Source organism: Anabrus simplex, chromosome 12 (assembly GCF_040414725.1).
Source record: "Anabrus simplex isolate iqAnaSimp1 chromosome 12, ASM4041472v1, whole genome shotgun sequence".
Lineage (NCBI taxonomy): Eukaryota > Metazoa > Arthropoda > Insecta > Orthoptera > Tettigoniidae > Anabrus > Anabrus simplex.
This window is the reverse complement of record NC_090276.1, coordinates 84,056,637-84,128,725: the sequence shown is the minus strand read 5'-3', so window position 1 is coordinate 84,128,725 and position 72,089 is coordinate 84,056,637. Positions and strand designations below refer to the sequence as shown.

The 72,089-nt window shown below is 38.6% G+C and overlaps 1 long non-coding RNA gene and 1 pseudogene across 1 annotated transcript; one reads left to right on the top strand and one right to left on the bottom strand.

Annotated features, from left to right (window-relative positions):
• Window positions 1-26,788: 26,788 nt before the first annotated feature.
• Window positions 26,789-48,117, bottom strand: LOC137502836 (uncharacterized). Its single transcript, XR_011018877.1, has 3 exons — window positions 47,990-48,117; window positions 37,053-37,170; window positions 26,789-26,874 (listed from the first exon to the last, which is right to left on the bottom strand). It is a non-coding gene; the product is annotated as an uncharacterized lncRNA (long non-coding RNA).
• Window positions 48,118-64,901: 16,784 nt separating this feature from the next.
• LOC137502826 (uncharacterized) lies at window positions 64,902-69,118 on the top strand (annotated as a pseudogene).
• The last annotated feature ends 2,971 nt before the right edge of the window (window positions 69,119-72,089 follow it).

The following is a 72,089-nucleotide window of genomic DNA, read 5'->3' as shown; positions in this document are numbered from 1 at the left end:
GATGCTTCCTCTTCCAGCCACATATTTTCTTTACCTGATGATTCTTCTGACAGCGGAGAAGAATATATTCCAGAATCTGAAGCTGAAAGCGATTCCGATGAAGAGAGAAGGCCTGCCGACCTTCCATTGGATGATACTGTTTCCGTAACACCAAAGTGATGCAGGGTTTATCCACCCGAACAGGAGTTCGGTGTTTCCAAGGAGTTCTGCGTAAGGGATCCTGGCATTAGGATCTGTCCGCCCCGAAACAGTACACCTATAATGTATTTCTACTTTTCTTTATGGATTTGATTTGGAAGCACTTGCTGAAAGAAAGTAATGACTACGCGGCGAAAAAAATTAAACCTAAAAGAAATTCTGGAGAAATTAAGGCCCTTTCTTGTATGCGATTCTGGTTCGAGATAACTGTCTCCGAAATGAAAAGTTAAATTGTCATTCTAATAAATAAGGGGTGCACCACGAATGTTTTCATAAATTGCAGCATTTCTGGAGGCCTATGAGGCATGGCGGGAAAAGAAAACTCTCCAAGAAGGACTCCCAGTAGTGCTCGGCGGCTGACGGGACTGTGTGCAGCTCGGAATTTTTATTCTTTTGTGATTTTATTTCTGCGTTTACTTTTGAGAACGTAATATTTTTTTAAACTAGAAGAAATTTCGCGTGCTTTGATTATGGTGATTTTTTAAAATGAATGTTTTTTATTAATGGTGAACTAGAAAATATGAAAATCATTTTTCTTTTTAGTTTTCCGAACATCTGATCACCTGATATGCATCAGATAAGCAAGTAAATTATCAAATACTTATATAAGCACCGTAAATAAAGCTTCCTGAGTAATATGGTGTGCTGCATGCTTAACTTTTCTGCATGTAAACATGCTTAAATTTGTTAAAAATATAAAAGTGTAATGCGTGCAAAAGTGGCCTGGCATAGAGGGAAAAACACTCGGCACTTCTAGGGTTAAGACACTGAACTGCACTATCATAATTTTTAGCTGTTGGAGGGAAACTTGTTTTCACCTCCCTAGCTCTACTTCCCTCAACAGTACATTGGATCAAATATTGAAATTTATCTTCCTTTTCTATGTCTGAGTCGTCTCGAATTCGATGGAACTGGCTCCAAAAACCTAACCAGTCCCTAACCTTGCTGGAAAATTTTCGAAGTTCAATTTTTGGCAGTTGAGTTTTATCTGTGAGAAACATATGAAACCATCACTCAATATTTCCAGGGATAGACGCTGGAACAATGGCATAACATGATATAGTGGAATGAATCACAATTTCAACAACACCATGCCGATGGGTGGCACCGTGTATGGGGCAGACCACATGAAGCAATGGATCCCGCCTGCCTCGAAGGTGTGGTCCAGGGCACTGGTGTTTCTGTTATTGTCTGGGGTGCATTTTCCTGGTATGGAATGGCCCCCTAGTTGTTCTGGAAGAGCCTCTGAATGGTATGCGGTATGTTGAGCTGCTCGGAGAACATCTTCACCCATTTTTGGCCTTCCAGCGCCCAGACGGTTCTGTGGTGTTTCAAGATGATTATTATTATTATTATTATTAGCGTATGGGAACGTACACAAAACAATACAAAGATTAAATATAGAGCACAAAATATTACATACATAATTACAAGATAAACACATAGCATTGAAAACAATTGTGCAAGCAAAAGGGTTCAAAGAGTTAGATCTAAGTTCTCTAGCCATTGTATGGCCTCAGAAGAAGCCACCACAAAGTCCTGGCTGGATCCAGCGAATGACCTTCCAATGCATTCGGTGACAATATGGTTGATGGTCTGCTTAACTGAACCACAGTCACAGGCTGGAGATGACCTCATACCCCATTTAAACAACATTGATCCACATCTCCCATGGTTAGTACGTACTCTGTTGAGGGCTACCCATGTCTTGCGAGGCAAATCAAAGCCAGCTGGAAGATTCATATAATTGAACAGTGTCTGCCATTGAATCGGAGCTACGCTGTTCCACTCTTGTTGCCAATCAGTTTTTGGATTGAAATCCCTCCTAACAAGTTCCTGTGCTGTTTGAATAGGAGGAGATCTTGATATGTGGCGACTGAATCTGACGTTAACATCTTTATGGATAGGGAGATCAGGACTGGTTAATATCTTATTGTATTCTCTATACAAGTTCTTCAATCTTCTAATTCTAGGAGGTTCTATGTGGCTGAGCACTGGCAACCAAAAGAGAGGAGTAGATTTTTCTGTGTCACTTATGACACGCATAGTTTCATTCAAGACCGAGTCCACCTTTTTAGTATGAGAGCTGTTGATCCAAACTGAAGAACAGTACTCAGCTGTGGAAAGCACCAACGCCATAGCTGAAGTACGCAAAGTAGATGCAGAAGCTCCCCATGTGGAGCCAGCAAGCTTGTGGATGATGATGTTGCGTGACCTTAATTTGGCTGCTAGGTTGGTTAGATGTTTCCTGTATGATAGCGTTCGGTCGAGAGCAACTCCAAGATATTTGGGGTTGGCATTGTGAGGGAGAAGACTTCCATTAAGTGACTCTTTCAAGGTGATAACGTGCCACCACATCGCTCCCACGTCGCCCGGGAATGGTTCCAGGAACATTCAGCGGAGGTCCAACGACTGCCATGGCCACCCAGGAGCCCCGATATGAACCCTATCGAACACATCTGGGATGCCCTGGAACGCAGACTCCGTGACATGGATCCTGCACCCATGAACAGACCAGCATTGGCAGCTGCTCTGCAAATGATTTGGTGTCAGCTGCATCCAGAGGACTACCAGGGACTTGTTGACTCACTTCCACGGCGTCCCACGGCAGTTCCCAGGGCCAGCGGAGGCCTCACACGCTATTAGGTGACTATCTCTTGACATTTGCTAAGTCAGTGTATTTAATATTTTATAATTATATTTATTATTGTTATATATATATATAAGACAACATAAAGCACCAATCATATTGCCCTGTGAAACACTATCTTCATCATTACATGATCAGTTAACATTTCCCCTACTCCAATTCTCTCAGTTCTATTTTCTACGAACTTAGCCATCAGTTGAAGGAAATGGTGAATCAGTATATTTGCGTAGGTTGTTGTGTAGATTTATTTTTAGGATTTCCTCTGAGGCGATTACGTAGGTTTAAAGCTAACAATGCACTACCATTTAATGGACAGATATCCAACCTGAGTATTAATTCCTAATGCTTAAAATCAATAAGTGCCAGGAATAACAGCAGGGTGTCCACCAAATCCAGATTTTAAAATTCCCTGACATTTCCCTGTTTTCCAGACATAAAAACCAGTTTTTTCCCTGACACATGATGACAAAAAACATAATTATAAGGGAAGTGTCAGTAATATTAAAATACATTTTTAAAACTTAACATCCAAAAAAATAAATGAGCAATTAATGTGCATATTAAAATTTGGAAGTTTAATTTAGTCTGATTAAATTCACTTTAAGATTTTTTTACATGTATTACCATCACTGCTTCAGCGAAGAAACTTCTTTGTAGCCACCAACGACTCGAGCTTCTGCCATCACCCTCCACTTATTTTCTTCTAATTCCTTCAGCAACAAAACGGCCTTTCTCTTATTTTTTTGCAAAGAAGCTTCTACTTAAAATATTTCAAGTTTCTCCTTTAGATTTTGAATGTACAAAGCATGAGCACTCCTTGCAGCATGGAGCATGTTCTTATTAATGGAGACCTTTTCAATTCCACCAGGGTTTGGGATAGCATCATATATTATTCTTTGTGCTACAAAGGATACTTGTAGCAAGTTCTCCACTATAATTTCTTTATTAACAGGAAAACCACATTCAAGTGAAGCATTTCCATGAAACAACATTAGTATCATTTTGAGAAATGAAGCCAACTTTTCTGTTTTCAAATTTACTATTGGAAGAACAGTGCGAAGCCAAAAGTGATCTAACCTCTCGTCTTTAGAATACAAAGAATTCACTTCTTTCAAAGTATCATTCTCACAAACAGAAGTGAACTCCCTTTGTACATGAACGGCTTCATTACCCGAGATCCATTTTTTTTCAACAAAGGCATTTAAAGCTATCCTTAGCAGTCTGCTGCTTAGAGGCTACTTGGCTACACTTGGATCGAAACAAGAAATTAATTTAGTCAGTTTATATGCTAGCGGTGAGCAGATGCGGCCAACAGCTGGAAACTGCAGATGATGACGATATGCCAGCGGTGACCTTTCCAGTAACTATTTGCACAAAGCTACCATTCCTCTTAGACAAATTGTGCAAAACACTAATATATCTCTATCATTTAATCGAGGATTGCCACGAAGTGCTGCTTTAGCAGCATAACCTATGTCAATTTTAGATGCAGGCAGAAGATTTTCTTTACTGTCTAAATACGTTTTAGGAGATCTTCTGAAGACTGCAGTGACTCAGACTTAATAAACCTTGTCATGATATTTATCATCAATGAAAGATTCATAAAGGAGTGACGCAAATGGGAGACCTGTCTGAAACTTTTAGGAATGGTTCCAAATCTCTTACAAGTGATAGTAAAAATGACAACTTGGCCTTAAGAACCTTATCTTTAAGTGAAGTTGATACTATTTTGAAGCTGTTACAGCTTGGGATTTTCTTGTCTCTGTTTGTTCCTTCCACATATTTTTTGACATTAGGTAGGATATCTATAGCATGTTCAATGACTTGAAAATTTTCAAGCCATCTTATAGCACAATATTTTGAAGGAAATACGTTTGAACCTGAATAATATATATAATCAGCACGACTTGCAGGAGCGTAGCAAAACAAGAAGTGAAAAGCACAAATAAATTCTGCAATATTCCACTGGGTTTCTTTAACTGCCATTTTATATGAATTGTGCACAGTATGCAAGCCACAAGATCCAATGTTCAACAAAATAGGAGCATCTAGATCATCTAATAAATTACCAAAATCCTGAAAGAACATTTTATTAACATTTGGACCATCCACTGAAATTTATAATATTTTTAGATACGGTCCTTGCTGTGCTTGCATGAAACCATTAACAAATCTGAGGAGGTAGAGTGACCAAGAAACATGGAATCAAAATAAGAAGCGCATACTTCATTAGTATCAGGATTGAAACAATGAACTACAAGTTCCATTTGGCCTACCTGAGAAACTTTATTCAGTGACTCGTCAAACCCAATGGTGAAATGTGTGCACTTACTACCCATCTCAAGAACTTGTTCATGGAAATAGAGAGCCAAACCATGAGTGATTATATATGCAACTTTTGTTCTGTGCAGTTGAACTTTCAAAGCTGTTTCAGAGTCTGGAAACATTACTGGAGGAAACTGAGAATGCAATATAGGTCTAATTCATCGAGCTCACCATTCCCCACCAACACAGAATATTCAATAGTAAGCAGATCAAAACACTGAAAATTTGCTGTTGTTTATAAGTTTCATTTCCGTATTGATAGATATTACTTTACAAAAAACAATATAAATATAAGTCACCACCTTATCAATACAAAGTTTATTCACATTCAGCTAGTAAATAGGGTCAAGACCGGTTTCGACCCCTAGGGGGTTATCTTCAGTTGACATGCATAAAAGATATATTTTACAAAAACATCACATATAATGATTAAAACTTAAATTAAATCGAACTGATCATAAATGTTGGTATGTATGTCTTGGTACATTTGAGCTATTGTATGTGTCAATCCTAAGTTTCCCAGCATACAGTGTCAAGGTAAGTAGTTAGCTAATATACATCATCCATGAAATTACATGCTATTTTTCATGTTATCACTATCTAATTTGGTTGTACAATGTGGAATGAGATATACATACATTTGTGTAAATTAATAGTAGTAAGTTCAGTAATATACATTAAAAATTGGTTCTTAAATTACATAAATTGATTATTGATCAGTCATATGAAAATGTAGAATTATTGGTTTCGACACTTGTGATTAAAATATTAGTATGCAATACCTTGTTGGCATATATCTTAAATACTAAAGTATCAGTTTATAAAGCCTATTATTCTTATTTTATGTCTTGGAATAGGGTTAAACTTTTAAAAAACTATTTGTTTTGTTGAGCACAGGTATTGGATAATCTTGTTAAATTGGACACATAACATATACCTTGTTAAAAATACATTGCATTAACGTTATTAATATGTGGTGCTATATATACATTGTTTGGGGTAAAATGGGGTTAACGAGGTTTTCACAACAGTATTTGATTAGTTATAATGTTCCGATATAATGGGTCCGTAAAAATATATAACCATATACAAAATTGCGGTTAGATAAGTATTTGTATAATCTGCTTGCAATTCAGGTAATATTTGGTTGTAATGTCCGGCGATATTTTAGGCAGCTACTGTTGTTAGAGCTATTAAGAGTCTTGAATATATTGATGGAGCATGTTCTTCTTTTCGTGTGCCGTAATATGTTGAGTTGGCGACATTTGTAAGAACGCGTTGAATGTTATGCGTCCTGGTAGGGTGCACGTTGATTTTATCGTAGAAGCATATATGTTGTGAAAACGAAGTATCTGGAAGTAGAAATAATTAGTGTGAAAATGGTGTGGTATGAAAGTGTAATAGTAAATCGTATGTCATTTCACTTACGTTAGGTGTTGGAACCGTGCACTCTGTGTAGCTGCCTGTAGAGATCTGATGCGTGTTGCTCTGAGATTGTAGTTGGCGACGGTAGAGGGGAGGTTTGGGGGGATGGGTGGAGTGTTAGTAACGGGAGTGGGGTTGGAGGGGAGGAAGTCTTGGGGCGGTTGATTTGAACGTATGGATTTTTGTTTATTAATTCTTTTAAGGTAGAAATCTTTTAGTAAGGGAATTACTGCATGAAAAAGAATATTGTTTCTGTCTATGCTTTCATTTAAGTTGGAGTTCGGATTGACGTATTTGTCTAAATTTATGTAAAATTCTTCTATTATACTGAGCAAGGGACTTTTTGGATTCATATTGAGGATTTGCATGTCACTATTAATGTCCGTGAAATTGTGTTTTTGATCATCAATGTGCTGACCCATAGCTGAGAAGTGTCTGTGTTTGACAGCATTTACATGTTCATTATATCGTATTAAAAAACTCCTACCAGTAAGCCCTACATAGCTGGCTCGGCAGTCGTTGCATTTGAGGCGATAGACAATAGACATACTAATGAAAACATAATCTTAGAACAACTAAATAAAATAGATCCCCATATTAAATTTACCATGGACACTGAATATAACAACACCATAAACTACTTGGATATATCCATAACCACACATAACAACCACCTAACATACAACATATATAGAAAACCTACCCATACATCAAATACAATAAAGATAGACTCCACCCACCCACATACTCACAAGAGAGCTGCATACTATAGTATGATTCACAGAGCATATAACATTCCACTTTCAAAGGAAAATCTAAATAAAGAATTAAACACAATCCACAAAATAGCAAAACAAAACGGATATAAAAGAGAAATGATAAACCGGATCATCAACAAAGTCAAAAACCAACCGAAAACCAAGCTAACCAGAATCACCAAAGATAAAAAAGAATATGCACTGTTTACTTACAACGATAACCATATACATCCCATAACAAATATCTTCAAAAAACAAGGTCTAAAAATAGCATACAAAACTACACGCAATAACACCAACATACTATACAATTCCAAATCAGTTAATAACATAAATAAATACAATCACTCAGGAGTCTATCGCCTCAAATGCAACGACTGCCGAGCCAGCTATGTAGGGCTTACTGGTAGGAGTTTTTTAATACGATATAATGAACATGTAAATGCCGTCAAACACAGACACTTCTCAGCTATGGGTCAGCACATTGACGATCAAAAACACAATTTCACGGACATTAATAGTGACATGCAAATCCTCAATATGAATCCAAAAGTCCCTTGCTCAGTATAATAGAAGAATTTTACATAAATTTAGACAAATACAATCCGAACTCCAACTTAAATGGAAGCATAGACAGAAACAATATTCTTTTTCATGCAGTAATTCCCTTACTAAAAGATTTCTACCTTAAAAGAATTAATAAACAAAAATCCATACGTTCAAATCAACCGCCCCAAGACCTCCTCCCCTCCAACCCCACTCCCGTTACTAACACTCCACCCATCCCCCCAAACCTCCCGTCTACCGTCGCCAACTACAATCTCAGAGCAACGCGCATCAGATCTCAACAGGCAGCTACACAGAGTGCACGGTTCCAACACCTAACGTAAGTGAAACGACATACGATTTACTATTACACTTTCATACCATACCATTTTCACACTCATTATTTCTACTTCCAGATACTTTGTTTTCACAACATATATGCTTCTACGATAAAATCAACGTGCACCCTACCAGGACGCATAACATTCAACGCGTTCTTACAAATGTCGCCAACTCAACATATTACGGCACACGAAAAGAAGAACATGCTCCATCAATATATTCAAGACTCTTAATAGCTCTAACAACAGTAGCTGCCTAAAATATCGCCAGACATTACAACCAAATATTACCTGAATTGCAAGCAGATTATACAAATACTTATCTAACCGCAATTTTGTATATGGTTATATATTTTTACGGACCCATTATATCGGAACATTATAACTAATCAAATACTGTTGTGAAAACCTCGTTAACCCCATTTTACCCCAAACAATGTATATATAGCACCACATATTAATAACGTTAATGCAATGTATTTTTTTTTTTTTTTTTTTTTTTTGCTAGGGGCTTTACGTCGCGCCGACACAGATAGGTCTTATGGCGACGATGGGATTGGAAAGGCCTAGGAGTTGGAAGGAAGCGGCCGTGGCCTTAATTAAGGTACAGCCCCAGCATTTGCCTGGTGTGAAAATGGGAAACCACGGAAAACCATTTTCAGGGCTGCCGATAGTGGGATTCGAACCTACTATCTCCCGGATGCGAGTTCACAGCCGCGCGCCTCTACGCGCACGGCCAACTCGCCCGGTCAATGTATTTTTAACAAGGTATATGTTATGTGTCCAATTTAACAAGATTATCCAATACCTATGCTCAACAAAACAAATAGTTTTTTAAAAGTTTAACCCTATTCCAAGACATAAAATAAGAATAATAGGCTTTATAAACTGATACTTTAGTATTTAAGATATATGCCAACAAGGTATTGCATACTAATATTTTAATCACAAGTGTCGAAACCAATAATTCTACATTTTCATATGACTGATCAATAATCAATTTATGTAATTTAAGAACCAATTTTTAATGTATATTACTGAACTTACTACTATTAATTTACACAAATGTATGTATATCTCATTCCACATTGTACAACCCAAATTAGATAGTGATAACATGAAAAATAGCATGTAATTTCATGGATGATGTATATTAGCTAACTACTTACCTTGACACTGTATGCTGGGAAACTTAGGATTGACACATACAATAGCTCAAATGTACCAAGACATACATACCAACATTTATGATCAGTTCGATTTAATTTAAGTTTTAATCATTATATGTGATGTTTTTGTAAAATATATCTTTTATGCATGTCAACTGAAGATAACCCCCTAGGGGTCGAAACCGGTCTTGACCATATTTACTAGCTGAATGTGAATAAATTTTGTATTGATAAGGTGGTGACTTATATTTATATTGTTTTTTGTAAAAAAAAAAAAAAAAAAACTGAAAATTTGATCGATCAATCATATAGCTATTGATATTATTGATTACTTCACATTCAAGATCACACTTTTTCATTAAAATTTATTCCTGGCACAAAAGACATGCCCTACATTAATGTTATAAAAACTGAAAAATGTGTTTGTATTACACGGATAAATACGGTATGTCAATTTTATCTGGCAGAAGAATGAATTTCCAGATTTTTTCCTGAATTCCCTGACATTTCCAGGTTTTCCCATTAATTATCTAATTCCCTGACATTTCCCTGTTTCCCAGGTTTTCCATACGGGTGGACACCCTGAACAGTGGCATGTAAAAATTTCAGCCCAATTGAATAATGATTAAATTCATGTGTCAGCGCACAGAGCTTGCATTAAGATGAACTCTATCACGAGGTACATTTTGAGTGTCATTGTTCTCATGTTATTTTGTTTGATCTGATCAGTTATTAGTTCATGTCTTAGACCAGTAAACATTTTCTATCAGTCTCGCATCATGGTCAGCTTATCATCAAGGTGTAATTTATTTACATGTATTTTTAGCCACAGACAGAGCGTGTCTTGCGATCTGCTCAGTAGCTTGGAGCCTTGCCAATGTGTACATTTCAGGGGACCTTGCACTGATCCAAACGAAGTACTAAAACCTTATAAACATCATAATTAAAACTAAATGGACATTTTGACATGGAAAATCTTACAACCTGAATCCCATTCAGCATCATGCCGTTGTCTGCTGTCTGAATGATTAGTTAACACTTCCCCTACTCCAATTCTCTCTGCTCTATTTCCCATGAACTTAGCCATCAGTTCAACCACACTTTCATATAACCAGTAGCCCCGATTTTTGTGAGTAATCTCCTATGATCCACCCTGTCAATTATGTTTGTCATCATATTAACCTGTTATTTTTGCTAAATTTAATTCCTTAGTAAGTTCCTGCAATCTTTCCCTACTTCTGCAATCATTCCTCACACTATTTCCTTCTAATTGGCACTTCCTTCTTAGTCTCCTTATTTCCCTGTTATAATATAATGGGTCCTTAACTTTCCATACCATTTTTGAAGGTACTAACCTTTATCCATACTCATCAACAATTGCTTGGAACAGATCCCATAGGCTGCTTACACTTTCATTCAAAATTTTCCATTGATCATAATTACGTTTTTAACAATTTCCCCATGCCTCTCTTATTAATCGTGTCATATTGACAAACAGTCCTACTTTTACAACCTTCCCTTCAATCATGTTCGTTTTTAACTATGTCAAAAACAGCTTCATGAACTCTTATACCATTTATCACTTCAGTTTCTCTATAGAGCTCATCTGGTTTCATCATCATTACATCTAGAATATCTTTCCCTCTAGTTAGTTCCATCACTTTCTGAATCAACTGTAATTCCCATATTACCTTATTCATCATCTGTTGTTCATGTTTTCTGTCATTCACATTCCCTTCCCAGTTAATATTTTGTAAACTGAGATTACATGCTACAATAGCATTCCTTTCTGTGCCGTACCCCACACAGCTGATTACCATATCAAATAATTGTGCATCAGCATCAGAGCCAGCCTCATCAGGTCTCTGTGACCCATAAATATCCAGCTGTCTACTAAATTTAGAGATAAGTCTTGCACATAGAATTTTATGTTTCCCATCCTTAAATTGTCAATGTTATTTGCTTTACGTCCCACTAACTACTTTTACTGTATTCAGAAACGTGGAGGTGCCGGAATTTAGTCCTGCAGAAGTTCATTTATACGCCAGTAAATTTACCGACATGAAGCTGACGTATTCGAGCACTTTCAAATACCACCAAACTCAGTCAGGATCAAACATGCCACGTTGGGGTCAGAAGGCCAGTGCCTCAACCAACAGCCACTCAGCCTGGCCTTAAAATTTTTTATCTTACAAATTCCTCTTTCTCCAGTATGAATGCTCCCCTGATACTGTTTATAATTGGTCTTTATGATAAAGACTCTAGTTTCATGAGAAAATGTCTGCACCCATAACATCACTTCCCAGCCAAGATTCAATACCTATTAGAATATCTCGTAAATATATATATCAATTAAATTACTTAATTCTATTATTTTCTAGTTCAAATTTACGTGACTTTACTAGCATGACCCCCAACTCTATATACCGTCATAGTCACTCCCTTGTCCACACACTTTCCCTGAATCTCTCTCCTAAACAAACCCCCTAAATTATATGTACCACTGTGATTCAAGTGAAGCCCATCTGAGCACTGATCCCTGTCTCACTCGCAGAGTCCAATTCCATAGTATTATTTAAATTTCACAATCGCTATTCAGTCAGTACACCATTAATACAAATCCCTGCTTCCTGCTGTCATATCAGATCCCACACATAACCAACTATGTTAGTATGTAATCCTGCGTGCCTTATGATGTTGTCACCAATGTGGAAAATTACCAACATTTCTTTACCTTCCTCCTTCACTACTGTATTCTTTGACATGTTCCTGGAATTTTTTCCTGGATAATCCTAGACCCTGGTTCCTTTTCCTCCACACACATTCTCCACATGACTAACAATTGAATCACACATGATCAGTAACTCAACCCCACCCTCCTCATTACATCCCCTCCTCTCTTGTCTCCCGTACACCACTGCACAAAACAAAGGTCTTCCTACACCTACCCAGACTTTGGCATCTGCTGAAATACTTCTGACAGAAACTTCTCCACACCATACAACTCAAAGTCAACCAAGTGCTGGATATTTGGAAGAATACGGTTACTGAATTTGTAGTAAAGTGCGTTCCGCTCCCCCAGCAGAGCCTACAGTGGACATGCATGCTTCGAGCATTGGAGCACTGTAAAACTAAATGATCCTCTCAAGTATCAAACAGCCTCACTGACTTATAGCATTGTATGATGGAAAGAAGTATCAACCACAAGTTGTGGGAGAATCCATGTTAAGGTATAAGTAGGGGGAACATTACTTTGAGTCTGGCATGAGAAAATATACAAGGTACTGCATTCGGCTAACTAAATTCACACAAAAATAACATTTCTCATTCAGTTTGGGGACATTTCAATACAAATACTTTTATACATGTTTTAAATGAAGTAAAAAATAACACTTCATTAATTCATTATGAAAATCTTTTTTAGTGTCTTGCATAGACTGGTAAAGAATTATTTTTCCACTGTAAAACTACTCATCTAACTGGGCTGTTTCAGGAGATCTTGATCTCTCCTCCTAGTAGTTCATGATAAAACTACTCATCTAACTGGGCTCTTTCAGGAGATCTTGATCTCTCCTCCTAGTAGCGCACAATTAACACGTTGAGTGCCAGACCGATTTTCAAAGGATTGCCGTCTAGTGCCGTGAGCTAATAACATCTAGTTACTCTCTGGTGCCAAAACATTCACAGGCTTAACCAAGCAAATGATCGCTGAAATGAGGATGTGTTTATGATATATTAGGCTAACATTATATATATTAGGTAAAATATAGCGACCCCATATGGGGTCGTAGTGGTCATTACGAACTGTACACGTACACGCGCACCCATATGGGGTCGTACTTATACAGTAGTTACTGTCCCGATGCTCGGTCATACTTACCTTTTCCTTTGCAGGGACGCGTTATCTGCTGTTGATTATGAGAGATGTGTTAGGTTGTTCATATTGGAGCCCTAAAAATGTAAGATCCCCCATTTTAGGCCATGAAATGTTTGTAAATGACGATCTTCCGATTTTAGGTTAGGAAATTTTCGTATAGAATGTAGTTATTTTAATAAACTACCTTTAATTTCATAGTCCCCCAGTATGGCGAACATCTTTTCCCTTGGTACCCTGTCATATGCTTTCTCTAGATCTACGAAACATAAACACAACTGCCTATTCCTCTCATAGCATTTTTCAATTACCTGGTTCATACTGAAAATCTGATCCTGACAGCCCCTCTGCAGTCTGAAACCACACTGGTTTTCATCCAACTTCCTCTCAACAACTGATCGCACCCTCCCTCGCCAGTGAATACTTTGCCTGGAATACTAATCAAAGAGATACCTCCATAGCTGTTGCTGTCCTTCCTGTTCTCTTGCTTATAGATAGGTGCAACTGCTGCTTTTGACCAATCCGAAGGTACCTTACCAATGCTCCATGCTAATCTTGCTACTCTATGAAGCCATTTCATCCCTGCCTTCCCACTATACTTCACCATTTCAGGTCTAATTTCATCTATTCCTGCTGCTTTATGACAATGGAGTTTATCCTTAATTCAAAAAGGCACAAAAATTCAATTCATGAAGAACAAACCTATAATTGTAACAAAATTACCTCAGCTACCAATTTAACATTGATAATGAAAAGAAAACCCATCATTACTGGTATTGTGAGGGAAGGAAACCTCATACAACAAAATGTATTACTGCTATGAGTCTTGCCAACATAGAAATATTCACAGATAGAACAGGGTACCACAGCCAGCATGAAAGAATGAAAGCACAAGTTCAATGAGTATGCAATGCTGTCAAACAACCTGTACAAGTTCATAATGACTTGCGATATTGTTTGAAGGGATACATTGCTTGGATTTCCATTGTCTGTACCTGTTATTAGAGTAAGGGCTGTCTGTTCAGACTTTGTAATACAATCACACTATTTGACTGGACCCATATTGTGATGTTGCAGGAGTAAGGGCTGTCTGTTCAGACCATGTAGCACAATCACACCATTTTAATGAACCCATATTATGATGTTGCAGGAGTAAGGACTGTCTGTTCAGACCATGTAGCACAATCACACCATTTTAATGGACCCATATTATGATGTTGCTAGAGAAAGGATTGTCAGTTCAGACCTTGTAGCAAAATCACACCATTTGACTGGACCCATACTGTGATGTTGCAAGAGTAAGGGCTTTCTGTTCAGACCTTGTAGCACAATCACACCATTTGACTGGGCACATATTATGATGCTGCTAGAGAAAGGACTGTCAGTTCAGACCTTGTAGCACAATCACACCATTTGACTGGACCCATACTGCAATGTTGCAGGAGTAAGGGCTGTCTGTTCAGACCGTGTAGAATTATCATACCATTTGATTGAACCCATATTGCAATGTTAGGTTCCCTATGGGAATCAACATCTACATCATTTGATGGCCAGGCAGGCATCTATTTTTGGAAATGAGACTTAGCTCTCATAGTGCATTGGCACTGCTGGTGGCTTCAAATAGCCTATGCAGTGGCCTCCACGGTATGCACTAGCCTTGCGTCTTGGGTGGTGTGCTAAGACCCAACTAACGAGCCTAACTTACCACACGAGGGCGAAACGCAGGCAACCAAGAATGAGTTAGCTGGAAAATTTATAATGTCCAATAACAGACCATTATATTGGTATTATAAATTTACTCATTCAGGACAAATATTTCAGGTTCCCTATGGGAATCAACATCTACATCATTTTGGAGGCTGTTACACCACAAACCATCCACATCATAATGTGAATCTGCATGCCAAATGTCTTGTGATCATCCGTAACTATACCACAGGTACATACAGGAGAGGATTTTCACAAATGAATGTAGGATCACGCTTACCCCTGTCAATCTGCATGCTAGGCGTATGTAGTCATTCGTAACTATACTGCCGTTATATGTAGGAGGGGATACTCTTAACAGATGAGTGTACAATCATGCGTACCCATGTCAATCTGCATGCCAGGGGTATGTGGCTATCATCTTTCACCAGTACATATAAGAGAGGATCCTCTTAACAGACGAGTGTAGGATCACGCTCAACCCTGTCAATCTGCATGCTAGGTGCATGTGACAATCATCCTTCACCAGTACATATAGGAGAGGATCCTCTTAACAGATCAGTGTAGGATCATGCTCAAGCCTGTCAATCTACATGCTACGTGTAGGTGGCAATCGTCCTACACCGGCACATGTAGGAGAGGATATTCTTGACAGATGAGTGTAGGATCACTCCAAACCCCATCATGTATGGAAACACCATCGCCTTGTTCTGTGGGTCCAATAGAGGGGAGGGTCCATTGTGATTGGGGCCGTAATCACGTATTGCCACCAGAAGCCACTCATTAATATTGAAGGCAACAACAACAACAACAACAACAACAACAATAATAATAATAATAATAATAATAATAATAATAATAATAATAATAATAATAATAATAATAACAATAATAATAATAATACAGCCTCAGCTACCGTATGCAAGCACTTTAATTTGATGCCTCCTGGTTGCTTGCTCATCAATTTTGATGTTCCATTCTACTCTACGCTTATGAGATTACAGAGAAAACTGAATCTCCCTAGGGCAATGAGAGGCTGCAAAAACTTGTGGAACATTTAGAGCAGTCATTCAATTCAGGCATACCAGACAATGACCACACCCACGAATGTTTCCTCCAGAAACATAGAATAGTTCCAATGCATGTACCACTGGTGAGCTGAGAATAAACAGTTCTTCAAAGGCTGGCACAATCAGTTTCATAAAGCAGTTTCTGCATGCCACAATCTGGAAAATTGCAGATAAGCTCAGCAGCAAACTACATGGCTATTTCTTTCCATTTATCTGTAAAGGTGAGGATATTGAGAGTTCCAATTCTGAGCTGTTTCTTCCTATGTAATGTCAGTCTGTTCCTTCAACTCCAATGAGCTTTGGGTTGTTGGCTGTCGTAAGTTTGTGGGCTGCATTTTCAGCTGCCTTGCTAGACCTAACACTATAGACAATTTTCTGTTGGGGTAATCTCCCTTAGCTTTTGGCAGCCCCTGCCACTCCTGCAAGGGAGCAGCATTTTGTGTCATTTCCTACACAAAAGCTTCCTAAGGGATAATTCCACTGCCCTTAGCCAATGGTTCTTCCTTAGTTTGTCAAGTTTGGTACTGGCTGCCCAACCCTCAGCCAGGAAGTCACAGGTTGTCAATACTAGAGTACCTATCCTCACACAACAGTTGTTGATACGTTGCAGTGACATATCCTGAGGGCTACCAAGGCTATCGATGAAGCCCAAACCTCAAAATCTGTGAATGATTGAAAGGTAAAGCACATTATTATGTAAACATCTGATGCACTGTTCTATTTATAAAACTTGAAAGCAATGAGGAAAAACATCGCTCATATTTCTGAGTGTAAGGCATCGGAGATTGACATTGCAGCCCAGCCTCTACCTCCCTCTCTCCTCCAACCTTGTCATGCAGCTTGCTGGTATATGTCCGATGTGTGCGGGGAATGGGGTGATAGGTGTGCTAGGCTTTGGCCCATCAGTTCGCCATTGCTAATCAGGGAGAGAGAGCAATCCTGCGTTCCTTATCGTACATACTTCCTCACCTCATCTTTCTGACTCAATTATACAGATAATGGAGTGCTGGTAATCCACTCCCATTTGCTTTTAAATCCTTGTAGAAAGACATTGCACGCTACTGTTATAGGAGTAATACAGTTTTCTTTTTATAGGTTGTTCTGCTGAAATGAAATGCAATCTTTCAAATTTAGTGTTCTCCTTGGTTGGTTGGAATCAAACCTGTTATCATGGGTCGGACACCACCACAGACCTCTCGAGGAACCTAATTACAGTATGGAATATTTCACCATACGAGCAAGAACCCAAAACATGTAGAACAGTTTCATACGCCGAGTGGGACATGCAAGATACAGTTCTAACAGCACTGACGTTTTCTCATCTCAATGGCTTAAGAGAACACCAGGAATGAAATGCTCATCCAAAATTATGGATTAAGAGGATTCTAATGAACTCAATTATACAGTAAATAAGAAAACCATACACGTTAATGGATGATGCGGAACACTGGTTCAAATCGTTCCTTATATTTTCTGTTAATGACGTACAAACACGGGGAAACTTGCTGTACTGATCAACGCTATCTCTATTGTTAGTTATGACAGTTTGAAGTATTTAAATCATTTTCAATATATTCTAAAATTGAACAAAATGGAACCAGTAGATCAAGTGAAAATGGCTTCCTCTGTGTGCTACTAGTGGTACATAACACTCAAAACTGATAATACATTGGAGGAAATAGTTGGGACATTTCAGATGATGCCAAATGATGCAGTGACAGTGAAAGAATGAAGACACTTTTGTATTTGCTAACAGGTACAGTGATACAAACCCTGTTTTGAAATCTCAGACATACTTGGACACATATCTTATAAAATTATATCCAGAAACAGATTTGACCTGTTCTTAAAGAACTGAACATTGCACTTAGTCTTACCCTCAGATTATTAAGAAATTAAAAGTAATAAACTGACAAAAATAGCTACTTACAGAGATCAAGCCCCACCCTGAGGATGTTGGGGAACATGATGATGATCATCATCATGTATGGTGTCAAACACCATGTGGATGCTATCTGGCTGCCTGCTCCTCAATTAAAATGTTACACATTGTGCTAACATTGATGCCTTCATGGCCCGTACTCGTAGACATGGTATCGGATTTTGGATTTATGCCATGTTAAGAAAACAAGGTGAAACTCTACGCTCCGCAGAGACTTCTCCACAAATAGAAAGGAAAGTTTTAACAGCAGGACTATAAGGCAGAACCGTATGGCTGATAAAGGAGGCATGAGGGAGTTTTTAAAAGTAAGTCTAATCGGTGGAAAAAGGTAAATAAAAATGTAAACAGACTCTGAGATGGAATGTGAAAATAGGTTTGTACCTTTAAAGGTGGTAAGGAATGGCAAACACCCACTATATTATAATAAAGAAATAAAGACACTAAGAAGAATGTGCAGATTGGAAAGAAATAAACAAAAGAAATGATTTGGCAGTAAAGAGAAAATGAAGGAACTTACTACAAAATTGAACGTAGCAAAGAAGTCAGCTAAGGATAACATGATGGCAAACGTAATTGGCGGTCATACAAATTTAACTGAAAAATGGAAGAGTATGTATAGGTACTTTAAGGCAGAAACAAGTTCCAAGAAAGAAATTCCAGGAATAATTAATGAACAAGGGGAGTGTATGTGAGGAGCTTCAAAAGGCAGAAGTATTCAGTCAGAAGTATGTAAAGATTGTCGGTTACAAGAATAATGTTCAGATAGAGGATGAGACTAATAGTACAGAAGTATTAACATTTACTTATGATAACAATGAAATTCACAATAAAATAAAAAAGTTGATAACTAGAAAAGCAGCTGGAATTGAAAAGATTTCTGGGGATATACTAAAGACAATGGGTTGGTATAAAGTACCATTATCTGAAGTACTTATTTGATTATTGTTTGCATGAAGGAGTTATACCAAATGAATAGAGAGCTGCTATACTAGCCCCTGTGTATAAAGGGAAGGGTGATAGACATAGAGCTGAAAATTACAGGCCAGTCACGTTTGACATGCGTTGCATGTAAGCTTTGGGAAAGCATCCTTTCTCAAATTACACATGTTTGCAAAATTAATAACTGGTTTGATAGAAGGCAGTTCGTGTTTAGGAAAGGTTATTCCACTGAAGTTCAACTTGTAGGATTCCAGCAAGATAGAGCAGATATCTTGCACTCAGGAGGTCAAATGGACAGTATCGCAACTGATCTGTCTAAGGCATTTGCTAGGGTGGATCATGGGAGACTACTGACAAAAATAAGTGCAATGGGACTTGACAAAAGAGTGACTGAATGGGTGGCTATATTTCTAGAAAAGAGATCTCTGAGAATTAGAGTAGGATAAGCTTTATCTGATTCTGTAATAACTAAGGTGGTAATTCCTCAAAGTAGTATTATTGGACTGTTGTGTTTTACTATATATTTAAATGATACAAGTAAAGAAGTGGAATTAGAGATAAGGTTTCTTGCAGATGATGTTATTCTGCACAGAGTAATAAATAAGTTACAAGTTTGTGAGCAACTGCAAAATGACCTTGATAATGTTGTGAGATGGACAGCAGGCAATGGTACAATGATAAACGGGGTTAAAAGTTGGGTTGTGATTTTCACAAATAGGAAAAGTCCTCTCAGTTTTAATTACTGCATTGATAGGGTGAAAGTTCCTTAGGGGAATCACTGTAAGTACCTAGGTGTTAATATAAGGAAAGGTCTTCATTGGGGTATTCACATAAACAGGATTGTAAATAAAGGGTACTGATCTTTGCACATGGTTTATTTGAATACCAGGATTACTTAATTCAAGAATAGGAAAAAATCCAAAGAGAAGCATCTTGATTTGTTCTGGGTGATTTCTGTAAAATGAGTAGCTTTACAAAAATATTGCAAAGTTTGGGCTGAGAAGACTTGGGAGAAAGGAGACGAGCTGCTCGACTAAGTGGAGGACACCTGTTTTTTGGTTTCAACCTATTTAAAGGAAATCTGGATGTTTGCCTCTAGATATATATGCAGCTTTAGGCATGATTCAATTCTGTGATGTGAACTACTCTATTTGTCAACTAACTATTGAATGATTTTCCATGCCTGACTGATTTCTATGCAATAGAATGAGAATTAACTAGTGACTATTCCAGTCTACTTCATACTGCATTTCAACAACAATAATAATAATAATAATAATAATAATAATAATAATAATAATAATAATAATAATAATAATCTTTAGAAGTATTGTAAACATTTTTAGTGATTGACTGATAACAATGGGACATTTAATAAGATTTTATTCACTTTAAGCCAACAGCCATAGCCGTGTTGAAACACCGGATCCCGTGAGATCTCCGAAGTTAAGCAACATTGGGCGTGGTCAGGAGTTGGATGGGTTGCCACGCGCTGTTGGTGGGGGTAAGGGAATGGAGGAGCGGAAAGGAACTGGCCACCCTACCGCACGTAAACTCCGGCTCAGGAACACCTCTGCGGAGGTTCGGATCTGCCTTCGGGCAGAATAACCCTTACCTACCTTATTCACTTTTTTATCAGCTCATACAATTTGATATATATTTTAATCTCCATCAAATACCAATGTAGTATTTTTAGTTTATTACCTTAATTATGTGCAATTGTTAGAAGCTTACACTCTAGTTTTTATGGTTATTGATTTTCACTTATGTGAATACGAGGACGGTTTGAAAAGTTCTCAGAATCACCGCTAGATGTCAGTGCTAGAGCAACGAGGTTCCCGCTCAACAATCACACATCCTTTGTGAGTGAACACGTGGCGCGTCAGTGCTCTAGCTGCAGGAGTGTGGTAGTGACGACTCTTTGTTGTTGTTCCCGCGTAGTGATTTGTGACAATGGAAAAAACTGAGATTCGAGCAGTGATTAAATACTTTGTAACGAAAGGTATGAAAGAAAAGGAAATTCATGCCGACTTTCAGAACACACTGGAGGACTCTGCTCCTTCATTTTCAACTGTTGCCAAGTGGACCAGCAAGTTTAAATTTGGTCGGGAGAGCTTGGATGATGATCCGCGTAGTGGACGGCCAAAAAGTGTTACGACCCCAGAATTTATTGCAAAAGTGCATAAAATGGTCATGGAGGATCGTCGACTGAAAGTGCGGTAGATTGCTGAAGCTGTAGGCATGTCTTCTGAACAGGTATATTATATTTTAACCAAAGAATTGGGTATGAAAAAATTATCCGCAATATGGGTGCCGCGGCTCTTGACACTGGACAATAAACGCACCAGATTGGAAATGTCCGAACAAAGTCTGGCCCGTTTTCAGTGCAACCAACAAGACTTTTTGCGCCGGTTTGTGACTACTGATGAAACTTGGGTCCACTACTATACCACAGAGACAAAACAGCAGTCAAAGCAGTGGAAACATGCTGATTCACCACCACCAAAGAAAGCAAAGGCAGTGAAGATATGCAAAACAAGGCCTGGTTTAGCAAGGAAAAAGGTCATCTTTCATCAGGACAATGCTCCGCCGCACACAAGTGTTATTGCCATGGCAAAATTTCATGAACTGGGGTACGAATTGTTGCCACATCCACCTTATTAACCTGATTTGGCACCATCAGTCTTTCATCTATGACCCAAGCTGAAGATTTTCCTCGGTGGATGGAGATTTTCTACAAGGGAAGAACTGACAGCCAAATTGGAGAGGTATTTTGCAGGCCTGGAGGAATCTCTTTTTTTGAGATGGAATCAAGGCATTGGAACATCGCCGGAGACTATGTTGAAGAATAAAAGAAGTTCCACCGAGGTAAGATACTTAATTCCAGTACATTCCGAGAACTTTTCAAACCACCTATGTATTAGATCTTAGAGAACTATTATACTTGGAGGTCACTAGGTTTAGGGCCCTGACCAAACCTTTAAGTGTGTTGTGGCTGATGATGCTTATGACAGTTAAGCAAAACATGTCCCAGTTGTAATGTTTGTATCCTAAATGTAATGATTGATAAGAATTGGAAAGGTGCTTTTATCTTATTGTTTATAAGTGGTATGTTCCAAGCTGTCAGTGAAAAGATGCTGTGGAATATGATGTCTTTAAAAATAGGAAAGATCACATATGAACATGAAGTTGGAATTCAAGAGGACACACTGGGGAAAATATTTTATAGGGAGAGGAGTTAGGGATTGGAATAACTTACCAAAGTAGATGTTCAATAAATTTCCAAAATTTTTGAAATTATTTTATAACAGTTCATGTAAGAAAAGGCCAAGAAAGCAACAGATAGGGAATCTGCCACCTGAGCGAATGCCCTAAATGTAGATGAATAGTGATTGGTTGATTGATTGAGACTTCTACTCAAAAGTTTTCTGCAAGACATAAAGCGTTTCACCTTGTTTTCTTGGCACGTAATAAAGCCGAAAGCCCACATCATGTCTAAATGTTCCCTTTTGCTCTTCGCCTACTACATGCTAAAGTGACCTGAATATCCTTTTTGCCTTCTTCTGCTGAGTATTAATACGCAGTGACTCACATGGTGAGCGCAGTGCTCACCTTTGTAGTATACTGCTTGTTGTTGGAATGTTAAAACACCTACACTTTTAAAAGTCCATATTCCTCTCAAACAGATTGTTAGGAAAGAGAGATATCATTTATTTCTGTACCAGAGGTACACCCGCTCTGTGCATTTAAAATAAGCACCCTTTAGAAGCCTTCACAAATATAATCAGTGAAACTCATTTTGGAAGAAGTGTGGATGTTTATCTCCAGAGGTCATTACTGTATAACTAGGGGCTCCCTCTGGAGAGAAGGCGGACTATTAATTTTCAAGAGAAAATTTATAATCATTAGTTGGTAAAACTGAATTATTTTTAGATTGCTTTTGGTGTTCTAAAGTCAACAGCACTTCTATCTCTTCCTGCCGGCTTCAAATTGCAGCCAACAGGGAATTTTGTACATTTATTTAATCAACCAATCACAAATTTTTGATGTGTATTTGATTATCCAATGGTAACTGTGGGTGAGTTCAGGGCTTTGGCCGAGAGAATTCTGGAAACTTCCTCTGCGCAATAAATGCTGGAATGTCGTGGGCCATGTTCTCTTTGGATCGCTCCAGTCCAGCAGTAGAGTGTGTCCATAGAGGAGGCACGAGACATGCCTCGCCCATTTCCAGAAGGCCCTTCAGCTCAAGGTAATGGCAGACATCTTGTAATCATGTAATATTCTCTGAAATCTAACTTGAGGCAAAGGTTTCAAAATCTTTCCTGTCCTCTTCATTCGTACCCTGGCACTCACACCTGGTTTATCTGAATGGCTGAGAAGGATGGACTAAAGTTTGATTTTGCCTTGTGCATACCTGCCAACATTACAAAACCCAAAATCAGGAGATTTTGATGTGAAAATCAGGAGAAATCAGGAGCTACAATTGGTCAAAACTGCTTATTCTACATGACTTGTGCAATAAAGTACTATAATATATTTATAACACTTGTAGACTCAAAGCCCAACTGCTGCTATACAAGGCTACAAGGCTAAAAATTACACATCTCTATTACCTCACAGAAAGTGAGTGAGATGATTGGCCTCCGATAAGCCTTCCGAAAATAGTATGAACTCATGTTCCACACGTGTCAATCGGTCATGCACTCAGATGCCATTACTTAGTAAATGCATAGATTACAGTAATATCTTACATCAAGCGTCTGCACGATTATGTGAAGTTCAATGCTATTTGTATCAAATAACTAGCTGTTGTACCCATGCTTCGCTACAGAATTCTCAGAAAGACTGTCCTTTTAGTTTTCCCAACTGACGTCAACATAGGTCATTACAATAACGTCAGTATGAATGTCACGATTAAAAGTAATGCTGTCATATGAAATATTTGATAAAATGGAAAACAGCACATTTTCTCATTTTTAACGAAAAGTACTATGGTAAAGTCAAACAAATATTAAAAATAGATTTTAATATTTATTAATATTTTATTTTTATTTATTATTTTATTTTATTTATTAATATTTTAATATTTGACTTCATTGTACATTTCAATACGGAACAAATATGAGAATTATAACATGTAAAGTACTACGGTGTCGATCTAACAGTTGAAAGTTCCAGAGCTAGAACGACCAGACCACAGACAGCTGTAAAACACTCCTGTGTCATTATTCCATTGAAGTGTGCACAACCAATGCCTCACAGAAGGGATCAAAAAACTGGAATACTATGACGATCCAGTGTGTTACGTACCAGCAGTCTCAGAAAATTTATGAACAAAACAAGAGGAATAGCATGCTTAAGAAGAGGGAGATCTAACTCCCCAGCTACTTCCCGCCAATATTCAGGCAGGCTGTTACTCGATACGCAGCAGTAATCCCATCTACCGGAGATAAATGCCAGCAGAATACACAAAACACATTATAACAAACAATGGTCAATGCAATGTTATTGTTGATCAATTTTATGAGCTTTCTGTATCGCAGGCCTTCAGATTTAGTTTTCTTCCAACTCCGCGATATTACAGCATCTTATGTAAAGTGACTCCTTTCTTCATGACTCCCTCTTGTGTTATTATTTAAGTAATCGTTCCTTCATGACTTTTTTCTCATTCTTATAATCATCTTCACAATGTAATCACCATCATCACCAATATTGTTATAGGTGGTGCAGTAAAACTGAATAAGACATAAATAACCAGACATTGTACTTTCTATAACTTTCGTTATTTAGTAGTTTTCGATATGGCCAATAAGATAGGTAATTGAAAATTAAATTTCTGGCTCCTTTCCCTAAACTACCATTTCAAACAGGGTGAACAAAATGATTTATAGCTTAGACTGTAGTTCCCTACTTCCCAACTTCACATACCGATTTTCATTAAATTCTGTTTACCCATTTTCTCGTACTTAGGCGCTGATATGGACTTGGCAACAAAAATCCAAATTCATAAATATATCTGTTATCATAGCCAGTACGGTAAAAATGTATAAAACGTAAATGATAGGATTTTTCATAACTTTAATTATGTAGTATTTACTGATAAGGCCAATAATAACAATAATTGAGAATGAAATTTTAGGCCTTCCCCTAAACTACCACTTCATTCAGCGTGAATACTATTATTTATGGCCTAGATTGTAGCGACTTATTCCCCGACTTTATGTACTGATTTTTGTTAAATACTCCTCAGCCATTTTCTCGTGATGGATGTACATACATACATACAGACAGACATCACGGAAAATAAAAACGTGCATTTCTCCTTGTTACTGTGGTCACAACCGGTACAGAAATATCATTCTTTTTAAATTCTGAGCAATGTATAGACACTCTTTTTATATTGAAATAAATTAAAATTAGTCAGAAATGTCTCCAAATGGCTCCTAAAATCTCTAGAAAAGTAACTAGTCGTTATCATTGAAATTCTGTCACTAAATTGCTAAAAAAGAATCCATATCTAGTGACCAGAATCTGAATATCTAGAACCGACTAGACTGATGTGAACAAACATGAACATAGCACGCGAGAACGAGAGATTGACAATCAATACACGCATCGCGATATACAGGTTGCAATAATCATCGCACATTCACTCACATTTCTCGATTTAATAAACGTCGATATTTCGTTTGAAAGCGGCCAATGAGCGGAGGACTTCCGGTCACTGGCGTAAAAAAACTGAGATGGCAGGATTTGCAAACAAATGTTTCAAGTTCACCACAAAAATAAGCAAAAATTGGGAGAAATAATAGAATAATCGGGAGGCGAGAAAAACTGTGGAAAATCGGGAGTCTGCCGCCTAAATAGGGAAAGTTGGTAGGTATGCTTGTGTATACATATTTATATTGTATAAAATCACCATACGATTAAATTAAATTAAATATAACTCTGTAAAAGTTTAAGCCATGTCTAAGACCTTAGTCAAACTTAGGGAATAAAGAGTGTGTACCCTCATTGGCATTGTGGTGACTACGACTACCTTTAAAATCTATCTCTTAATTTTGTAACTTAATACTTTCTCTCCATCTAGCCTCTGTAACATCGGGCCATGAGCCAACATAGGGTTTTAATGATGTTCTGGTGAATTTCAAAGGAGTGCAAATGTTTGCCTCCTAACATCTTGACTTTTGGCCAATGATATTAATCTTTTATTTTTTCACTGAGGCCATGTAGAATGGGTACTTATTACCCCTGTTAAAGTTAACTACTATTATTCAATTTCCTATGTAAAATCGACTGCTTAGCAAATAACACAATGAATACTGTTTGTGATTTGTAAAACATAGACTGTGCTTTAAGAGGCCTGGATCTTGTAAATTTTGGAGAATAGTCTCCCACAGAGTAATTGTGTGGAGCAATGACGATGGAGCTCAGTCTCTTTGAGGGTTTAGTGGAGCTCTTGTAAAACTGTAACTTGGGAGCTTCAAGCTCATTTCTTAAATCTTAGTTGTTCCAGGCTTTTCTAATATTGTTTTTCGAACTCACAAGTTAACCTTTGTACTATTACTACTTGTTATTCACCTCCATGCTCCACGGTATTTCCGTAACAATTTCCATTATTTTGACAATCAAGACCCTCAGTCCATTATTGGACATGGCACTGCTGTGCTCACCAGCGAGTAACTCAGGGTTCAAACTGTAGTGTTAATCCACCCTATAAAAATCACACTACCTCAGGCAGGTTTGCACCAGTGATCTTGGAATCCACTGACTGACATTCTACCACTGATCTACAGAGAGAGCTAGTGAACAGGGTTAGGGGTGTACAATCTAATTAAGCTACTTACTTGTTTTCTACTTTGACACATGGGACCAGTTGATCAACTGTTCTTTCTTCTACTTTTATTTCATGCTTGATGTCTGCAGTAGGCTATAAACAAGAGAAGTAATTTAAGAAAAGTAAAGAGGTAACATGAAATTAATATATAAACAGGAAACAGCTGATAAAGTAAAAATCACAATTCCACAATAGAAATACCATTATCTTCCAATGTGTAAAAATTGTCACAGCCCCCTTTTGTTACTCCATACACATTACCAAACAACAGAGATAACACAGAGAAAAATGCAAATGAGAGTTCATGATAACACAAGGTGATAAAATACAAGATAGCAGAGTCTAGAACAAAAGGAGCAATCATCATCATCATCCTCCTAAACCATCTCCAGTTTCCCGGGTGTGGTATATGAGCCTCCTCCATCTCATCCTGTCCTTGTACCATTCTTCCTCCACCAACTTGTCCCAATCATGACCTCTCACCAGTACATCGCTCTTAACTAAATCTATCCATTTCCTTCGTGGCCTTCTCACGGGTCATCTTCCTCCTACCTTTCTATCAAATTCCTTCCTTGCAGTTCTGTTTACTGGCATCCTCTTCAATGTGGTGGAAAATTATTCAGGACTGATAAATCGTCGATCGGAGCAAACAAGAAACTGTTCGAAGTTGGACTCCTTCTGTCCTAGGTAATATACAAATCCAACTAACCTAACCTTACTACCGGCAAAGGAAAGAAGGAGATAAGACTTAAACATGGTAAGATAAGGGTGCATTCTGCCCAAAGGCAGGTCTGAACCTCCACAGAGGTATGCCTAAGCTGGTGTTTATGTGCACTTAAACATGAGTTTATTAAAAACAAAAGGTTCTAATGAAAGATAACTAAATTCATAACAAAAGAACACAGATCATAAATTCTTTTGGAGAGTACTCACAAATGACTGCATGTGAAGGGTGTCAATATATCACCTTCCTAGCAACCCTCATGAGATAATAGAATTGGTGTACTTCAGTGCCAGGGAGGAAACTTCACGCACAACATCCCATTTACCTCAGAGATGATATATTTCAATATTAATAACTGATTTAGAAGTAATATATAATGCACCGCAGAGAAGATACAGACCCTAGAAAAAAAAGCTCCTCAATAAAGACTAGAGACAGGAATTTGCCTATTTAATTCCTGTGTTCAGAAATGTAGGCTTTTGAGATATAAATCAGTTTTAGTTTCTTTTTAGCTATATTTTGTTGGTTTTATTGTGCCTATAAATGCATATTTCAGGGGTTTGTGCCTATTTGGAGTATAATTGCCTATTTGATGACTTTTGATTCTATTTAGAAAAGCCGATTTCTTTCCAATGCATTATATTGTACCTAGTGTGCTCGACAGAATTATCTTCTCTTTTCTCAATATCTGTTTATCCCACAAACAAAAATGGGAATTCTCAGAAGTCACCAGAAATAGTTATGGGGAAATTTCCATCAGGAGAAACATGGAACAATTTGACCTCAAAGCCTTTAACCCCTCCAACCTCCTGAGAACCAGCCAACGTCGAACTATGTTGCACAACCCATATGCCCTGTACCTCCCTTTCGATGCGAACTGTTTTACACGTACGCTTTATGTTCAGAACGTGTTGTGATTTATTGTGAAGTGGAAGCACAGGGAATCCCAATTTCATTCCAGGTGGAAAGGTAGTCTGTCAAGCTTGCTGTAAGGAGGTAAAAGTAAAAGTAAACTCGTGTCCTCATCCCGAGGTGGTGCAGCTCTTTTCAGGCACACCCCCATTGGAGGTGAGCTGCATGTACCATTTGGACCACATACCAGCCCTCCTGCCAGTCTTAAATTTCTGGCAGTACCGGGAATCGAACCCAGGCCTCCGAGGACGGCAGCTAATAACACTAACCGTTACGCTACGAAGGCGGACGCTGTAAGGAGGTAATTTCATGTGTTCCTTTTGTCTTTTTCGTGATTGAGAACTATGATTGCATTTCATTGCAGCTTATATAGGCTTATTAATTTATGTATTATAGCAAGTAGTTTTGTTGCTATGCTGTATTAGTTGTGAACTTTCAATAATTTATATTGCTAAAATGTAAATAATCATTAAATTATTAGCGAGGAATTAGAACGCCGGTGGTCTCTTGTCACAGAATAGATGAAAAGTAAATCAGTATTTTGAACTGTGAATCATTTCCTATGAACTGAAATGCTATTTTTAAAACTCCCTTTAAAAAATAGTGAATTCTATTTTATTCTGTTAAGCCTTCGCGATCCAAATAGCCCAGCTAGGATGATGCCACAGCGTTTTAAAAGGTTGGCAAGACTATCTTTACAAGACCAGGCCAGCGGAAAGATCGTTGGTCTGGATCGGTGAGGTCTTGTTAGAAACCGTTTTGCTTGGCGGGGAGGAGGAAGCAAAGAGAGTCTGAGGGGCGTAAGCTCCCAGGTTAACAAGCCTCTAGAGTCTTGCTAAATTGTGACATAAATAAGGTTATGCGCACATGTCACGACAATTTCAAATAACGTGGTTTTTTAATTTTCAACGTGGGTGGCAGCCTTGAGGGCACACATGATGTATGATCCATTGTAGGCAACAGAAAATAGTCTTCATGACAGCTGACCTGCCTGACCAATGCCAGCAAACAGAAACAAATAAAATGTTCACAAATCTGAAACGATACAGCCAAATTATAACTGAAAATCCTTGAGGACATATTTCCATCTAAATGACTAATTACCTTGTTCCTACTTTAAAGTTTTGTACTTCCAAAAAGATCATCTCGAAGTCTTCTTTTTATGAAATAAATGCTTGATATATACTAAGCATTATTGCCAATTATCCCAACTGTAGAAATTTAAGATATAGGGAGAATGTAATTTATGTCAGTTTTATTATTTTTCAGATCAAATGTGAGAATAATACCTCAAAGATCAACTTAGAAATACTGTGATGCATCTGATACAAGTACAGAAATCTATATCAACCCAGCCTTTCTACCAATCCACTTTAGGCAGCGACCAACAACCATTTTCTTCAGACCTATTCACTGCAATGTTGGGAGCTAATATGACCCTGCATAAAACGGAGCATCTTCAAATTTCAACAAGCTGCCGGGAGCAATCACCAAGTTGGAGAAGAGTGGCATGCCCCTGGTAGTCATTTAGGATTGTGGAATAAGTCAGGGGAAGTTTTGATAGAACCTCTGGGAAAGCAGCCGCTGTTAGCGAAATAAAACCAGATGAAGTGAGTTCATTGAAGTTTTGTCCAATCACTCCATATGATGTTGAGAGATCTTTCTCCCAGTACAAAAACATTATGCATGAGAGGAGAACAAGATTGTTACTGGAAAACATTGAAACGCTTGTAAATTCCTTTTGTAGCAATTGAAAGTGTTATTAAATTATCAGTAATTTTTTCATGCCTATTTTACACGTTAGTGCCTATTTAAATCCCTATTTTGGCTCATTTAAGAGCCTATATGCCTGCCTATTTTAACTGTTTTTAGTGCCTATAATTCTTGTCTCTAATAATGATTTAAGGCAAAAAAGAAAAAGAAAATATGACAAAACTGCATCACATGTGGACGGGTGTTACATGAAAGGACAAAAGGTAAGGATTCGTGCAGAAAAATAAAATGGCTATCTCCAAAAGAGCCCAAAAGTAAAAGGATAAAGTTACCACTATGCCGCACAATGGCAGGACATAAATGGGATGTAAGGATGGGTCAGTAGAATAAAAAATTTAACCCGAGTAAAATAAAAACTAAAGGTGAAATAATTTGTTTTTCTTCATTGTGTACCAAAATAAGATCCATTCCACTCAACCGCACAATAAACATGCAAAATCGGGCATCTTACAGATTCAAAGCGCCATGTAGAAATGCATGAAAAGGCAAAGTGAACTGGTATAACAATACCGGGAAAGTACCATAGATTGGCCCAAATTACCAGAATAGATATGTACAAAATCATGATGTATAAAAACACCACAACGTCTCAAGAAAACAGCTTTGTTGATAAATGACACGTAGGCATTTAAAAGCAGACTTAGAGACCTTAAGACAGGCCGAGCATAAAACATCGATGAAATCCCCGACAAGATATCCAAAATACCAAGCATGTATAAACGGAGTTGTCAATCACACCAACAAAATTGGAATAGACCGTATTGTGCCACAACATTGAAGTGATACATACAAATAAGGTGGAAATAAAGGTAAGAAACACATACATGTGACGAGACATCAAAAATAGACAAAACCCAAGCAAAGGGTGAAATAATATGGCAACACCTTCAAAGCGTAACATTCGGCCGAACGGTAACCAAACTGCAACCGATAAGGCAGGGGAAAAAAGCATAGAATTAATAATCAAGGTAAATTGGACATAGTCACAAACTTAGCGAGTAAAGATAAGGATTCTGTGCGAATCTCCAACATAATATCTGCTAAATCTTTTATAAATATTATAATACGGTAAGAAGCCATGCAATGTGTTTCTGGACTCAATTTTGCTTTTCTCCAAATTCAAACAAAAAATCACTATGGGACTTAGAATGAAGGCGGTAGAAAAGCCAAAGGTATGAGAGGGGATCCTATTGCCATCTTGTAACAATATGATAAACCATGAAGTGCAAGACTGCCAGTACAGAAACACAGTAAAGGATTTCATAACATAAATTAAACATACGTGAAACTGAAGGTAAACACAGACAGAGAAGCAGGAACATCTCAAGATAGAAGAATGAAAAGGGAGAAATATATGCCATAATTATATCGAGAGATGGAAACATGAAAAGGAACACATCACAAGATAAAGATAACAAGGAAGAGAGATCAATAGAAAAGGGAGAACAAGAGAGGACAATCTCCACACCTCTCTTTCTGTTCATTTCATTCCCTTGACTGTCCCATCACTGTGTTCATGCGTTCCCTTCCATTACTCAAGTCCCCAAAGAGGATTCTTATAGGTGAGCAGACATAAGTTGGTTCTCATCCCAATGAAACTCTCCATGTCAAGTTCAGTTTAGAAATGGTCAATCATTTGACTGTATCTTACAAATCATTATCAATTATTCACCTTGTCCAGCTGCAACTGAGTGCAGATGTCATTGGTACCTTTCCATTCTCCTGCATCCAACCACCATTGTTTGTCCTGAGCTGTGTTCCAATCCAGGTTTCTTCAAATTATACTATTCTTAGTTTTTTTAACCACCTTAGACAAGGTCTCGCTCTAACCTTTGTTTCATTTGAGTCTCCATCATCTGCTTTGGTATCCATACCTCCTCCATCCTCTTAATATGTTCAAACCTTCTAAGTTTATCCTCCTCACTCTCTGATGACTTCACTGGTAGTTCCTTCTTTCACATCAGGGTTCTCACACTCTGGTGGAATGCATTTTCTTTTTGAATCCCTTTACTGATCTCCATGTCCAGCCCTGCCTCAGTTTGCTTTCCACATACCTGAAGCTCTCCATGATTTCCGTGTCCCTTTAAATTTATAATTCTTTTGCCTTCACTCTAACTCTTATCAACAGCATTGCCTTACTCCTTTCCACAATGATTTTCATTCCATCTTCTTCTTCTTTTCCTACCGCTTTTCTCACACCTGTGGGGTTGCGGGTGTGAACTGCGTAGCACATGTGGATTTGGCCCTGTTTTACGGCCGAATGCCCTTCCTGATGCCAACCCTATATGGAGGGATGTAATCACTATTGCATGTTTTTGTGGTGGTTGGTAGCGAAGTGTGTTGTGTGAATATGAAGAGGAGATTGTTGGGACAGACACCAACACCCAGTCCCCGAGCCAGAATTAATCAGAAGCGATTAAAATCCCCGACCCGGCCGGAAATAGAACCCGGGACCCTCTGAACCGTAGGCAGTACGCTGACCATTCAGTCAACGAGTCGGACAATGATTTTCATTCCATAATTTTCAATAATCTCACTTAATATGTCGAGTTGTCTGTCTTCAAACACCTTCAGGCCCCCTGTCACAGTATTTTCACTTTGTCTTCTTAACAATTTCGTCCATAAACATTATGATTAAAAGATGTGAAAGTACACTTCCTTGTTTCATTACAAAAGCACTTTGTTCTCCCCACATGTGTCTGGATACTGCTGGAACAATTTTTCTACATTGCTTGCACACATTCTATCAGTTGTTTTCCAAATCCTTTCCATGATCATACTTAACATATCTTTGCTCTGATTACATTATCATGGGGATTTTTCAAACAAGGAATGTCATCAGCATATCTCCCCCATATTCTCACTGATTTTCTATTACTGCTTCAAACTGAAGATGGAGTCTAGTGTTGATATTCTATTCCAAAAACCATATACGTACACAGCTGTTCTTGTAATTGTCCATTCACCTCTCTTCTTATTCTCTTTTCTAGTACCAACTCAAATATTTTTGCTGCTTGATATACGATTGTGACACATCAATAACTATTCCATATCTTCTTGTTCCCCTTCTTACATTTTAGGTGTTGCTACTCCTTTACTCCAGTTACTTGAAACCAATTTTTCTTTCCCAATTCATCTCAATAACCAATTGTCACTGTAGACCAACAGGTCCTACCGCATTTATAATTTTCACAGACTTCAATTCCCAATATCCCACACAGCCACTGTTGATCAACAAGTCATACTGCTTTTATAATTCCCCAGACGTTTCCCTCTTTCATTCACTTGACCGCAGATTCTTCTTCTTCACTTTTGGATTTTGTCTCCTCACACTTTGCATCTATCACCTTGTCACATAGAGGAGGATTTATTCCATCTAGTCCTGTTCTCCTCTTACTGTGTTATTATCCTTTCTTCCTCCTTTTCCACCTGCTTTCTATAGACCCTTTCTTCTCTCTTCCTTGTTACAAGTCCACAAAGAATCCTTTCGTCACTATCCACATTCCGTTTCAGCTTTCCGGCTTTTCTCTACTTACTACTTTGTTATTCCTTCTTCTCATTTCCTGAACCTTTCTTCTCCTTCCAGTTTATCCCAGTTTCACAACTGCCATGCTTTCTTATTTCTCCATTACTGTATAATTTAAATATGGGGTCTCTTTATCTTTCATTCTATCAACTACTCTGCCATAGGCTCTCTCTGCATGGCCTACAAATTCCTTCTTGAACATGTCCCATTCGACTTCCACACCCTCCAGCTCAATTCTGGGTATGTGTTGTTTCAGTTCATTTTGGAATTCTTTCACTTCCATCTATATACTAAGAGTTTACTAAAATGAGCTCTGTGAAGTCCATTCACTTGTTCTACTGGACTGATTTGCTTTATTCTCTAAAGAATGACATGCTGGTGAATCAACAGGCATTGAGTTGAGTCAGCTTTTAGTCATCATAAAATAAATCACTGATTGACCACTCTAATAACAGCAGTTCAGTGTTTACCCTAGCAAGCAACACGTTCTGTACTTAGCAGGTTGCATACAGTTAAGGAGCAATATCTTCACGTAAAGGAACTGGTGCAGCTAAACAATTAAAAATGATGGCGACTACAAGCAATCCGGCACTTTAAACTAACCTTGGTACGCATATTACTTAATAATATCTGGAGAGAAATACTGTAAGTTGCTTTACGTCGCACCAACACAGATAGGTCTTATGGCAACAATGGGATAGGAAAGGGCAAGGAGTGGGAAGGAAGCGGCCATGGCCTTAAGGTACAGCCCCAGCATTTGCCTGGTGTGAAAATGAGAAACCATGGAAAACCATCTTCAGGGCTGCCAACAGTGGGGTTCGAACCCACTATCTCCCAAATACTGGATACTGGCTGCAATAAAGCGACTGCCGCTATCGAGCTCAGTAATCCATAGTTTTCAGGTTTGCTGAAATAAACAGTGGCATTGTGGATGACAGGTCTGAGTTCAGCCATTATCTCTATGGGAGGTGAGAAGGGGTGAAAAAGAAAATGTCCTAAATGACCAAGGTATGTTCCGCTGGCCCTGCGGTGTAGGGATAGCATGTCTGCCTCCAACCTGGAGTCCCTGAGTTCTATGGAACAGTACCATGTGAGTCAATCAGCAAGCTGTTACAGTGTACGGCGATGGTGTTATTCATTACAACATGGTTCAGAGACAACGTCTGGATGACTTCACATGGGGAAGAATCATCGGGAAATTAGAAGAAAGATGAAGTGTGACTAGTGTAGCCCAGGAGTTTGGTATTGCTCACAGCATTGGTTCACGTGCATGGAGAGTGTTCTGAACCACAGGCAGTGCTGCCTGAAGGAGGGGAAGGTGTTGACCACAGTCAACTACAGCAGCAGATGACCGCTACAGTGTGCAACAGGCAAGAAGAGACTCACTTCAAACAGCAGGTGCAATTGCAACCATATTTAACAGGACTACAAGGAACCCAATTTCGCACTCCACAGAAGCACGGCGACTGCTCTGTTATCTCGACGACCCTTATGTTGTGTTCCATTGACACCCGCACATCAGCGGCACCGTTTGCAATGGTGCCAAGACATCAGGAGCACACCGACGAAGAGTGGGGTCGCGTGATCTTCTCAGATGAGAGCAGATTCAATTGAAGTAGTAACTGCAGATGTACCCTAATTTCGTGAGAGGTGTAAACATGTAGTGCACCAGGAATATTGCCGAACGTGATAATTTTGGTGATCCGAGTGTTATGGCGTGCGGAGGCATAATGTTGCGTGGGCGTATCGACATCCGAATTTCTGAACGGGGTATACTCACCAGTTATTGTGACAGTGTACTCCTGCCCTACGTGAGTCTTTTCAGGGGTACATCCAGCTCTGATTTCAGTTTTATGCATGACAATGCATGAGTGCATCGAACAGAGCAGGTGGAGGAGCTCTTGGAACGAGAGGATATTCAGCCAATGAGCTGGTCTGACCACTGCCCCAACTCAAATCCCAACCAGCACGTGTGGGACATGTTGGGCAGACATATTGCAACATGTCCACATTCACCAACGACCATCCAGCAGTTGTCAACTGCGCCGGTTGAGAAATGGAATGCCCTACCAAAAAACTGCTTACCAATCTTGTGGCCAGCATGAAACACATTGCAGAGCATGTATCCCTGTCTGTGGTGACCACACACCCGTTTAAGAAAAATGTACCTTCTTTTGTGATGTCCAGGGGACCATCATGAGCCGCAGTGACTTACGTGCAATTTACTGTCTGTCTACAAAAGTGCCATTTCTGTTCGTCTCATTGCATATTCTTTTCAGTTGCCTACTGTAGCGGTTCTACATATGTTTCATCGAGCTATGTTACTTGGCAGTGAAAGTTACTTTCGTCCTTAAGTTTTGCACAGCAGTCTTATTATTATTAGCGTATGACAAGGACATTATATACATAGTACAAAATATGTACACAATAACAAGAAACACTGATTCACTTCAGGTATTAGTGTTATCTGTTATCGTATCTGAATGTCCAACTTCTGAATCCAAAAGTAGTGCTTCCACTGTTGAAGATAGGAAGTCTTCCAATCTACCTAGATAAGCCCGTAGTTGACACTCACTTATAATGTGGGGTATGGTCTGGTGATCCACATTCTGGAGATGGTACAGATTTCCACTTGTAGAGAGAATCCCTGCACCTTCCACAACCTGTCCTGATCCTGTTCGGTCTGGACCAAGTTGCACAGCAGTGTATGTACAATACTAAGCTTTTAGCAACTCTTGAAATATATCAGACCTACAAAGTAACAGGTCAGAATTTTTGGGGTATATTTTAAATGTCAAGTTGTCATTATTAATAGTTTTATGGTTTTCAAAATACCAAGATATCAGAATTTAGTGCAACAAGAGGCCACTTACTTGCTAGTAAATCTACTGATATGAGGCTGGTATATCTGAACACCACCAGGATGATTAGGGACTGAATGTGCCAAATTGAAATCAGAATATAATCCTCCTACTATCTGAACTACTCAGACTGGTACTTTTTCTGTCAAGCTACTTAACTACTCAGAGGATTACAAAGGACAGTGCTGAATGCACCAACAGAACAAAGAAGGATGAAGAGAGCCCATTTCTTCTTCAAAATCTTACCAGTGTATTCAGCATTCAGACATGATATGTATAATAAGAGATGCAGAAATTCCACATTTCCACCATTAATGTAATCATATAAATAATTTTATATCAATTTGAGAAGAGTATTTTAGAAAATATGCTACTCCATTTTATGAAGAACAGATACACAAGTAGAGTTATGCAACTAGTCAAACTCTAACGGTTAAATTCTAATCAATATAAAATTATCTGGAATGATACTTACAAGTGAAGTATTTCCTGTTTCCTCAAGGCCAACTGGTTCCTCTTTGACAGTTACTTGCAAGTCCATTTCACAAAGCGTATGTAGTTCTAGATGGAGCAGGCGATGAAAACTATTTCCTCTGAAACAAGACCCAGAAACATATTATTTTTAATGGTTCTGTTTGTGTCATCAGTCAACGCTGTAGGCTCAGATGACTGTTGATATTGTGCTCATAGCAAGAGGACACCCAGATCTGCATGGAAACTGAATCCCATGGATGTACACATTCATTGGGTAACATCCCATATCCGTTAGCTGGGATTGATTTGCAGCCCCATAGTAAAGAGCCAACAACTACGCCGCTTACTTCATGCTTGATACACCTGGCTATAAAGTGTCTCCACATCACCATATCAAGTACTCTAATCTAGACTATGCTGCTTTCCTATTGCTAGATACACTTGGGTGTGCATCTCTCCACATCACCATATAATGTACTACACTATACTCTAATCTTATCTAATTTTTGTGCACTTGAAGACGGGCACCCACCTCAAGAAACAAAAGCAGGATTGGAAGAGAAAGCCTCTTTCAGACAGACTCCACAAAATATACCTTGACTCCTTACCATGGGAATGCTATCAGAGAAGACTGCCATTGTATGATTAAGATCAGGAAGGCTATCTGAGCTGTAACATGTCAAGAAATAACCTCAGATGGTGGGCCATATCATTATTTATGCCAAAAGGACCTAATTCTTGGTGCTCATGCCAACGAACCATAGTGGAAGGGAAGGTTCAGGCTTTCAAACACCAGAATAACACACCCCTTGTACTGCAGGCATACCACCTCGCACATTTAAAATAAGCACCCTTTTGAAGGCTATCTATAACATAAACTCTGAAACTGATAGTGGAAGGAATATGTATGTTTCTTGACAGAGGTCTCTAATGCAGAAAATTAAGGTTTCCAAGGGTCCAACTCAATACAATAATATTTTATTGTGAGTCAATCACATGTCATAAGGGTACTAGTTTCGGCATCGTCAGCCCTAGATGTAAAGTAAACAATTCTATACACACACACCTAAAGCAACCTAAAACACATTTTAAAACGCATTATAAAACACATCACTAGCAACTACAATGAAGCATGAAATGAGTTTAAATTATGGTACTATTGAAATGCTGCGGTATAAAACTTAATAAAATGTTGACAATTCCGTTGTAAGGTTATTATGTAATGTCGTCTATATGAGTTGGCACTTGTTCACTTGAATTAGGTGGTTCCAAAGAAGTTTAATGGGTCATATGAAGATCGAAGTAAGACTTGAGATTGAGATTCCCACTTCAATTTGAAACCTGAGGAAGAAAATATTCATTACATTTGAGTCTGTATGTCCCAGATTTGGAGTAAATGTTGGGAGTATTAATTGAAGCAGAGTTGTGTAAAATTTCAAAGGTTCTGATCTTAGTTCCGAATAAAATTCATACAGTGTTTCCGGAAAATGTTTGTGATTTTATGGACGTCATTATCAGTAAAAGTAGATGAAATGCAAGCTTTTGATTTTTCTTTCATGAGAGTGGACTTGGGCCGGTGCCTGCATTTGTTGATATTTGTTCTATGAGTGGTCTGTTGTACCCATTGAACTTGGCAATTGCCCTTATGGTATCACGTTCATTATTAAGGTCTTTCTTTGTCATGAGTATCACGAAAGCCTGTTAGACCATACTATTAGATGCTGCACGTTTATGCATTAAGGAATGTTCCAAGTCATCCATAATACAAATTCAGTAACTCCATATTCATCGTACCGTACCCCGTCTGAACTCACATAAAACTACACCACCGTTACATTCCAAACCTGATTAAGAATTTATATACCGATTTATTGCACGCGGTAATGGGTAGGAATATATATATATTTTCAATATAAATAAATATGTATGTATGTTTAGTCATCAGCCCAAAGGCTGGTTCGATCCTCAACAGCTCTGCCATGAGCTGTCATAAATAGCCTAGACATCACTGAAGAGGTGTACTAGGGAAATGAAGAGTGAGGTATTTCCCGTTGCTTTCCTCATCGAGCCAGAAGTTGCTATTACATATCAGTCTGCCAAGCCCACTGAAATGTATGCACCAACTGATCCTATGAGCAACAGTTTCGCACCATTCATAGGAGGGACTGGCTGCATAAGGAATGGCATTACTAGCATCACTCATACCTCGGTCACTTTCATCTTGTCAAAGCCAATTATAAGACAGAGACAGACAGATCAATGAAAGTAACAAAATTGCTCTAGCCTATACCAGAAGACACAGAGCACTGTAAACACTAGGTCCCGCCAGCAAAGGCACTATGTACAATATTAATTAGGTGGGAATATCCAATTTTATTGTAGACTACTCATGATGGACAAAGACATTGAGAATTCACAGACACAGCAGGCTCATTCGTTAGTGCTCAAGAAGGAAACAAACATGATGAAGCGGACAACACAATACTTGGCAGTCACTGAGAGCCCCATAACTGCATTAACATGAATATCTTCCCTAGTTCTAATTTTGAATAGCACTCCCATTCGTTGGTGCTAGCCCTGGACCTCAGGAAGGAAACATAAGATAGCATGAAGAAGCGGAGTGCCACAGAATAGAGTCGTGTCTAAAATGAAAGAGTCCCCGTAGGTACATATGCATATTTCTCTAGTAATAATGGTATTTATTAATTTACTACTAATTTTACTGTTGATTTGTGTGAAAGCAAGTGATTTCCTCCATTTAGGACAATAATTACAACCAGGCGAGCTGCCCGATCGGTTAGAGGCGCGTGGATTGCATCCAGGAGATAGTGGGTTCGAATTTCACTGTCGGCAGCCCTGAAGATGGTTTTCCGTGGTTTCCCATTTTCACACCAGGCAAATGCTGGGGCTGCACCTTAATTAAGGCCATGGCTGCTTACTTACAACTCCTAGGCCTTTCCCATTACAATGTCGCCATAAGACCTATCTGTGTCCGTGCAACTAGGGGACCCGGTAGGGTCTATATTATTCTATAATGTTAAATTTACTGTTTTTAGGTACATTTATCTCAGAAATGGTTCATACTAAAGGCTTCATTTTTTTCTCATGCTTTCTTTATACCTTCTTGCGTGTTTTAACACACGGGTTTATTCATTAGAGATATTCACCCAATTTTTAATTTTTTTATTCAGTGCAACATTTTTTGGAAAGGAATTGCTCACTTTTTAGCCCTTCGTTTCTGTACTAAACACTTCTCTCCAAAAACGTTGTGTTAAAGTGTGCATATTATGACTTTATGTAATATCTGAAAGTTTCAAGATTGTATACTAAATAGTTTGAGAAAATGTTCCTTTTGTTCAGAAAAAAAGTGAACATGCAGAAACAAGCTTTCAAAGTTTTTCAATGTAATCCTGCCCCATCATCAGGGTTGTCTTGCATCTCATCCTCTAGTCTTCTTCTCACAGCTCTCTTAGTTTGTCTTGACAGTTTTTTACAGTCCTTTTCTTCACCTTCAGCCTTCCTTTTCTGTTCACAATCAATTTTCTTCATCCTTGTTATCATGTGATACCCTGGAGGGATACCCAATTTTTCTAAGGTTTTACACTTTATGATGTTACCTTCATTATATGTAGCCACAGTATCGTACACTCCAAAATGCAAGGTATTGACCTCTACAAAAACTCTCTTGGGAGTTTGGGTCCAAATCAAATTATTAAAACACTCGTTGGGGTTCTGGGTTCGTCCATGAAGGCACTTTTCAAGAATCTGTGGCTCTACTAGATCTCAAAACACTGGTCTTATTGCTTCCAATACAGCATAAGGAAGACTATGCTTGTGATCGTATGGTTTACCTGCAACGCCACTGGGCAGGAATATGAGGAGGGAGCCAAGGAAACATGTATTGTCGTTGTCAACGAGATCTCCCGGCAGATAAAGTTACCGCGCCCATGCAGTGTTGTCTTGGAAATGCAATACAAAGCACTTATAATTAAGATATGACCATGAATGATAGCTCTAATAAAAGAAGAAAGTCTCTAGATTTTTATGGAATGAAAAAGTAAAAATTCCATTTTTTGCCAAATTTCACCCACAAAGCCACTAGCAAAAAAGCAAAATAACAATGAAACTTCACTGTTCATTCATAGGACAAAATTACAAGGAAAATTCATTAATACGATTTGTCCACATAAGTGAAAAACTACCAAGAGCACTTCATTCACATTTTCTGTCAATACTTCACCCAGTGATAGCAATTAACCTGTGAGTTGACCAAATGCTTGCCTATTTCGAGCTCCATCAGTCAAATGTATTAACTTTGATATTAATTATTGCTGTCATTTTATCTTTAAAGTACGGCTCTTGAGAGAACCTTTTCTAATTCCAGGATGATACATAGCCTATGTTACCTGAAATTATTCTATCTTTCAAATCGCGAAACTGGTCCCATAGTTTCTGAGGTTACCTGTTACATATAAGCAAACTCACATTCTCTCTTCATATAATCAATCAATCAATACTGATCTCCATTTACAGCAGTCGCCCAGCTGGCACATTCCCTATCTGTTCTTCTCGTAGCCTTTTCTTATATGTTTGCAAAGAAATTTGAAATTTATTGAACATCTCCCATGGTAAGTTTTTCCAATTCCTAACTGCCCTTCCTGTGAACGAATATTTACCCTAATTTGTCCTCTTGAATTCCAACTTTATTTTCATATTGTGATCTCTCTTACTTTTAAAGACACCACTTAAACCTATTTGTTCTCTGATGTCATTCCATGCCATCTCTCGACTGACAGCTCAGAACATACCGCTCACTGCAAGAAATTAGCTTCATTTCCCGTATCAGATCTTATTTACACTAAATCAATTAAAAGTAAATATCCACCTTTTTGATACTTATATTTGCTTCAAGCAAATTAGTTATGGTTTGTTTCTTGGGAACATCATCTGCTATGATACAATGCATAGGTGAAATTACGAAGCATATTTTTTTTCTTAAAAACATCATAAAAATAACTTGTTATGCTTAAAAATTATATGGATATAAAAAAACGAAAATAATTAAAATTAGTGACAAGGGTAAAATGGAGCAATGAAAGGGGAAGGGAAATGGATCTACTTTCTTCGAACATATTATTAAACAATTTCTATTCACTTGAACAGATGTTAAAATTTTTTTGGTTTCCAACACTTTTGTTCACTGTGATGTGTATGTTTCCTAATTGTTTATTATTTAAAAAGTTTATAAAAAATACTTTTTGCTTGTCAATTGTCCATTTTTATTAAAAAACTGCTACCTTCAGCTGCTCTTCTCCGAGGTGAATGTTGTCGTTTGTTTTAACAATCCCCATATATATGCAGTAATGAATCTGTTCAGAAAATATAACTATAATATTGCGTACTCAAGTCGTAATAATACTTGTTGCCGAGGTTGGTGGACCAGCAGAGGTGAAAGAAGGTGCCAAAGTTAATTTAAAACTGTAACAAAGGTTATACTTTTTTCTTTTTAAAAATGTCACAATCAGCGAATAACAATGTAACAGGTACCAGTAGCAATAAACAGGTCTAGTAAAGACAAGATTGGTGGTATAAACAAAACTTGGGCTTCAAGTCCTCACTTAACAATTCCTGAGCTACACACTTAGCTTTACAAAGATCACCACTTCATGGAAGGGCACAACATCCCTCAATATATGGAGCACTTGCTTCCAATTTTCTAACGTCAGGCCTCCCACAGGCACTTTACAACACTAGAAAAGAACTGACACGCTCTCAGTTTTTCAAGCCTATTCAAGGCAATATCAGACCTTACAATTACTTGCCATCAAGGCACAACTTAAAAATGAAACAGGGGTATCTCGTACCCAACCTACATGGCCTTCATGTAAAAGAAATAACAGTTAAATAAATGGCCCAAAAACAAAATGAAAGGAGGCGAATACTTGCACTCCTCGATGTGACTTCTTAAAACCTAACGGGCACTAGGCGATGAAACAGGGGCTATTCCCAAACTATGGAGGTGACACGTATGAGGAAATTTAAAATATTATGGAAGGGAGAAAATCAGTTACAAAACATAGTCACCTCAAACCAAAACGAAGGGGAGCTCAAGAGGGAAAATCACTCCCTATCCCTGAATTACAGTTACAGATTTTATGAAATTTTCACATTAGCCGGCAGAACTTACATTTTAGAGAAGAAGTTTCGGACTTATCCCTCGGGTTAAACTGCGGAGCTAGCAAGAAATAAAAATGTTACCTTGCTGAAGAACTGCTGCGTGATGAAAGAGGCACCTCCCGCCTCCTGTTTCACATACACACACTTAGTTAGATGTTGATCCAATGGCCAAGAGACGTGAAAATCCGCAGTTTATAAACCCTTGGGGAAAGTTCGAGACCTTTCATGAATAATTAAGCCACACCTCTCAATTTTAATGGTAGATGAAAAAGTTACACACAAAATCGAAGAATAAGCCTGTGATAGGCTGAAAATTAATTACAGAAATTAGGGATTGGCTGAATTTAAAACTGGCAGAAAGAAAACATCAATATTGCCAACCCAAAATTGAATGAACATAATTTAGTAAAGAACAAACTTATGCATACAAACCTTCTCAAAAAGGTTCTTTCACTTTGCACCAGGGTGCATGATCATAGTTTTTGTAGTCAGATCTGTTGCAGAAAGTCCAAACTTCTTAATAAATGGTAAACAAAACATGTAGAATTTTATACAGTACTGGGAACTTCACAATCACAAAATTAAGGTAGTGGCATCTTCTGAGTAAAAGCTTAAATAGGTCTTGTTTCAAGTTCAGTGCTTCTCCTGTAGAGGAGGTTTTATTGGCGCAAGATTTAAATGTGCGGCATTGAGGTGTAACTCCCGGTACAATACTCATTAAAATATTTCAACTACCATAGCATTAATTCCATAGGTAAGGACAATCATTCAGATTCAGGGGTATACAAATTAAACTGTCACCAATGCAAAAAAATCTTACGTAGGACAGACTAGACACAGTTTTACAGTGAGTTAACTTGAGGAGAACAATAAAACTTTGATTTACACCTATTCAATACATTAAAATCAATTATAAAATTAGGATCTCATCCTTATTTTATTGCTTAATTGTTAAAACATAGGACACGTTTCGTTCATACTTTGAACATCTTCAGCTATAAATATTCTTATAAGGTTAAATCAGTAACATTTTTCTAGAACTTACACTTATGGTTTGCCGTTAACAAACTTATCCAAAATAAAATTTAAAAAACCCATTAAATATAAAGTTTTTATATATTACGTCGTCTTACTGAAATTAATATGACGGTATAAGTCCAGGATCCGCTGGCACGGGCGAGCATGGGCTCTGCGGCCACTGCTTGTCCGTCTATATGACGCCATATATGACGTGTTCGGCGAGTTGATGTTTGCAAACATGGCGGATAATTCGAAGGGACCTGTAGTGGCCGCTAAATACATGAATGAATGGTCTGATATATTTGGGTTTTTGAGACTGTGCAACACAATTGACAGGCATGGGGTTGCACTTGTTGGTTTGTGAAACAGATATTAACAGCCCGATATGATAGGGCTGGCTTGAATTCGCGAAAACTTTACGAGTATTAAGCAGGTCGGGGTAGTGGCAAAACCATTGGTCTGTGGACAAGCAAAGGGGGTCTGGGGGCGTAAGCCCCCATGTTAGGGCCGCGAAGCGGCCAACAGGCCTCTGGCATCCCTTACGAAAGCAATTGTGATCCATCGAAAAACCACTGGTAGTGACAGGTTAGGTTGTGATCCACCGAAAAGCACTGGTAGTGACAGGTAAGGTTAGGTTAGGTTTGGTTAGGTGCGACAGCATTACTAAATGAGCGGAGTGATCCACCAAAAACCACTGATAGTGACAGGTTAGGTTAGGTGGCATTTATTTATGAACAACACAGGCGATTAGCCCCAATACATGTTCACAATAGAGCACAATACTAACTAACTACTACTATCCGGCCATGTCATCACCCTTGATGAGAGAAAGGCCACCCTCCCGTCGAAGACATGGCCGGCCCTCTCCCTGGGGTCTAACTATGGACCCCCATAATCCTCACAGATGACAATGTGATTCCCTCTCACCAATCCAATGTGGCCCATCCACTTCACTGGCGCCGCTCCCTTCTCCTATTCCTCTATTCCCATCTTATCTTCTTAACTCTAATCTGCGTGGGCCCCTCCCACCCCTTCTTCATTTGGAATGGGCCCACCCCCACTCCGTCTTTATACATGACTAGGGAGAGAAAACCACATGCCATCCTGCACTCCTTTGGGCGCGCCATGGAGTCTATCAGATGCTCCGGAAACGTGCCTTCAAATATAGGTCACCACGGCAGCCATCCTTTTTTCCCCATGGCACGTCCATACTTCCCTCCTAAAAAAATACTCAATTCCTAAGCCACCCTACACTATCACGTCAAATAAATAATTAGATGAATAAATAAATAAATAACTAAATATAAAATACCCCCTACCCACATATAAAATAATAATAGTGATGTCAATAATAATAATAATAATAATAATAATAATAATAAAATAATGGTAATAATTATAATAATAAAGTAATAATAATAATAATATTAATAATCAACTGGCCAATGGTAGATTCCCTCTATGAACCGTTTGCCTTACTTACAGTAAATAATAAACTTAAAATATCACATATGCGATCTCGGAGCAAGACTACACCTTCCACCAACTGTCCTTGTTTACTCAGCACATTCCCACACCGCCAATGTTTTTCTGCTTGACCTACTCTGCTTAGGTGTGCTCAGGCCAACCATGCCTATGTTTACCTTACACCTCACCTGTCGCAACTTATTCTTGCTTAACCATGCTTGAACCACTTCAGGACCGCAAAACCACAATTTGCTTACTCTCACACATACACATAGACCGCTATGCACTACTTCTCTAATTACAATCTAATTAACAGACATACTTCTACTCTCTCCACATTTTAACAATGAATACCCCATAATACCTATTCCACTCTCACATATACATATAGGTCCCTATGCACTACTTCTCTGAAATACACTATAATTAAAAGACATACCTCTATCATTTCTCCCTCTCCACATTTTAGCAATAAATACCTCATACACCCCTCCGTCTCCACAATTTCGCCACAAATAGATTTATATATTACAACAATACATATTCAGCACTTATGTCTCCTACAATGTAATCTAAACCAAAACAGACAAAATATCACTACTTCTCAGCACTGAATAATCCTCATACCCTACACAAATGCTACATCAATAATAACTAAATTTAACTACCCAGCCAACTTTTCTTACCCTACACAAGTACTCTATATACCAATGTCCAAACCCTACCAACCATTCTCGCTTCTCATCTCTACTTTCAGTAACCAAACCACCTACTACTGTTTTTTTACTTCTAGTAACTACCCCCCCTCTCATATCCACTTGTACCCCACATTTCTGTCAGATCTCTGTTCCTGTATCTGGCCCTACTCTGGTCGAGGCTCCCCAAGTTTAACCTTGCCGTTACCTTTTTACCTTGCGCTTCCCTTACTTCACTGCATACACTTCCTTTACTTCCCTCTTCACTGCAAATAGCCATATTCTCACTTTGCCTCTCTACCAGCACTTCTTCACTCCGAACACTGTTATTGGTCACTTTAGCACTTGGCACTTCTCCCTGCCTCTCTTCACACGGTACACTGTTACTTCTGGTATTTTGCCTATCATCTCCACTAATCGCTGCACAACTCTCTTTTTCTTCGGCCTGCTTTGACTTCATCCCTACGTCCATCCTCAGCACACTGTTATTTGTATTTCGCCTCACTTGCCTACAGTTTATTGCACTACTCTCCTTTTCCTCATCTTGTTTTAACTTCAATTCTAAATCCATCAATCTATCCACAGACCAGATCCTCTTCCAGCTTCTGTCTGACACCACTAGATTTTGACCTCTAATAGTTGCCTTCAGCCCCTGTTTTACAGCCAGTATCTTGTGTTTTCTGAGTATCCTCTCGTTTCTGATCGCGCCACTTCCCACGTCTCTCTTTATCCATATTTTCTCCCTCTGTACGTTTCCCGCATTTGTTAACACAACATCCGCCATCAACGTTGAAAACAATTGTAGCTTTATAGGCCTGTTGCCTCTAGTTCTCCCCACTCTCTGCACATCGTCAATATCTACTTCACTAAAATTTATTTTCATTTTCCCCTGTATTAGATCCACTACTTTATAAGTTGTAAGTACTTTGCCTTCTCTCGACTCCTCAGGCACTCCATAAATAAACAAGCACTTCTTCCTTCTGTATAAAGTATTTGCTTCCACTTCTGCTTTCAGCTTGTAATTCTCCTCTTCAAGTCGTCCTACTTTTTCCCTTAATGCTACCACTTCCTCGGTGTTATTTCTCGCCTGTGCAGCCATGTCGTCCGTTTTTTCTCTTATCCATACTTCCATTTTTTCAATCTTACTGGTTTGTTCTTCAATCATCTCTTTTATTTGCCCGAAAGGGCAAACTTCTGTCAACACCTCTCTTACAGCTCTTTTGATTGCATCCATATTTTCCCTTTCCTCATTTCTACTAGATGACGGGCCTGGGTTCAACTCGACCCCCCCAATACATAGTAAAATTATAATCACTGCTGCCGATAACAATAGTTCTCCTTTCCTCTCCATATCCATTTTACACCCACCTGGCTTCTTTTCTTCTTTCTTCATTTTCCTCTGCCATCTTCCTATCGTCACTCTGTACTGGTTAGGTTAGGTGCAACAGCATTGCTAATTGAGCGACTGTTGTTGAAAGTACAGTTCTGGTCAGTATGTCACTAATTCGAAAACAACAATACTATACATTGGAAGTATATGGAAATCACTAAGAGAGGATATGAATTTATGAGTACTCACCATAAGTGTAGGAACTGTTGCGACAGGAGTGGCACAAGATGGAATTGTTGTCCTGCGTAGTAGTACTCTCTGAAGTGCAAATACAGGTGGAGTACCGAACAGGAGATTGAATTGTTTTCAGTAGTTGTACTTCCTGTTGAAAACAATAATTGGTATGATGAGCCAGGACTGGGTAGAATGTTGAGTTCTTTCTTGGTAGTTGTACTTCCTCTTAAAACAGTAATCAGCACCATCACAGAGCTGGACAGACGACAGGAGTGCTTGTTTCTAGTTGTACTTCCTCTTAAAACAGTAATCAGCACCATCACAGAGCTGGACAGACGACAGGAGTGCTTGTTTCTGGTTGTACTTCCTCTTAAAACAATAATCACCACCAGCACAGAGCTGGACAGATGACAGGAGTGTTTGTTTCTAGTTATACTTCCTCTTAAAACAATAATCACCAATATCAGAGAGCTGAACGCATGAGTGGAATGTTTTAGTGTAGATGTACTTGCTGTTAAAACATCACTGAATCACACATATATTCCATAATTTAACACGTTTCAAGCTTATTGATTCATTTCACAATCATAGGAAAGTGCTGTTATTTTACAAATGGAACCTATAAAGACCAACATTCGACATATATAAAAAATAGGCAAATTATGGAAATATAACGCAAGAATCAAGGCCAACATGTTTCTGTGTCACCAAACACACTGACTATATTACTAGACATTCATGTGCTTTTAGTAAATGATAAGCATTCAATTTATTAGATATTTATGTTTTATACAATACATAATCAACATAATATGAAACTTGTAATTTTATGCAAGAAGGAAATGACATTTAATCATTAGATTTAAAAGCCAACTATACAAGGCATATTTATATGTTATCAATATCTGATGTTATATAAGACAAATTGTTATAATATTTTACCACATAACAACGCAAGATCCAAAGCATAAGTATTTTAGACTTTAAAGTACAATGATTAGACTTTAAAATATATTAGTGTGTTTATGTAAAATATTTTATAGAGATCAACCCGCATTTATATTTTGCCTAAAATAATATCACTCCAGCAATAAGGTATAAAGATGTAACATGATATTTTTATTATAATTATCACGCAAGTTTTATTTATCAAATTTTACTGATAGTCTATTCACGATTGTACATAAGTATAAAAGGGATTCGATTCAACAGAATAAGCAACAATACCTAAGATAAATGCTTAATCAACCCAAGGATGCATTCTGTCAGCCCAAGGGCATGTATATAATAGACAAAGTTTTGTAATTTTAATTTTTAATTTTAACACAACGCTTAGAAATTTGTAAGTTTTTAAGATAAGTTTTCACTGAAAATTATGAAACAATATATCATGAAGGTTTTTCAGAGGTATAAGATAGAAATGCAAAGGTGATTCTGATATAGCTGAAGATGACCTATGAAGGGTCGAAACCGGTCCTAGATTGTAATACTTTACAAGAAAATAAATGTATTGATTAGGTGGAATTTTTCTTTCCTTTTATGAAGATTGGTAAATGTCAATACGGAAAATGAAATTCATAAATCAAGCTGAGTTTAGGCGTGACTAGTATTCTTTTCGTCCATAAAATGACAAATTTGATGCACACTGTTGATTGTAGGGTAGTAATTTTATCCTATTTTAAATATTTAACATCAAATTTTTCGAATTCACAAATTTCACGAAATTACCACTTGCACATCACTAATGTTTGACTGTCACCATTTGACTGAGTTCCAGCTTATGTCTGTAAGTTTGCACTACACTGGTTAAGGCACATGATGAAGCGGAGAACTCAGTACATGGCAGTCACTGAGATGTGAGATTTAGAGCCCCATATATCTTCCTTCGATGTTCGGCCCCTTAAAACAACAAGCAAGCAGAAGCCATTGAAACCGTGACAGGAAGCGACATGCCTCCTCCCCACTCCACAGCCTTGCCTCCCCCAAAGTAGGAGCAAACTTCAGAACGTATGCATTGCTATTTCACAAGACGTAAAGCTGCATCGGTTGCCGCTAGACTCCTCCAAGGCCACAGTATCTTGTCGTAACAACAAGGTATGATACCATTCTTTTAAATACTAGGTTCTCTTGTGCAGATTTTAATACACGCTAATACAAAAGCAATTCACCATTTTATTTCATTGCAGATTTTGGGAAAGTTCTTTTCATAATAATAACAATAAGACAGCAATCAGCTTCAGAGATCCTGCATTAAACAGAGTCCAAGAGAATCATTTTTATAAAACAAATAAAGAGACAACATTCACCTTGAAAGAGAGAAGCTGAAGAGAACAGTTTTTTAATATAAATGGAACATCAACAAGAATTTTTTTTTTAAACTTATTAAATAATAAACAAGTAGGAAACATACACATCACAGTGAACAGAAGTGCTGGAAACCAAACAAGTTTTAACATCTGTTCAAGTCAATAGAATTTGTTTTAAAATAGATTAGAACAAAATAGATCCGTTTCCCTTCCCATTTCATTGTTCCACTCAAACCTCCTTACAGACTTTCATTATTTTCATCTTTTCTTAAAATTCATATAGTTTTTAAGCATAGCAAGTTACTTTCAATGATGTTTCTTAAGATGCTAAAATATGCTTTGTAATTTCACCTATGCTCTCTAACATAGCTGAATTTGTTCCCAAGCAATGATCCATAACTAATTTGCATAAAGCAAATATAAGCATCAAAAAGGTGGAGATTCAATTTTACTGATTTAACATACAACTTAGTTAAAAGCTCGTCTTCTTTCTGCCAAGTTATCCCAGCCATAACTTTGCAACATTTCTGTAACACCAGTATTTTACAAGTTACAAATCTCATACTATGGTCTGCATTGAACTGTACTTAAAGTCAAAGAAGAATACTAGATTATAAATTCCACCTATTCAATATATAAGAGATTTTTATTTAAATTTAAGAAATAGATCTTCACATATGAGATACAGGGACATGTTTCGCCCATAATGAAGGCATCATCAGCCTAAAAATCTCATACCTGAAAGAATGAAAAATCAGGATCCTGACTGTTCTTATTCGTAGATTTTAATGAAAGTCTAAAATATAACTAAGGGAATACTGTTGTAGGTACAAATGTCTAAAAAAGTAAGACTAGCAAGTGAAAGACAGTATTTGGAAGTACTCTTATGACAAAGTCGTATAATCAATCCTTATTACAGAATTTTTACTAATGTCCTGTTTTTGAAATATGGTAGCAAATAGCGAATTTAGAAAGTTCAAAATAAATACGTAAATTGCTGCGTTGAAATGAAATCTGGCAAATATGGTGCCTTATTCTGGAGAAAGGACCTTATAATAGCTTAATATTTAAGATAAAAGTCACTCTTAGTGGTGGTTAAATTAAAATTTAAAGTTGTTTGCCTGCTGAAGTTGTTAATCTTATGTGAAAAGCTAAGATGGCAAACTTCTTAAAGCAATTACGAGCGAGGAGGTGGGACAGGTTTTTCTCCGGGTACTCTGGCTTTCTCTGTCACACTTCATTCGAGCAACACTCTCCAGTATAATTTCATTTCATCTATCATTCATTAATCATCGCCCTTGAGGAGTGCGACAGGCTTCAGCAGCCGGCACAATTCCTATCCTCGCCACTAGATGGGGGGTTCATTTATTTCATTCCTGACCTGGTCGAATGACTGGAAACAGGCTGTAGAAAACAATATTGCTCTTCAGTAGTTTCATTAATTCCAATATAGACCTAGGCTAATTCTGAATATCTGCAGTGACTCTTACCTGAACTGTCTTTTTTTTTACCCCCTCTTGATTATATACTTTTTAAACTGAATGGAAAATCTGGAAACAGCACTCTTCACCATTAACTCGGTAGCACTCCAAAGATAAACCAATATAGATGCCTTTCAGCATGAAAACAGAGTAGCCAACTATGCAAATACAAAATAACAGGAAAAGTTTGGCAAGCACATTTGAAAGTTTTCCTGCCAAAATTTTCATGCAAACAAAGTTTAATTCGATGTAAATTTATTAAATCTATTTTATATGATTCCACTGTAAGATATGCTTCTATGTATATTAAAGAATGCTGTGAATCAAATACATTTTTTTTCCCAGTAAATAGCACTCATAATAAGCTTGTCTTTTATTTGCCCCACCTTCTGTGTGTCTCATATTTACCCCTCCCTACCCTATTTATAATAGCAGGTAGATGTGGTTGTAGCTTCTTATTTTAAAAGTCAAAAGGAAAATGTGCGAGGTTGAGTAGAGCTTGTGATGTTATATCTGAAACAAGAGGAGAGTGAAATGTTTAGGAAAATAATTAAAGGAGGAGAGAACGAAGAAAAAACGATGTGTGTAAAATTACTTACCCCTTCGACAGTAGTGATGTTAAATTGGTTAAAGATGTGGTGAGCTGAAGAAAATATGTTGTGTGTAATTTCATTTATCTTCTCAACTGTTGTAATGTTAATTAGTTGCCATGGTAGCATCTGAATGACTGATATTTGTGCTTCTAGCGTTATATCGATGTGAGACTGGTGGGGGCAGGGTGTGGAGGAGGGGGTGGGTTGGACAGGGCATTAAGTTTATGTGCTATTGGATGCAGTTGGCTTGTGGGGGTGGATGAGGAGGGATTTGTGTTTCTAAAAGTGGGAGGGGTCTTGGAAGATGATAATTCAAGATTGTTTATTATGTTATTATGATTATGGTTTAGTGATTGTAACAATTTTGGTAAAATCTCGTATAATGGGTTTTTGACTTCAACAATGTCATTAAAGTTTAAATTTTTGTTGTAATGTTGGTCTAAAAATAGACAGATGTTTTCCAATTCGTTCATTAATTTCCCTTTACTTACTTTTTTAATAATAGTGAGGCCTTGATCAATAGTAATGAAATAATGACCTGCTTCTTTCATGTGAGAGCTCGTAGCTGAAAATTTGTTTTGTCTGGAGGTATTGTAATGTTGTAAGTATCTAGTGTGAAAGCTGCAACCGAGACGCCACATTGGGTGCAAGCGAGTCTGTAAATGCCTGAACATAAGTAAATGTTATTGTTTGATTTGACTGTGTTGTGACTGAAAAATAATGTTTGATTGGTGTTATTTGTTCTAAAGGCTATGCAAATGGTTTTTTTTCCTTTTTCTTTAGGGGGTTCAAAACCTGGTAAATATCTGGATTGTCATAAGTGAAAGTAATAAAATTGGATTTTTTGGGTCTGTCAGGCATGAGGTTTGTTCTTAATTTGAGTTTTATCTTGTTGATTAAATGGTTAATTGTTCCTGGTTTATATCCATTAATTTCTCCCAAATCTTTTATGTAACTGTGTTCATCTTTCAGGTTCTTTAAGAACCTAATGGGTTCTCCAATCAAGTAATCCTGGTTAAGGTCCCATGCACAGGAACCATACTCTAGTTGGAGTCTTACCAGAGATGATGGTGGTGGTGATTATTGTTTTAAGAGGAAGTACAACTAGACAAGCATCCTCTATATAACACTAATCAGAGAGAAAAATGAAGATATCGGCCAAAGTAAGACAAGGGCCACGAAGGGCGTGAAAATGAAAGACTCCCTAGGCCTCGGTAACCTAATACTGTCTGGGTCGAAAAAACAAGAGTTGACCAAGGGAGGTCGAATAGGATAGATGAAAGTGAGGAGCCTGTCACAAGTAAGTAGAAGCAATGCTAGGACTCAGCTGAGGGCTCCGTGGTCGCCAACCCATGCTCCAAAGTTCAAAGCCCCTGAGGCCCCTTTCAGTCGCCTCTTACGACAGGCAGGGGATACCTGGGTGTTATTCTACCGCCCCCACCCACAGGGGAACTTACCAGAGACTTGTATGCCCTCTCCTTTACACAATTACTACAACTCCCTAAACACCCTCATAACCATGTGCAGAGATCTGTACCCTTTATTTAAAATCCCACTTATTATGATTACCTAAAAGAAAATCTTTCCTTATTTTAACACCTAGGTAGGTACTTACAGTCAGCAACTTTCACACCATACCCCTCTATATAGAATTACGTCATCCGCAAAAACCTTACCTGATTCCACTTGTTTACACATATTATTGATATATATAAGAAAACATAAATGTCCAATAATACTGCCTTGAGGGATGCGCTCTTAATTACTACAGTATCAGGTAAAGCTTCGCAGATTTCCATTCAGTCACTCATTTATCCCACTAGTCTCCCGTGATCCACCCTATCAAATGCTTTAGACAAGTCAATCGTGATACAGTCCATTTGACCTCCTGAATCCAGGATATCTGCTATATCTTGCTGGAATCCTACACATTGAGCTTCAGTGGAATAACCTTACATAAACCCGAACTGCCTTCTATCGAACAAAAACATGTCTAATATAATCAGAAAGAATGTTTTCCCAAAGCAGTAGCATAGATAAAAATTGCCCAACGATTATCCAAGTTCTGTTTGTAAACAAGAAACTCGCCTGATTTCGAAAGTACAGTACTACCGTACGATGTTAAATTCTGTGTTGAGATCTAGAAGAAAGTTACTTGAAGGAGATCGAAGAGAAATGCACAATCTGCGAAATGAAACGGGGAAAGCGATTACGATACAATTGAATTTAAACCACTGCCTGCTCGATCTGCATCCGATGGCTGCTTAAACTGCCTGCTCATTCCATACTCAAACGTGTAACACGCCTTACAAACAATCTGCCGCTAGATGGCAGCACCAAACGTACCCATTTACCGCGTGAATACAACTAGATAAGCATACCAGCAAAATTTAAAATCTGAAAGTAAGAGAAATATTAAAGAATTTTACGTATAAAGTGATGCTCTAGAGAGTTATAGCTTCAGCACTTTTTCGAGAAAGATGTTTCGACGAACAAGGAAACCTGGAAACTTTGTCTGTATGGTACTTCCCTACATTACTAAGTAGAGGTTTCACGACTTTGGCCACCACAGTTTCTGACACAAGTTCCTGGTGCTTATTGTTACTAAAACACCTTAAAAACTTACATTGGCAGAAAGAAGGTAGAACATAGTTTTTTATCGTCTGGAGCAGACTTGCAGATTTCTTGCAGTACGGTAGAGCCGCCTCAACAAATTTCTGAAGCCTCATAATTAGGCCAATAAATCGTTGCTAGGGCTAGCGCAGCTATCAATGGGGATGAATTAAATGAGGTAGAAACGTTATTCAAGCACGTGCTGCTTTCTGTTTTTTCTTCGATTACACGCACTAAATAACCACACACTAATCCCTGGTAAGCAGTTTCCGAAGTGACACACACTGACTCAGGGGGCTCACGAAAATCTTCCAGTAAATCAAGTACATACTCAGGGAATAATAATAATAGACGGCCTATTAGGCGACTTGCATATTTTGAAGATGAAAGCCCTACCTAGGATGATTTCTAATGCTGAAGATGCCACACACACCCCAGCCCCCGAGCCACTGGAATTAACAAATTAACTAAATAGGCCCTACTTGCGTAAATAATAATAGCAATAAAAAGAGCAGTATATTGACACGATTTTATACTGCTAGCAAAAGACTCGTAATGGAATCTTAATCTGCTTACCCTCCAGGGTTGGCTTTTCCCTCGGACTCAGCGAAGGATCCCACCTCTACCGCCTCAAGGCCAGTGTCCTGGAGCTTCAGACTCTGGGTCGGGGGGATGGAACTGGGGAGAATGACCAGTACCTCGCCCAGGCGGCCTCACCTGCTATGCTGAACAGGGGCCTTGGAAGGGATAGACAAGGAAGGGTGAAGGAAGCTCCCGGCATTTGCCTGGAGGAGAAGTGGGAAACCACGGAAAACCACTTCCAGGATGGCTGAGGTGGGAATCGAACCCACCTCTACTCAGTTGACCTCCCGAGGCTGAGTGGACCCCGTTCCAGCCCTCGTACCACTTTACAAATTTCGTAGCAGAGTCGGGAATCGAACCCGGGCGTCCGGCGTTAGCAGCTAATCACACTAACCAATACACCACAGAGGCGGACAATGGAATCTATGACAGCATATTATTCTGTTCTGTACCTTCACATTAACAGTTTAGTGTCCCCAGATATTATATTACTTAGTATGTAATACTTCAAACCTTACGCTTACCATTTTCTGCAATGGTGTTTGAAGAGCTCTTGTTAGACGTCTCTGTGCTTGAATCCCTTCTCTTAATCATCGCTGAAATTAGCGGTTGTTTATAAGCTGGATAATCAGGGAAAGGGCTGGGTACAGATCCTGTTTTTAATTTTCGCGTTTTGCTGGTCACTTTGAAATCGTCATTTACGAAATGTAGACTGCAAACCACGGAATAATCATAAGGAATCCATTTACTTCCCTTGCTGTTTCCTTCCCTGGATATAATACTTAACCACTTTCGACGCAATTGTGTACTTGAAGGTATATCATGGAATGAAATATCACGGCATTCTGGTTTCCCTTTCTTTGATTTGCAGAAAGGCACGCAGCAGTACACCATTTTCACCGAAAACAAGTATAGTCTATCCTATTTCCCCCTATTTCATTCCGACAGGTCTGGAGCCGGTTGGTGCTGCCACCTGCTGTGGGTATTTGTAAACGGAGTGTTTCATATAGTGCCATGTTAAAATGATGTAATGAGCAGGCAGTATAAGCAGCCATCGGATGCAGATCGAGCAGGCAGTGATTTAAACATTAAACAACAACCCAACCTTTTCGAACGCAAAGCAGAAATAGTGTATAGCTTTTCTCACTACCGGTACAAATTAAATCTCAAAAAGAAAATGTTTTCTTTTTCAAGTATTTTTTCAATTTTATGCAATCACAAATTACTTTCCAGAGACTGAATATTATAATTTTACCTTGCGCAGCCCAGGCAAGCGCTACATTCAGCTGCTATCAAACCCTTGAGCGGAACGACTGTCGTTTGTATACGCGCGCGGGAAGGATGTTTTCAAGAGGCGCTCAGTGCTGCCAACCTCTGCCGAGGGTCCCTCCTCTCTTTAACACCAAGGTCCTTCAATTCTGTAATAAGCGCGCCCATTCACGAAACATATACGAAAATAACCCTGTAAGACTTCCCTTTGATAGAATGATTTTTGAATTATTTACCTTCATGTGTTGTGGTGATTATTGTTTTAAGAGGAAGTACAACTAGGCAACCGTTCTCTATATAACACTAATCAGAGAGGAAGAAAGGGAAGAGGTCTGACACTTCGAAAAATGAAGATATCGGCCAAAGGAGGACAAGGGCCACGAAGGCCGTGAAAATGAAAGACTCCCTAGGCCTCCATACGTAGGCCGAATACCGTCGGGGTCGGAAAAGAACAAGAGTTGACCAAGAGAGGTCAGTTAGGATAGATGAAAGTGAGGAGCCTGGCATAAGTAAGTGGAAGCATTGCCAGGACTCAGCCAAGGACCCCGTGGTCGCCAACCCACGCTCCAAAGTTTATACCTTCGTGCGTCATGTGTGTATTCAAAGAAGCTGGTTAACACACTATCCCATGGCTATACGATTTAGCATGCCGCCTTTTGATCACAGGGGCCCGGGGTTGGATTCACGGCAGGGTCGGGAAATTCAGCCATCATTGGTTAATTTCGTTGGCTTGGGGGCTGGGTGTATGCGTCGTCTTCATCATCACGACGCTCAGGTCACCTACGTGTGTCAATTGAAGAGACCTGCACCTGGCAAGCCGAACTAAAAGCCATACGCCATTTCAACACACTAATGTTATCTTGTGAAAAGGTTCGAACATCAGTAATTCTGAAATGACTAAAAAATGTATTAAGTTATAGTTGAAATTATTATGAATCTCACATTAAAGACGTGCACTAAACATCACTCACGAGCATTAGTTGTCCGAAACATTGGAGAGACGCCGCGACGATTCAAAAAATCAATCAATCAATCAATCAAGCAATCAATCAATCAATGGTCTACATTTAGGGCTATAGCCAAGGTGGCAGATTCCCTGCCAGTTCAACGTTTTCAAAGAACTTGAAAATCAATCGAACAATTCCCTTGATAATTTATTTCAGTCCGACAAAAGAATATTTGCACCAGTTTGGCATTTTGAATTACAACTACGTCTTCATATTATGATCGTACCTACTTTTAAAATGCTGCGCTCTAGCTTAGTCATTCCAAGACGTCTCTCGGAACATACCTCGAGCATCGCGTTTCCTTACCCCCAAGTCTTCCCAGCCTAAAGATTGCGACATTTCCGTAACTCTACTCCTTTGTCAGAAATCACCGAGAAAAAATCGAGCCGCATTCCGTTGGATCTTCTCTAGTTCTAGTAGCAAGGAGTCCTGGTGAGGATGCTGCGGTCATACGCCCCATCCTTTACAACCTTACTACAACGCTTACATACTCTCGTAACCATTTGAAGAGATCTGTAAACTTTCTTCACAAACTCATCAAAATTCCCCCCGCCACCCGTGAAGATCATTACTTATATTAACACCAAAGTAATTAAAGAATGTCATGGCAGGAGGAAGTAAGAACTTCACAAGATAAACTATTATGAGTATGTGTAAATATGTAGCTAAGTTTGTATTTTGTATTTCTTATTATATTTCATCCTTTAAAATACCCCATTTGCAAAATAAATGTTCCGATTCTGATTCCTACAATGTAACCGACGAGGTGCTTTCACCCAATCAACAGAGTAATAAAACTGAGAGGACTCTCCACCTCGGTGACACTTACAAACTCAACCTTCATCCCATTTACCATCAAACCTTGTCGGCTATTCCATCTCAGACCATTGTCTAGATCCCTGTGCAGTCGCTCACTATCTCGTAACTCATTTACTACTCCATAGAGTATAACATCATCTCAGACCATTGTCCAGGTCCCTCTGCAGTCGCTCACTATATTGAAACTCATTTACTACTCAGGTAACTCCGCAGTCGCTCACAATCTCGTAACTCATTTACTACTCCATAGAGTATAACAATAGAATTCAGTGTTTGATGATGATCGCATTGATTACTCCGTTTTAATTTTCCAGTTTGACACAGTGAGTTAATATTATTTGTCGAGAAGAATGAGATTTATTTAGATTTAACTTTTTCTAGTTATTGTGTAGGTTTTCGGGCGCTCCGATCCGTCATAATCTTCTGAATAACAGCCTACGGAATCCAAATGCTGTCTTCTCTGCACTTTATGGTTGCAAATGGTGGAATTATTTCTCAAAAGAACATTCGTGGTCGGCTGTAGGAGACAATTCTGAATGATATTCAGAAAGGTGAATTATAAAAGGCTGCTCATAACGTACAGCCCATCACTCCGCCCAAAGGAGCTCATCCGCCCGAATGTATTGATGGTGGTGATTGTTGCTTTAAGAGGAAGTACAGCCAGGCAACCATCTGCTATATAACACTAATCAGAGAGAAAAATGGAAGAGTCCCGACACTTCGAAAAATGAAGGTATCGGCCAAAGGAAGACTAGGGCCACGAAGGGTGTGAAAAAAAACTCCCTAGGGTTCGAGTGCTCCAGTACCGTCGGACTCGGAAATGAACGAGAGTTGACCTAGGCAGGTCGGATAGCATAGATGAAAGTGAGGAGCCTGGTACAAATAACTGGAAGCAATGTCAGGACTCAGCTACGGGCCCCGTGGCCACCAACCCACGCTCCCCAATTGAGAGCCCTTGTGCTCCTTTTGGCTGCCTCTTACGCAGGCAGGGGATACCGTGGGTGTTTTTGTACCGCTCCACGCACAGGGGCAATATAATCTTAGGCTAATATCAGATATGTTTGCTAGGTTCCCTTAACTATCATGAAGATGTGATAGCAGGTTTCGAACTCATAAAATTACAAAATGAAGTAGCTTTATTGAGCAAAGTTATCTTGGTACCTACAAGTACCGTCAGAACTGTAGGAATGTACTCTATCTACCAACACATTTTTGTTACTGGCTTTCTCAACCCACGTTGACAGTCCGGTGGTATTTAAAGGTGCTCGCAATTACGCCAGCCCCGTGTCGATAGATTTATCGGCGAGTGAAAGAACTCCTGGGCTACAAAATTCCGGCAAACCGTCGTCTCCAAAATCATAAAAGTAGTTAGTGGGACGTAAACCGGTATTTTTATTTAGCACCGAGCAAGTTGGCTACACATTTCGGGCCCGGTAACTGTGAGTTTGTTTTCAGGAGATAATAGATTCGTCCAATATTCACACCAGCCCGACCAAGGCGAGTGCTGTTATGTTGGCGCAGCGCACGGATATTCTGTATAGTCGTGTTCAACGAGTTAGAATGACACAGAGAGGCGGAAGCGCTGCCTGACTAAAAATAATTAAACGAACGTCCGCCATGTTTCCAGTGGTCACATAAGCTGTCGATTGACTTAAAGTGTTGAAAATCGCATTTTACTCGTAGAATCACTGGTACAAAATTAAAGACCGTTAGCTCGTTGGTCCGGTTAGATGATATGCTGCCTCAACACTTACATTGTGACGTTCTTTGACATGCTGTGTTTGTTCGGAAACTGATTTAGCTAAACCCCTGCGTACCTATTTACCTGAATGAGCAGACATACGATGATGTCTAGATGCTAGTGTTTGAATAAGTAACCAAGAAGAAGAATAAATGTGTAGATTTGCTTCTGTCCTAGCAACCGGTTAAGTTCAGTTATCGGCTAGTGATGCAGCGTAAGCCGAGTCGGCATCGACGTGTCAATTACAATGTCGTTAAATATTGTGATCGAAAGAAGAAGGAAGATTACGAATGCTACTAAACTACCGGCTGTAGTAAGAAAACAATATGTAAAATACGAAAAGAGGGCAAACGACAAAAGAAAGTGGAACGAGCAAGATTTGGTCACTTTGTAAAAAAAGCAATCCGCCTGTAAATAAAATGATACTGAACGATATCAGGAAATTTCAAGGTTATTTTGAGATGGTGGTAGTGAATTTTGTTCAAGAGGAAGTGCAACTAGGTAACTAGTTAGTGCAAAAGAAATTTAAGATAAAATAAAAGTATTTATTCAACGAAGGAATTTGTAAACGCAATACAAAATAAACAAAAAAAAATATCGAATTACTCCGAAAAGTAATAACGAATCATAAGGGAATGTGCGTTCCTTGAGTAACAGTACACTTGTAATTTACATACCAGTAGTATGAGCTAAGGGGATTCCAGGACAAAGGGTGGTGGTGGTGGTGGTGATTATTGTTTTAAGAGAAAGTACAACTGGGCAACCATCCTCTATATAACACTAACCAGAGAGAGAAAATGGAAGGGGTCCGACACTTCGAAAAATGAAGGTATCGGCCAAAGGAAGACAAGGGCCACGAAGGGGTGGGTGTTATTCTACCGCCCCCTCTCACAGGGGTCCAAAGTTATTGACCCAATGACGTCATAGCCACGTGCTATTGTTTACAAACAATGCCACGTGCTCTTGACGATGACAGCTGTCATCTTGACGTACCCCAATCTCACTTTTTTGAACAAGAGAACGTCGCTAACCTCACATCTGCCATCTTAACTACTTAGAGACGGCGCCGGTCTGAGTGGCTCAGAGGGTTGAGGCGCTGGCCTTCTGACCCCTACGTGACAGGTTCGATCCTGGCTCAGTCCGGTGGTATTTGAAGGTGCTCAAATACGTCAGCCTCGTGTCGGTAGATTTACTGGCACGCAAAAGAACTCCTGCGGGACAAAATTCCGGCACCTCGGCGTCTCCGAAAACCGTAAGAGTAGTTAGTGAGACGTAAAGCAAATAACATTATTATTATTATTATTTAATTAGGGCGCGGAATTTTCAACAAGTGAACTTCGCTAATCTCACTGCTAGCATCTAAACAGGGCCTAACTTCACTGCTATCTTAACCACGTAGGGGGCGCCGAATTTTAACAGCTGCCATCTTGACAGGTCCTAACCTCACTGCTACCATCATAACCACGTGGGCGCGGAATTTTAAATAAGTAACAGCTGACAAGACGACAGCTGCCATCTTGACAGGTCCTAAACACGTGCACTTGTTGAACAAGTGAACGCGGGTAACCTCACTGCTACCACCTTGACAGGTCCTAACCTCACTGCGTGCATCATAATCACGTGGGGAGCGGAATTTTAAAAATAAGTGACAGCTGTTAAGATGACAGCTGCCATCTTGACAGCTCCTAACTACGTGCACTTGTTTGGGGTGTTGTGCATAGCAGGTGAGAACCACCTAGGGAGCGAGGTACTGGACATTCTCTCTACTTGTATTCCGTGCGGTTAGGAATAGCTGCTGTCTTGTCCCCGGGGCCCTAGCACTAGGAATTTACAAACGGCGGCTATGTTGCACATTACTCCCTAGGCCGCCAAAGTAGAAAAATTATTATTATTATGAATATGTTCCAAAGTTCTGAGTTTCTAACCCCTGCTTTATTCATTTAATTTCGTTTTATAGTGTAGTCAATAGAGAAAAGGCGTACATGTGATTGTGTAACCCCTAGAATTTGCCTGCAGTGAACATGTCACACCATAGAAAGCCGTAAAGCACAGCCGAGACGGTTGCTTTAGAACACATCGTATCTCCTCGCTACTAGATGGGGGCTTCATACTGTCTATCCGTGACACAGTCGAATAACTGAAGAACAGGCTGCAGTTCGGTATTCGCTGTGAACACGATAATGCAAATGTTAAGTAGCTTACAAACATTATCTTAAACATGTACATTCAAGAAACATAACATTGCCATTCACTAACACAAGTAGCAGGACAATGTGCATGCATATAAACGCTGACTCGACTTCCTGATTCCGCTGCAGAAGAAGACTTTGGTGAACGTCCAGATCTCAGCACAACACAACGCAACAGACCAAACACAAGATTTCGTTATTTTTTTACGTAAGATGAGGAACATTGTTTCCTGACATAGAAGGGAATATTCATTTCTGGAGGTTTGCTTTGATGCTGCTATTCGTGTTTTTGTTTCAGTGTGATACTGAAGGGTTTCTGTTATGACATGGCCTAGGTATTTGAACTGTGCTACTTGTTGTACTCGCTCACCGCTGATCACAACGGGATGTGGACGTGGGTTCCTACTAAACATCATGACTTTTGATTTATTAATATTAATTTTCATACCAAATTTTTTAGCCTTTTAGTTCAAATTTAGCAACATTTTGGATAATGTTGTTGGACTATCCACAAGTATAGGACGATCAAAGGCAAATTTGATGGTCTGTATTAGTCTCCCTCCTATTTTCACCCCAAACTTGTTTTTTTAGAGATTCATTCATGATTTTCTCATCAAAAACATTATCCAGAAATGGTGAGAGCAGACAGCCTTGTCTTACTCATTCCAGTATCTGTACAGGGGCTGTTAGTTCGTTGCGAAACCTGATAACTGCATTCTGATGTTTGTATAAATTGTATAACAACTGCATCATGCAATGTGGGCAATTAATATCAACGAGAAGTAGAAACATTTTTTTCCATGCCACTTTATCAGACCGTTTCTGGTAATCAATGAAGTATACACACTAATTCCCTCCGCAGCCCAACAATCTTTCTCCCATACAGCGCAGTGTAACTATAGCATCACATGTAGACAAATCTCTGCGGAAACGAAACTTAGTGTCGCCAAGGTTCTTTTCAATGTAAGTCCCCATTCTGCATTTTATAATATGGAGGAGTACCCTAGATGTGTGAGTGGCTGAGCTTATCGTCCTTTTTTTTTGCTAGGGGCTTTACGTCGCACCGACACAGATAGGTCTTATGGCGACGATGGGATAGGGAAGGCCTAGGAGTTGGAAGGAAGCGGCCGTGGCCTTAATTAAGGTACAGCCCCAGCATTTGCCTGGTATGAAAATGGGAAACCACGGAAAACCATTTTCAGGGCTGCCGATAGTGGGATTCGAACCTACGATCTCCCGGATGCAAGCTCACAGCCGCGCGCCTCTGCGCGTACGGCCAACTCGCCCTGTGCTTATCGTCCTATAGTCATTAGAATTAGTAGGAGTTGTTTTCTTTCGAAAAGGCATGATGATTGAAGAATAAAAGTCCTCTGGCCATTCGGCTTGTTCGTAAACTTTTGCAGTTAATTCAAAATCTTTTCCTTTGTTATTTCGCCACTGTTCTTCGCAGGAATCTTACCAATCCCTGGACACTTTCCGTCACGTAGCTGTTTAAGGGAAACTTTAAATTCTTGCCTAGCTTTATCATCCTCTTCCAGTGTTCTGTCACGTGCTACTACTGTCCAAGAAAGTGGAACATTTGCGGTGTACAGATCCTTCACAAATATTCTCTACAACTCTTCATTTTTGTTTACTGCCAGAAACACTACACCATTTATCAACATTGTGCAAAATCCTTTTTGTTTCCTTCACGTTGTCGTTATTTGTTCGTAAACTAAATTTGATTTGCATTCTTGTTCGAGATGTTCAATTTCTTGGTACTTCAAGTTCCACCACTCTCCTTTCAGTTAGCTAGGCACTGGCGGCCGGTCAATACGTGCTACCGGAACTGTAAGAAATTAATTATATTCAGTACAATTATCCTGGTGCCTTTTCTTTGTTTTGAGTACGGTATGAATTCGTGTTTTGTGAAAATCAGGGCGAGATCTGTCGAACACCTAGCGCCGTTCTCCCGGGGAACCTGGTTCGTGCTCACGTGAAATGAGGTCTGGCGTGTAGCCTGAAGGAAGCAGTACGCAGGCGCAGCCAAGCTTGGAACACTTTAAGGTCCGCTCCCACCTAGTGGAATCGAATCGAACCGAACAGCCGAAATTTCCGCTCGGCCGCTCACATCTAGCAGCCAGCAGCGGAATAGAATCGAACGGGATTCTACGCGGGAAATATAAGGCACGCAATGGACAGTTTAATAGCGCTAGCACTTTTGTGTGAAGAGGCGGAAAATGAAGATAATGAGAGGAAAAGAGATCGGAGAAGATTCTGGGTACATGAAATTAATTTAACAAGAGAGCCGAAAGGAGAATATGCAACTTTATTTGAATATTTATTGCGCGATGAAGCTAAGTTTCGGCAGTACTTCAGAATGAGTGTGTTGAAATTTCAACAACTATTTCAGATGGCAGAACCACATTTAACGAAACAGTTTACAAGATTTCGTGCACCAGTACCTCCTCTTCTGAGAATGATCGTCTGCTTGAGGTAAGTTGTAAAATTTTTAAGCCAAAACCGAATATATATATATATATATATCATAATATATGATAATGACAATTATGTGGGTAGGCCTATGTTTAGACACTTCGTTATCAATCCTGTTGAGTGTTTCCGGCAAGTGAGCTTGTTGTGGGCAAGTTTTATTACAAATTATTGACGAAATTCTAGCGAGCTGTTACGGAGAATGTTAATTTCTCCATAGCAGTACCGATATTATTTTAACGTCAACTCGAACGTGAGGCCTAACCAGTCGTCAGCTGACTGGGAAATTTGATAGCAATAGAAGTAAATAAAAGCAATAATTGTTATATAATTACTGCAGTAGAAATGCAAACTAGCTCCATCACTTCACCGTGAAATAATCATCGCATGCATCTCTACCGGTACCTACCTTGTAGAAATTTACTGGAAAGAGCAAGTTGGCGTAATCCCGCCGTGATCTTCTAATTTTACTTATTTGTTCTATTCCCTGTCGAATAAGAGTTTTGTGAAGTTCGAGAGCTACTCGGTGTGAACTTATAAGATAAATGACTTATCCTTATTCATATATTCGTTATTAATGGCTATAAATAGGTTTTTCTGCTGCATTCAAACTTTGAGTTTTAGGCCTAAATTCTAATAACAGCCTATATCGAAATAAAATCTTGATCATGACCTTTTAGAGCATTATAAAACTTTGCATTTGTTATTCTGGCTACTGACAACCTATAGCTATTCTGTTCTACTTTTTTGAATTCCTACAAGACAGCAAATTTAAATTAGTGTGGTGCTTTCCAAGTATTAGTGGGCTATTATGTTCTGTAAAATTAGGACTATAGATTGTAAGAGTGGAACTTGAACTCACATAAAAATATCAAAGGAAATATGTTCAAACTTAAAAAAAGAATAAGGAACGTAAAATACTTTCAACACCAACAACTGAATTACCCCCAGAATATCAGAAAAAGTTGAATGAGAGAAAATTGTTCATTTCATACTAGGCCTATTGGTAGACAGATAGGAATAGTCCTGCATAGAATCCTCATTAGAATAATAATTTAAATCCTCTAAGTTTATAGCATTAGGCTTGACAGCAGCTTTATTAAACATTATTAAATTTAAATTTGCTGTCCTGTGGAAAATCAAAAGTCAAACAGTATAGCTGTAGGGTGTCAGTAGCCAGAATAACAAATGAAAGGTTTTATAATGCTTTAAAAGGTCATGATCAAGATTTTATTATAATATAGGCTGTAGGCCTAATTAGAATTTAGGCATAAAACTCAAAGCTTGAATTACTTAAATTTAAATTTTCACTGAATAACTAGGGCTACTAATTTTTAATTGCACTCTGGTTGTACCTGATAATGAAGGTGCCCCAAGTTCTTATTGGAACTAAAACTAATTTTATTTTGTTTTTAGTTCTTGTTTGAGGTTGTTCCCAATAAGTTGGCCTACTAATTGTTAACCTAATTTGAATGATATTTGTACCAGTAGTATTAACATGGTTGATGAAAGTAGATTTGTCTCCAGTACCTATGTTAAAACATTATTAATGGGAGACCTTGTAATAAATATACAGGCAGGTCTCTTAGCAAACTTTTTACAACCTGTCAGTAAGATATTTTCTAATTTCTTGATTCATTGGGACCAGATCATATGAGTTATAGGAAGCAGTTGATATTAATTTTGAATAACCCGTAACAGGTCGAAGGTAGATACCACTACAGAGAGATTAAAAGTAGCATTCATTGATAACACATGTGATATACAGGAAGGTTTCTTGGAATACACCATAATATGAGGGACTAATGTATATTTTAAGAAAAAGTTTACCCAGTTTTGAAGTTTCTGAGAATAATTACTTGAGGTAAGCTGCAATAATTTTAAATTTAATAAAAACAGTAATTGAATCTTAAAATAATCTATTTTATTACAACTTATAGCAGTGAACAGAACAACAACAAAATAATGTACTTTTTGTACTCTTCATTGATAACCCTGTCGGTTGACTGCTTCCATCTCAGCATCTGTCACAGCTTCTAATACCCTTCTCTTCGTAGCAATTTGAAGGTCCAGAGGCAAAGATTTTACAGTCTCTGCCATACTTAAAAAGAAGTGTGTTATCGCATCAGTTTTGTTTGTTTCAAGAGGGTTCACCTTTTCCAGATAATTAGACAAAACTGTAGCTACAGATGTGGATGGAGGTGTCTGGGATCGTTTCCTTTTAAAACCAGAATGCACCGTTTTTGTTGATGGTGAGATTGTTGCCTGTGAAGTAGATGGTTTTTCTTGTGTGAACTGGTTAGGATCTGCAGCACAAGTTCCTTCAGTGGTTTCTGGCTCAATATACACTACAGACTCAGGTGTTACAGGTTCGGTTGATATAATGGTGTCATTGTCATTCAAAAGAAAATATTGAGTTGGTTCTATTATTAAATTCTGGGATGTATTTTCTGTGGAAATATTGGATAACTGTGGGGAAATTGGTGCAAGGTATGGCTTCAAGAATGACAGCTCATTCTGAAATCTCCAGTCTTTTTTTACTCCTCCCTGACTTCCACTTTTTTCTTTCTTGATCAGAGATTTCCTGTAGCATTCTCTCAAACGCTTCCAGGATTCTTTACATTCAGTTGCTGGAAAAGAAAACAGGCCCATAAGTACCATAATTTAAATTTGTAACATAAATACTATATAAGGCAAAATATAGTAAACTGTTCTCTATTTTGTTTCAGGTTCCTTGCTACAGGGGATAGCTTGCGAACAATTTCGTTCAGCTACAGGTTAGGACATTCCACAGTCGTCAAAATTGTTAATGAAACATGTGAAATTTTATCGAACATTCTTCATCCTATATACATGCCAAAACCGACTGAAGAAAAATGGAAAAGTGTTGAGAAGGGATTTCAAGAACGATGGCACTTCCCAAACTGTATAGGTTCCATTGATGGGAAACATGTCATCATACAAGCACCAAATAAAAGTGGTTCTTTGTTTTATAATTACAAGGGCACATTTTCTATTGTTCTTTTGGCATTGGTGGACTCGAACTATAAATTCATAGCCGTGGATATTGGAGCATTTGGTTCTAATAGTGATGGAGGAATTTTTCAAAATTCAAATTTAGGAAAAGCGCTGGAAACAAAAAACTTGAATATTCCGGAAAAGAAAAATCTACCTGGTACGGATATCCATTTACCCCATGTTATTGTAGGGGATGAAGCATTCCCCTTAAAGACTTATTTGATGCGACCTTACTCCAAAGCTCAACAAAGAAAAGAAAATATTTAATTACAGACTCAGTAGAGCGCGAAATGTAGTAGAGAACACATTCGGAATAATGGCTCAAAAGTTTAGACTGTATCAAAGACGTTTGCAGCAAACTCCTCAACATGTAAAGAACATAGTTTTCACAACTTGTGTACTGCACAATTTCTTGAGAGACGATGTAATTTCGTTCGTTGAAGAGGAATCGTTAAATTCAACTTCAGCAGCTCTGCAGCGGTTGCATTTTACAGGAGGAAATGCTACTTCTGTTGCAATGGGAGTACGTGATGAATTTAAAACTTATTTTAATGCAGTAGGTTGCGTACCATGGCAAAACGACATCATTAATAGAGGTAGACTGAACACAAATTAAAATCTGTGAAGTGTTTGTTGTCCGCAGCAAAGTGTAGCACTTATGAAATTGTTCAATGTAAATATATATTTTTTATTGTAAATACTGTAAATATAATAAATATAGGCCTAAGTGATGTCAATTATCGTACTAGTATACTATATGTGTACTTCAACATGATACAATTTTATAGTAAGGTCAACAACAATTATGAAATAACTTGTATATAATCTTTCTAACCTGTTTGATTTTTTATTTCCTTGCTTATTTCCTCCCAGGCATTGTCTCTTACGTTGTTGTTACAGTAGTGCTTGTGGGACTTGTCATAAAGAAAACTGTATTTCTGAACTAAACTGATCAGCTTTTCTGTGTCCATTATTATAAATAAAGCAAATTAACTATCGCAAATTAAAACGTCTCTTCAATCTGTAGGAAACAGCTGACTTCAACCTGATACACATTTGCCGCCAAATCCCCGACCGAAAGATGCCGATCGTTTACGAAGTTACACGAATGTTGATAATTCTGTTCGATTCCGCTCCGCTAGTCGAAAAATATTCTTGGCAGAGAATCCTGTTCCGTTCGGTTCGATTCGATTCGACTCGTGGCGATCGCCATCTCTATCTCCCATTTAAACACATGTTAAAAAAAAATTCTGTTCGGTTCGATTCGATTCCATTCCACTAGGTGGGAGCGGGCCCCGTCTATAGTTACTTTTTCTCCCGCAAGGGGATGGAAATGCTCGATGCCTCTTGCTACCCTGATGATGAACGTGATAAGCGAATCTGCCACTAGAGAGTAGCATCGTCTGGGCTCAAAGGTAAAGCGTAAGGGGGCTATCTATCGCAAACATAACGTTGTTATTAAGGTAACCAACCAATGCTTATTTAAATATCCATCTTCCTTTTGTGTAAAAAAATAAGGAATTCGCACGTGAGTGAAAGAATCTTGGACTGACCCTAAATGTTATCCCGCATTAGAATATAATTTATGCTGGTAATAGAAGAAGTCTCAATGATTCAGTTGGCAGCACTTTCAGTTGCTTTGTGCGGTGTTTGATCTCGCAGTTGTATTGTAGGTGCGTGTTTTTCTATCTCTGTGTCAGTTCATACGGAGATTTATCCAATTATTTATCCACTACAGTGTATACGTACCAAGTGAAATTAAACTAGTGTTCTTAATGAGGATCTATATTTCCACGATCCTATCTGGGAAGTCCCCCTGTGGGTGGGGGCGGTAGAATAACACCCACGGTATCCCCTGCCTGTCGTAAGAGGCGACTAAAAGGGGCCCCAGGGGCCCTGAACTTTGGAGCGTGGGTTGGCGTCCACGGGGCCCTCAGCTTAGTCCTGGCATTGCTTCCACTTACTTGTGCCAGGCTCCTCACTTTCATCTATCCTATATCGCCTCCCTTGGTCAACTCTTGTTCTTTTCCGACCCCGACGCTATTAGGTTTGCGAGGGCTAGGGAGTCTTTCATTTTCAAGCCCTTCGTGGCCCTTGTCTTCTTTTGGCCGATATCTTCATTTTTCGAAGTGGCGGATCCCTTCCATTTTTTCCCTCTGATTAGTGTTATATAGAGGATGGTTGCCTAGTTGTACTTCCTCTTCAAACAATAATCACCACCACCACCACCACTATTTGGGAAGTGAGTATACAGCATGAATAGTGTGGACAGTCTGATGAAAGAACCATTTTCTAGGAGAACATTAGAAGAAAAAGTAAACATAAAAATTATAGGTCGTCCCAATCCAGTCTTAAATTTAACTCAGAAGGCTTCGAGAGGGCAAAATTCCAGTTACATCAGGCATTTCAGCTGTACTTTTTTTCACGAGCCACCACTGTAGCTAGGTACACGATCTGTCAGTATCATTTTTCAGCGTTCGATATTCCTTTCTGCCTCCCTCTGAAGGATCATTCTTGTGTTTCCTCCTTTCATCCATTTTATGAAGTACCGTACCCTTTTAACTGATCCCATGAATTCGCCTGAAGCGTTTTCTATTGCAACCTTGAACCTTGTCAACAATTGGTTTACATCACTTGGGTGAGAGTTTGCACTTAATATTTCCTTATTAGTGGCCATTTTATATTCCAATGAGAGACGATTTCTAACAAAACATCGTGGATTTTCATAACACTACGATAAAGAGTTATTTTCTGTATTCATTTGAGAACGAAAAGAATAATTACTCCATGGTATGCAAAATTCATATAAATCTATTGGTTTCTTCAGCAAAAAAAACTCCTTCAAACTGTAAATCTTATTCCTAAGTACAGCTACTCGGTAACTTACGACTCCTAGAAATTCACCTTCCTCAACATATTCCCCTCCAAGTTTCCGATTGTTCACCTTACAAATCTCCTTCCCTAAGCCTGTAAATTGAAACATGTCAGATAGCTACTATACAACCTACGAAGAAGAAGTGCGTGTATGCTATAAACATCAGTAGAACATGGGATGACAAAAAATGAGGTGCAATGATATATCAATTACATCAAATAACTTGAAACATTCACACATCCTGGCGATGTTGTCAAATCTATTACTTGAATACAGTTAGTTCTCTGTGTCCTAACCACACAAAATATAACAACATTCTTTCTAAAACGGGATGTTCCTGGATGTCTTCTCATTTACTTACTTAATTACATACTGCCATTATTATGAAGTCATCAGCCTACGACACTTCTTAGTAATTTCTCTACTAATTTAACTTTAAAGTTTGTCAGTCAGACTGTAATATACCTGCAATAAACACACTATTGAGCAATGAATGACATGTTTCCTTGTACAAAAACATCCTCAGATTCTATCCGACCACTTTAAATCATGCTAAGTTTAGCAAGAAAATTCGGCCATTAATACAATTTAGAATCGTTAAAACCGTATGATAAAATCAAAATTAAACAAGGTAAAATACACTGTAGATAACGGCAGGATGTGGACAGTGGAAGGAACCTTGAGAGATGGTAGATCGAAGAAATTTTGTGGCCGAAACTTCAAACAAAGTATAATTTAGTTAATATCTAATTACAGTAAATACTTATTTAATATACAAACATCTAAAAAGGAAATAATGAACACTACCGCTAATATAAAACCAAAAACTATTTTAATAAATCCTGATGTAATCAAGTTGCAGTCTTAAAATCTTGCATGTAGTAATCTTTATGTAAAATACTTTCAATGTGAAGTGACCGCCTTCACCAAGGAAATAAAATACAGGTAATGGGAAAACATGTTAACCCTTTCGTCTCCCAGGCTACGCACCCCTGCAGTTTCCGCGGGAATGATAATGAACTGTGCCTTCCCCCTCCATCTATATCAACAATCAGTGCTGGCGTTGGTCCAGTTGTTTGTTCGCTGCGATATGACCGTCGCCTGAGAGACGAAAGTTTATGATTTGTGAAAGTCTTCGTGATTTGTACAT